Source organism: Agelaius tricolor, unplaced genomic scaffold (genome assembly GCF_023055355.1).
Source record: "Agelaius tricolor isolate 1412-34295 unplaced genomic scaffold, bAgeTri1.0.p SCAF_1, whole genome shotgun sequence".
Lineage (NCBI taxonomy): Eukaryota > Metazoa > Chordata > Aves > Passeriformes > Icteridae > Agelaius > Agelaius tricolor.
This window is the reverse complement of record NW_027269261.1, coordinates 72,276,480-72,342,364: the sequence shown is the minus strand read 5'-3', so window position 1 is coordinate 72,342,364 and position 65,885 is coordinate 72,276,480. Positions and strand designations below refer to the sequence as shown.

Here is a 65,885-nt window from a genome sequence, read left to right as displayed (position 1 = left end):
AACACCTCCAGCCTGCTCTGGACTGAAGACAAGTGCTTGCAGCAGGCATAACAGTTTACAGAAACACTATTGTAGGAAGGATTAAGATAACAATAAACCAGATAAACATGTTTCTTCTCGAAAGACAAAATTGATCACAATAATGATTACAGTAGTTAAGGATTCTGAGGGCAATGTAAAAATCTGTGAAGGAAAGTCTCTAAGAACAGGTTAGGCAGATGTTGAAGGAGTTTGGTAAATACAGTTGATTGTGCCTTGAACATTGAACTCGGTGACTTTTCAAAGAACCTCACAGTTCCTTTCTTCTGTAATTGATGTTACTGCCACATCCCACACGCAAATGAACTTGGGCCATGTCTGTGCTTAACCACTGGCTTAGAGGTGACAAAGTTCATAAAGCAGGAATTGCATAAAGGATGTTGGGATATCTGATTCCGTAAATATGACAGATAGGGAATGAGCTGTCTGCTTTATTAAATGTGAGATCCCTATAGGTAAGCAATGTACCTCAGCTGGGGTAACTACACCTCCTCCTTTGAGACAAAACTGAAGCCAGGAAAATCACAGAATAGTAGCATAGTTTGAGTTGGAAAGGACCTTTAAGGGTTATCCAGTCCAAACCCCCTGCAATAAACAGGGATATATTCAACTAGATCAGGTTGCTCTTAGCCTGGTCCAACCTGGTCTTGAATGTTTGCAGAGATGGAGCATCAACAACCTCCCTGACAGTGTTTAACCCCCTTCATTGTAAAAAAAAAAAAAAAAAAAAAAAAAAAAAAAAAATCCTTCTTTATATCTAATCTAAATCGATCCTCTTTCAATTTAAAACCATTACCCTCTCTCCCACTGAAATAGGCCCAGTGAAAATACTTCCTCCCATCTCTCTCAGGCCCCTTTAAGTACAAAAAGGCCACAATAAGGTCTCCCTGGAGCCTTTTTCTCTTGGGCTGAACAATCCCAACTCACTCAGCCTTGCTTCTTACCAGAGGTGCTCCAGCCCTTTGAGCATCTTCATGGCCCAAACTGGACTCACTCTAACAGGACCACATCTTTCTAGTGCTAAAAACCCCAGAGCTGGACACCCAGTGGGGTCTTAGAATCACCTCTTTTGACCTGTTGCCTGGGGAGGGAGGAGTTGTAGGGAACTAAAAATTCAGCTGACTCCCTAGCAAGATAACCTGGTATAAAAATTTAGCACATCAAAGCTTTATGTGTTCTGATTCTACAAAAATTGAATGCATCTACATTATCACAATGAACTGGAGCTGATCAGAGATACTAGAAGAATAAATATCTCTAAGATTAATTAATTATCAGGAAGAGGAGGAGGACTCACAATCTGTATTACAGACACATTTAAATGCAGCAGCCCCTCAAGTCACTCTTCCTTGGAAACAGAGTATGTAGACATACAATGTTGTGTCAGCTATGAAAAATGCATCCTTGAAGTAAAGCTGAACTCTTACTCAACCTAAGAGTCTTACAGAGATGTTTTATTAGTAATGTCCAAGGCACAAACTAGTATTACATCTTTAAAATGGAGAATGACATTTGTTTCCACTCAGAGTTTGACTACTGCTTGAAGCATGTTCAAAAGAAAAGCGCTGCTTTTATGAAGGTGGAGTTTCTACAGGCACTGTTGCAGATACTGCCTTTGGGCATCTCAGGGTTTGGAAAAAGTGCTTTTTACAAGCTTCAACCTGTAGTTTTGGGGGCTGATGTCAAATACATGTCCCTTCTGATGACAGTACCCTTCTAGCAAGGAGTAGATAAAGAAACTTAAAACTGCAGGAATTACTTAGTTTGTTCCAAAAAGCCATTAAAGTAAGATAAATTGTTTAATAATAACTGATAATAGAAAAGGGAGCTGAAAGGAGGAGAAACCAAAGGTATGATAAGATAGATAATATGTCTTGTTCCAGACATAGGGGCAGGGTTGCAGCACAACAGCTACTCAGAGGAGACCAATTAAGATGAAGAGTGTGGGAGGAGCAGAAAAGAAGTAAAGTTTGCTCTAAGCAATATTTCATCCTCTAGGATTGTTATGGTATCATTTTTTTATCCTGGGCTTTTAGTGGGAGGTGTCCCTGTCTGTGGCAGGGAGATTGGAACTAGATGACCTTTAAGGTCAAACTCAACCTCAACCCATCCTATGGTTCTATATCCTTGTCATGTCTGAGCCAAAACCAACACACAACAGCAAAACCTAACAAGATATAATGATGGAGAAACTATTCCTATTACTAGCAACTCAATTTTCACATTAAGGCTTTACTTTTTGATCATTATCTGTACTCTGTCTCAGTTTCCTGTTACAAGCAATTTTCCTATCTTTAGAGTAATAAGGAAAGATCTCGACTGGCATAAAAAAAAATCATGAATAAAATTGCTTAGTCTGAACTGAGTGGCAAAAGGTAACATAACTTCTTCTCTGCTCTTAGCTTACCCCATAATATTGCTCTTTTTCTTTGCTCTGCTGCAGGAAAACACACCAGAAGTGAATGCTTTATTCTCCCTGTCCAAGCCCTCTGACCAGGCAGTGTCTAAGCTTGATGACAGACATCTTTCTGTAAATGTATGTTTAAAATATATAAAGTTAAACCAGGACCAAATGTACACCAGAAATCAGTTACTGCAAGAATAAGCCATGCTTTGTGCACTGGTCAGAGATCAAGGGACGTAAAGTGACAACTATTTCTGAGTGGTCAAAAAGCAGTAATTGCTCAATAGTGACCTGCACACATTCCTCCTGTAGTGATCTGTTTAATTTTGCTTCCTAGTAAGTGGCATTTCCTCATCTGGAGAGTCCAGCTCATTGTCCCAGCTATAAAGAACTACTTAGGAACAGCCACACCTACCTGATGAGTGACAGGTCTGACCCCTTTATTAGATTCATCTCTCTTATTCATGCTACATTTTCTTTTCCACCTCCTCTTTTTTCTCTCCAGCAAACAGATAAGCAATGAGCCCTCACTCAGTGCTGCTGGAGGTTCCATATTTACAGCAGTGCCAATTGCTTTCCTCCTTTTGAGTAAATGCTAGATACTATCTTTTGACCCACATCTTTATTTAAAAATGGAGGCAAAAAACCAGAATGGGATAAACAAAAGGACAGGTTAATATTTGCTTTCCACACCTAACAGAACAAGAACAAGCATTTCTGATATAGATTCTGAGTAACAATTTATCAAAAAGGCGTAGAAGGCACAAACCACACACTGCATCAAAAATAGAACTTCTAGAGGTGTTGGTTTGGTTTCTGAACCAGAAGCCCACATAGGTTTTAAAATAACAAATGGCTACTTATTCATTTTGCAGGATTTTCTATTACTTCATAGCTGTATGAAATAAAATATTCATGTCCCAACTTTGCTCCCTGCCAAGCACTGATATTATTTAGTAGGGGATGGGGAGCTGGACTGTATTTGTTCAGTGTGGCAAAGGCTTCTTTGCCTACTGCACTGAAATTATTTTGAGATTTACAGAACATCTATGTAACCATAGAGAAAGCAGCTTTCCAGACAGGCCAGACCACGCTGTGAAGGGAGGCAGTGCTGACTCATGCAGACTGAATTATTGCAAATAAAACTTTGCCAACTGCTGAGCAGACACAAGGGTTGTACTTGCTATCCCTAGCTGCAGTGCAGGCAGGCAGAAATGCTCAAGCACACAGGAATTTCACAAGTGCCAAGTGCTGACAATAGCAGAGTAATAGGGTTAAGCAAGGTTATTTGTTGCAATTTTACAATCCTGATGCCACAATTAGTAAATAAGACCTCGGTAAGACAGAGTTGCAGGTTCATTTCAGACACATTTGTTTGTCTGTGCTCAGGTTTTGATGCAAGCCAAGAAGCCACTCTGATCCCAATAGGCTGGGATCCCTACTGCATTTGCTACAAATGTGAATTTCTTTTCCCCAAATATTTCACTTTTGGGTGCTAAAAACCTGTTATTTCATACATACAGTTGGGTTCTGAGGACCAATACTACTTTTGAGTAGTGTACCTCTCGTATACTGAATTTTGTGAGGTTCTCTGGAATTACACGTTGCTTTTAAGGGATGAATAACATAAATATTGTGGAAAATTTGAAATAAATGGTCTCAGATTTCAGAATGTTTTGTGAGTTGCTGTGAAAAGGAATTTTTTTCAGATTCACAGATTTCTGGAAAGGTGCAGGCATGCTATGAAACAAGTACGTCCTATGATAAATATATGCAAAACAGTGTAAAACAGTAAAGTGAGTTTATGATTAATAACATAATTAATAAAAATAGGGTTTCATTGAAAGGGCAAAGAGATCACTGTGGTTTTAAGCTGGCTTATGGAAGTTTACACAAAAGCTCTGTGTTGATGGGACACAGAAATTTCCCCTGGCTGTAGCTCTTGCTTGCCTGGTGTAAAGCTGAGAGTTTGAGGTGCTGCTGCCCCCATCTGCTTGACATCCTGCTGGACTTTTCCATGAAAAACGGAAGCAAATTCTTCCATCAGCTGCAAGTAATAAGGTTGTGCTGTACCTCGAATCAGTGGCAAACTTGTTGCATTCAGGGGGTTAGAGTTATTTTTGCAGTCTTTCCCCAAGACAGAGTTGACCTCTTAGGTTTAGGGTTTTTTTTTTTTTTGCAGTTGAAAGTTGTTTTTCACCAGAGGTAAGTCTGTCAGAGCAAGTCACTTTGTAACTTACATTGACATTAAAGTTTAACAGAGTTCAAGCCAGAGCTGAAATCAATGGAGTGTGAAAAGAGATCATACTATCAACCATTAATGCTTCACTTGAATTTTCATGCAAGGTTTGTCTTGCTTTTATCCTGCTTCCTGCTTTGGAAAGGGAAATCTATAACAATTTGCTGATCTACTTCACTGATCTACTCCAAGTCTTTCTGAAAATTCATTTCCCAGAGGAATTTTGGCTGCAGAGTCACTAAAACACTTAAGAACAAATGATTCTAATATTTATGACCAATAAATCCTCACCTGTCTGTTAAGTTTAACCTTCATGGATAAATAGTTTAAGGCAAAATTTTCCTTCTGTTCTGTGTCAGCAGTGTCAGGAAAAGGGCTTTTACTGCCTAACAAGATAAATCCATCAGCACTTAGCATCGGCAGTCCTTCCAAGAAATACTGTGCTGCGTTGTTGAGGCTGCATTTGCTTTTCCTCTTCTGAACTGGGATCATCATGGACTGGATGCCTCTGCCTAGATCAGTATCTTGGCGTTTAGTGAGCAAATTAACTGGAGGGACAACTGCAAACATGGCAGTTTCAACCTGCAGGAAAGATAAAGAGTACAAGGGTTGTGTCCCCTGTTTCTGCCATGCTGAGGTTCTGGCCCATTTTGTCTAACAAGGAGCCAGCTCAGTCCTGCCTGAGTAGTGCTCACAAGACTGACAGGATTTAAAATCAGATTAAAAAAACCCCACTTAAATACAGAGACACAGCCAGGCAAAGAAGCTCTGTCATTATTACAAAGATATTAAAGGCTCCTGGTAAAACTCCCATCTTTGCTTGGCATGATGAAGCCTTCATCAGTCCTGGAGGGGTAAATGAGAAACAGGAAACTTATGGGCATTATTCCAGGTAAATGTACATCTGCAGACTTTGCTTTGCCCAGGTTGCAATGGAACATTGCAAGACCATTCTTGACTCCACCTTTCACTCAGAGAAACTACTCATGGAAGTCCATATCAATTCCACAGCAATAAGGCAGTTTTGAATCAGAGCCTGCAATAAGTCAATTTAAACACAAATCCATGGACAGGTTTAATTTCAGCATTTACATAAGTACTTTATTTTTCCACCAGACCCCCACCCTTTTTCAGTGCAGAAAATGAATAATGCTGCAAGATGAATTGTGTTTCCTGAATTCTTAAAGCTTTTATAATCTTCCTTATTCACTAAGTAGCCTTGGGTTTTATTTAATAATAATTCAGAAGCTGCACTGAATAAAAATATATTTTAGTTGATTTTCTCTTGGGTTTTTATGTTATTCTTACTGTAACTGGTACTTCACAAATGCAGCTTTTTCTTCACAAGATTCCTGAGGCGAGTTAATATTAGCATCCTCATATTACAGCTGAAGAACAGAAAGGTGGAGCAATTTGAGCAAGAACGCTTCAAACGTTTGCTATTCTTGGATGCTTCTCTTGGGACACAAAGGCTTACTTGAAGGACTTGCCCTGCCTGGTTTCATGGTTTCATTTGGAGTGGGATGCACTTTCTTTCCACAGAGCAAATCACACACAGCTCAAGTCAGCACGGCAGAAATCAAAGGCTGGTACAAGCTACAGTGCAACTCCTCTCCAAGCAAACCAATTTGTCATCACTTGTCACATTCCCACCTTCCTTCTGTTCCCAGCCATATGTTCCCCTCCCCTTCCACCAGCACTGGCACCTGCCTGCTCCTTCTGTGAGCTCAGCCTGAGGAAAGGGAAAAAAATGTGTGATTACTTTTTGACAACAACAGAGTCAGTTTTATATTTATAATAATTGCAGAATCATAGAATGGCTTGTGTTGGAAGGGACCTTAAAGATCATCTAATTCCATTTGTCCCTTCCATGGGCAGGGACACCTTCCACTAAACAGGTTGCTCAGAGCTCCCTCCAACCTGGCCTTAAAAAGTGTATTTATTTGTTTTTGGTGTATGTTAGTACTAATTCTAAAACAGCTATTTTATTTATGTGTAGTTAGGCATTAGCAATTACCTTTCAATTTACTATTCACTTACATAATACATAGCAATCACAAAAGTTTATCAATATTATTTAGTAATTATACCATATAACTTTTGCATATTGAAATAATATCTTACCATATATTATTTATAAATTATATAATACCAGAAGTCCACAAGCTTTCGATGGTACTGCAGAGGAGGGGGAGCACCCACCCAGCACGGCAGCCCCTGCACTGAAGGACTCACGGTTTGTCCAACAAGTTACATTTTTAGGCATCAATGAATCACCAAAAAACGCCTTTCACATTTTTTTACACCTTTCCCTTCTGCCCCTCCGTCCCGCCCAAGCTCCCGCCCAGCCGCGGGCGGGGCGCGCCGGGGTCGCCGCGCGTGCGCGCCGGGTCCCACGTTGGGATCGCGGCGGTTCCGGCAGGGATTCCCGGCAGCAATTCCCGGTCGCGATCCCGGCAGCGGTTCCCGAGGGCGATGTTCCGCCGTCCCCCGCGCAACTTCCGCGGCCGGCGGCGCGCAGCCTCCAGCGGCAGCAGCGAGGACGAGCCGGAGCCACAGCCGGAGCCACAGCCGGAGCCGGCCGCAGCCCCGTCCCCGGACTCAGCCCCGTCCCCGGACTCGGGCGCCAGCTCGCCCTCGGAGCGGGAAGCGGAGCCCTCGGAGGCCGAGGGCGATCCCGGCGCGGAGCGGGTGCTGCCCGCGGAGGAGCCGGCCCGCAGCCACCGAGGGCGGGCGCGCAGAGCCGGGGCGGGCCCGGGGCAGCGCCGAGCCGGGGCCGCAGCGGGGTCGGGCCGAGCCGGGAAGGAGCTGCTGAGCTTCGGCGGCGAGGAGGAGCGGGAAGGTGAGGAGGGATCGAGTGTGTGTGAGCCGCAGAGCACGGCCCGGGGCTCCGGGAGCGGAGGGGCTCTGCCCAGGACTGCCGCCTCAGCGAGCCCCTCCTGCCTGTCTCTGTAAACACACCCAGCCGTGCTCTGCCAGGGGAAGGGCTCTCGGGAGGGTTTGCACGGTAAACCCGGACTAAAACCTGGGCTGGGCCTGGTTAGTCTGGAGAAGCCAGAGAGCTGGGCTCATCAGTCCATCTAAATATCTCGAATGAGGGTGCGAGAGAATGGTGCCGGACTCTGTTCGGTGATGCCCAGCAATAGGATGAGGAGCAATGGCCACAAACTAAAACACAGTAAGTTCCACCTCAACACGAGGAAGAACTTTTTTACATCAAGGGTGGCAGAGCACTGGAACAGCTGCCGAGGGAGGGCGTGCAGTCTCCCTCTCTGGAGGCATTCCAAGCCCACCTGGACACATTCCTGTCTCACCTGTTCCAGGTGACCCCGCCCTGGTAGGGGGGTTGGCCAAGGGGATCTCCAGAGGTCCCTTTCAACCCTGACAATTCTGTGATTCTGTGAAAAGTACTTTGGCAATTGTGTATGTCCACGTTCTTTCGGCTGAAAACATCTGAAATCTTCTTACAGTTGGAGAAAACCAGAGAGAACAAGTACTATGTGGTTCCATGACTGAACAAGCTTAAATAAATGAAACTTGAATGTTTGACTGACACTTCTGGGCTGTTACTGTTGTGGTTGATGAGAAGACATCAACCTTGGTGGGCACAAGCTGCAGAGAGACCCTGCATTTCAGCAGTGCAGTGTTGCTGTGTAGAGGAGGCTGAGCTGCAGCTTTTACTAAGAGGTGATAGATCATGAGTGATAAAGCCACTGTAATATTCAGAATTGATCCAGCCAGAACTGAAAGACTGGACATAGATAGTGCCATGGCCTTGTTGACATGTTGGTCTTTGGTCATAGGTTGGATTTGATCTCAGAGGTCCTTTCCAACCTAATTGATTCTGTGATTCAGAAGTTATGCTGTGAACACATGGAGTTTACGTGCACATTTGTATGCAGTACATACACATATATGTGTGTATATTGTTGGCTTTATGAATGTTACTCAGAATCACTTTGTTTTATCTGGTAGGTGAAGAGTTTTTTAAAGTTAAAAAGCCATCCTTCAACGAAGTAACCTTTAGAATTAAAAAGAAGGAAAGCTTACTGCCTGCGCAGACAGAAGCTGAAGAAAGCAAAAGTAAGTACTTTTTTTAGTTAAATATTTTATGAAATACATGTAGAGTGATGTAAAAATACTGCTGTTAGATGGTTTTTGCTTGTTAATTGAATGCAGAATTATACTTGCAATTGTAATTTACAGGTTTATAATTGTGATGTATTTGTGCTGAAATTATTTTCAGTTTGACCTTGGTAAAAGTTTATCAGAACTTGGAGGCTGTTCTTGAGAAAACCTGATTATGCAGAGCCATGTGCTACATCAAAGTTAACAAAGTTTTGATAAGTTTATACCTCAGCATCATATATTTCAAACTATGGGCCAGGTATCCACTGCTTTTTGCTGTCAGATTGCAGTTTGATCTGAGTATTGGCATTGAGGGGAAATGTGAGCTTAGTTGCATTTTGTCTGATGAAAGTTAATGCAAACATTATTAAATTGTGTGCTCTTACAGCATTTAAATGTTTTCATTGAATTCGGTCAATAGCCTAGATTATTCTGGTAGTATCCCTAGTTCCATTGAAATACAGTCAGTTGCCCAGAGAGGCTGGGCTCCCCATCCCTGGAAGTGTCCCAGGCCAGGTTGGAGGGGGCTGTGAGCACCTGGTTTAGTGGTAGATGTCCCTGCCCATGGCAGGGGAATTGGAACTAGATGATCTTTAAGGTGCCTTCCAACCCAAACCATTCTGTGGTAACTCTCTTATTTGAATATTTGGAGTTTGTGTGTTTTAGAAACAAATGCATCTAAAAGTTCTCTTTATGTATTCTCCTTTTGACACTTCTATCAATTCACAGATATACCATATTTGCTAATGTTAGATAAAAGTAAATTAGATTGAGATTGGGCAATAATTCCCTTTGAGGTTGTGATGCAGATGAGATAGTAAATTTTCTTAGTAACTTATAAAATCATATCATGTTCTTATAAAAGGTGGTACATTCTATTGTTCAGAAACCTTATGATTTACTGAAAGTGTAGTGGCAGATGAAGAGAAATCAATATTTTTAAAGCATTTGATAATAACTGGAGACAAGATAGATATAAATGTTTATAGTTTAACTAAGACTGCTTTCTAAATGCAGTTTTTCAAGTCAAGAATCCAAATACGCTGTGAGCAATCAGAATATTAATTAGTTGTTATCTGAGAGCTGATCTCATTGCTTTTGTGCATCTAAATACACTCTGTGTCTCAGAAGGACTCGTAGTCTTTCTGTGGGAACCATCATCAAAGATGCTTTTATTCAATACAAGAATTGGCTTGTAAGTGACTCTCTTGGAATGTTAAAATTTGACATGTTTTGGTGAGAGCAGGTGGAGATAGACAAGTGACCAGTCTTTGCAGCAAGGTGTAAATAATTTCTGGTAACCAGTTATGGCACATCATATTCCAGCAGCTGAAACTGAAATAATGGATCATACTTTTTTCCTCTAAATGAAGAAATCTGTCAGCTGGAGGCTGGAGTTGGCAACACCAAAGACACTCATGAAGAGGATGAGGACAATGAGGATGAAACTTATTCTTCACTGAATGAGGATTACAACAGCTCAGATTCTGAAAATGAATCCAGCTGTCCACAGAGGGGGAAGGATTTATCACCAGGTTAGTTCCCTAGCTTTTTTTTTTTTTTCCAAGAAAGCTATTTTAGAACATTTTGTGTTTGAAGGACATGACAAGTTAGGTGAGATGAGTTCCACTAAGCTTAAACCACCTACAATATTGGCATCTGTTTATCCTGAGTCAGGGCTACCCTTCTGGAAGAAGAGTGGTTCCCCCACATTTTTAGTTGCAAACATTTGTTGTCTATCTGTGCTAGTTTTGGGAATGGAGCAAAAATTATGAGCCCTGGTTATAGAAGAAAGGCAGCAGAAAATTCCTCTTTGGTGATGCACAATTCCCTTCATGAGGAAAAAATAAAACCTCACTTTGAGGTTGAGAGCCACTTTTTCATCTCCTCATATTCTACATGGCAGCCATCTTATGTTCTGTATCCAGGGTTGTACAGTGGTGCTGAACAGTTGTGATGATTGGCATTAGATACAGAGTGTTGCATTTAGTCTTTTCTTAGATTTTCTCTCTCTTTGATGCAGGCAATATCCCCAGTGCAGCTCACGTTGAGGCTGCTCGGAGGAAGCGTCACTTAGCCAGGGCAGAGGCTGATTATCTTGCCCTGGATGTTTCAAACAGTCCTCAGGTCCCTCAGAGAAGAGGAAGCAGTGATTTGGAGAGTGAAGATGAGTCTGAAACAAAGAATCTCGATTTTGCTCCTAAAATGAGACCTCTTAGGCAGAGGATGACTGAAGACATGGGTGAGATGGGTGAGTTTGTGGTGTTTCTCCCAGAGGCTTTGTTTTAGTCTCTGGAGCCACGTGGGACTTGTCCAGTTAGGAAGTGAGGCTTTGCCTCCTCAGGGCTCTTGGAAAAAGGCTGTGCAGTTGGTACTTGAGGTTTATTTATATGGGTCATAGGCCTGGTTTAGGTCTCACTGGTGGTGGTGCAGGATACTTTGAGAAATGTTTACAAAATTATTTTTGGCTTTGTTGACTGAAAAAAAAAGGCCTTGTAAGAGGCACATTTACTGTGAATAAAGCTACTCTAAGTCCTGTCTCCTGCTTCTGGTCTGGCCTTCTAAGTGCTCTTCCTGCACTGACATTATAAATTTCAAAAAAGGAAAACAAACAAACAAACCAGCATTCCAGCCCTTCAGAAGTAAACAAACCTACTGCATGCAAAACATAATTGGCTTTTCCATTGTTTTTATATTCTCTTAGAGCTGCTTATAGTGTTATGAAGCACAGGTTTACTTAAGTATTTGAATAAGGGCTATAAGGTATGCATATCTATGAGCAGAATCTGCCATTCAGATTAATGCTAACGAGATCTTTTTGTATCTGTAGCTGAGCGTGTGTTCTGGAATGCTCAAGGGTTTGTTGGGTGTCATGTCTTGGTCTATACTTACTCTCTTGTTTACATGTATTATGCGTGTAAACTTTGTTTTGAGAAATAAAAACAAGATGTTTGTGTGCTTCCTACTACAGTAGTAGTTGCTTGAGAAACAGTTGAGGGAATTAATGTTGGTGTGAATCCTACAAATCCCAGCAGCCTTTTCCAAGCCTTTCTTGCCTTTCAGTTTTGCAGTCCTCCATCTGCAGGTTTTTCATCTGCTGTTTTTTGTGTGTATCACTTCTCAGTATTGGCTGGGAGACCCATGTTGCTTTAGATGGAAGGGAAAAAATAAAGGGTGTAGTTAGATCTAATAACAGTTGTTTTACCTTCCAGTGTCTCTGGGTGATGCATCAAGTGATGATGAAGCCAAGTGGGAAGAGCAGCAAATAAAGAAAGCTGTTAAGCTCTCTCAGGTGACACACATGCTTTCCTAACCATTGGAAGTTGCTTTTTGCTTATAGGCAAGAGAGATTGTCTGGAATACTGTTGTGTCTCTGTTCTGCCCTCTTGTTAGAGAGGATCTTAGGAAGTTATTCCCTGATTCTTCAGGGAAAGATGATTAGAAATATGGGAAGATGACAATGAAAATCTGTAATCTCTGTCTGCGTGTTGAGAAGCAGTGTGGTGGTGTCAGCCCCAGAGGCAGATACCTGTTGTGATTAGAGATCACAAGAACCAGAGAAGAAAATTATGAGCTCTGATTTTTTTGCTGCTGTGCAAGGGATCTTGAAAGCAAGAGTATGCAAGTGATACAAATGTTGCAAAGTTGCAAAGCAAAAATTATTGTTTTATTCTGCTAAATTTCTGTTGAGTGGCAATCTGGGAGCTCTCTTCACAGTTCAGCAGAATGTTGTCTTTTTCTCAGTAAGTAATTGGCAAAAACTAACTATATTCTGATATGCTGGCTTGGATCACTTGCTCTGGATCAGACTTAGGAGTATCTGAATAACCAGCTCTTTATTGAAGTCAGTATTGACAGTTGTAGAAATTTTTCCAATTTGGGGAGTAGAGGAATGAGAGAAAGTTACATCCTATTGAGACTATGTTCAAATCCAGTATGATCTTAGGTCCTCATACTCCACTTGCTTATGGAAAAGTTAATTCTACTCTTCAGGAAACAGCAGCAATTTATAGCTGTAGACCTTGTTAGTTATGGATTTAATGCTTGAATTGATTGGGTTTTGTCTAGATTTTTTGTGATTGAAATATATAGCTTTGTATTGGATGTTTAGTATTCAAATGGTATGTCTTGATGATCTGTAGAGTTGCAAAGGGAGAAATTGTGTAAATGGTGTATTAAAAATTGACACTTAATTTTTGTAGGAAATTTGTGATGATGCCTCTGTACGTAAATATCAGCCAACCAAACCCAAGTTTGATACCTCTGTTTCTCTACCACCTGTGAATTTGGAAATTGTGAAGAAGAGACTGACTGAAAGGTAACACCTTAACTTACTAGTTGTCTGAGTTTTTGTCACAGAATGAGGCAACAGCTTTGAAGTCTTACTCTTTTTTCCAGAGTGTTGAGCTTTGTTTGGGTTGTTACCAAGTGTAATGATGTCTAATGGAGTGCTACAAATTTTTTACTTTATGTGGCAATACTTTGTTTCAGGGGAGCATTTGGACTTTCCAAGAGTGTTTCTGTCAACTTGAACTTTAGAAAGTAAATTTTTTATTTGGCAACAGCTTTTTATGGTTACTGGTGGTTCTTGACAGGAGCCTTGGCTTGATGTTACATTTGCCCAGCAAGCAGAACTTCTCTGGGGGCAGGTGGAGCTGGCAATCCCAATGCTCCTTCTTTTAGTAGTTCTTCTGGTAGTTCTTATACCAGCTGCAAAAATATTTCCTAAAGCAGCCAAAGTTCTTTACAGCCTGTTCAGAACATGCCTGGATCTTTTTCTTTAGTTGTGTGCCAGGCTGTGACTTCTCTTGAGCAGCTCAGCAGCTGTGTGGGCAGCTGAAGTGGACATGGGAACCTCCTAGAGGGTGTGTGGGAAGGACAGCTGGGTCAGGCATCCCAAGGTAAGCCATCCCCTGTCATCCCTCCCAGCACTGGGAAGCAGCTGTTCAGATAAGTTTAGACAAGTAACTTAATACAAGTGAGACATAAATTCTGCTGTGAGCTTGCACCAAGCTCTTTGTAATCTTTACTTTGTACAGACCATCATTGCTGCATTTGTTTAGAGAAGTGAAACTAAGTTGGACTAAATATTTTTGTGGAACTGTATGCTTTCTTAATCACCTGAAGGGAATTGATGTACAGAGTTATGTACAGAATCAAATAAGAAAGCATGAGAATACAGCTGTCAAGAGTGGGAAATTTTTCTGGGAAACAGCAGGAAGGGGAGGAGGAACCTGTTTGGTGTAGGTACAAACCTGTTTTGTTTGTAGATGTTTTTAACATATTAAGTGCTGAAATAAATTAATATTTTTTTTATTTATAATATGTAGCACAGTAGAACACAATAGCTTAGCTCATCTGTTTTCTTTGGAAAGTGTTTAGTTCAGGGAGGTGAAATAAATTGTAGTCTGTGCTTTGATTCTGTTACAGACCTGCTCAAACTGAGCAAATACTTGGGATATGTAAGGAGGGAAGAGGTAAAAAAGAGAGGAAGCAGAGTTGTAATATATGTAAATGTTTGTATGCTACCTGTCTGCTAGAGACAGCTGTTGACAGAAGTTTTTGGTGTTTATCACACAATAGTAAGAGTTGTCAGTTGGTTTGTATTTAATAGTGAGCACATTGTGAATGCTTACAGGTACTTCTGTCCATACAGCTTTCATTAACTGGTATGGACATGCTGATGTGAGTTGTAGTTTTTACCAGATTACTTTGGGTAGAATCTATTTAATAATGTGATACCATGTAATTTTGGCTTTTATATTTTTGGGAAGTGTGGTGTATTGAGGAGTCCAGGTAAAATACCTGTGGTGCTTTCAAAACCAGCACCATATAAATGACATTTGGGTTGCCAAAGTGTGATGTTTGTCCCTACCCTGTAAATGTTGGCATGGGTAAATCTTTCAGTGCTGCTCAGGTCAAATGCAAGTGCTATTATTAGCACAGGCAAAGATTTTGTATGTGATTATAATGGGAGAAATGTTTTGGAGTGCATCAGCTGTTAAATTGGCAATAGTTCTGATTGTCTGGGTTTCTCTCTTTCAGGATAACATCCTTACAGGATGTGCACCGTGCCCACCAGAGAGAGTATGAAAAATATATGGAGGATATTGAGAGCTCAAAGATGTCTGTCCAGGAGCTGGAGAAGTCTTCAGATGCAGCTATGAATTATAAATTCTACAGAACCATGAAAACATATGTAGAAAACTTGATAAACTGTTTGAATGAAAAAGTATGTATATTTTTCTCTTTTTTTTTTTAAAGATGATAAAGGTGTATTCTGTCAGTGAAAAATGAGAGATACCACCTAGTTAAAAATCAGTTCTATCAGAATCAAATTTAATTTTAATTTAATTTTGTGTCACTTTGCAGTTGTGTATTTTTTCAAGTAACTTTAAAGAGAAAATATGTTAGTTAGGGAATACATTTTCTTCAGTGGCTGGTGCCTCAAAAGCAAACTGCAATAAAACAAGGGACACCAGTGGTGTCCTAGCGAACCCTTTTGTATGAAGTCTTAGTCCTTGATGTGTAACTGGCATACAGTTTGTGTTTTCAGCCTGAAAACTCCCATGACCAGGAACTTACTTGTCAATCTGTGATACTTCTGTTTTAATTTCACAGCCATACAAAAACCCCATGGAAGTTGGTTTTTGCTCATTCTTGTGAGATTTAAACTGATTGAAAGCCTGATTGGTGTTTGCTGTATTGCAGCTGAAGGACATTAATGAGCTGGAATGGGCTGTGCATGCCCTTCTGCAGCAACGAGCCATGAGAGTATCGAAGCGAAGGCAGGAGGAGCTGAAAAATGAATCTGCTTATATTCAGCATCTGACAAGTTAGTACAAAGTTCAAATTTTCAGTGAGAAAGTAATTTCTGTCTTTGAGCAGAAATACAGTTAATTCCTGGTTTAAGATTTTAATTTTCACCTTTGATCCCCTTTCCCCTTCCCATTGTCAGTAGGTGTGTTTCTACTGTACCTCATTTGAAATTCTTGCCTCAGTAATGCCCATGACACTGTTTTTCTCTGGCTTAATTTCTCTGAATATGAGGTGACCAAGTACCTTGTCAATTTTTAATTGTTCAATTTCCCATCAATATTTAAAAAGAAAAATGGGAGTCAGTTTTCCAGTAGGTTTCAAGTTGGAGAAAGCTTGCTTATTACTGAATTCTGTGAATACCTGAAAAAGCTGAGTGTGTAATTGGCAACATCACTTTTACCTGAGGGTGTCTGTAAGGCCATGTGTGTGCCCAGATTGGGGATTTCAAACCAGGAGGTGACACCAATGTGGCAGAATATGAAGTGAGAAGCTACTCTGTGTAAGGGTTTTATCTAAAAGAAAACTGTGTTTCAGTCACTGTAGGAAAAATTAGTACAGTTTTCTCAGCTCATATTTTCTTTCCTCGCTAAGGTATTGTTTACATGCTGTGTGAATCTCTAGCTGCTGCTATTTAAAAAACCCAAACAAACCAGACCTCCAAAACCCTTTAAAACTGTTCAGGCAAAGCTGAGAGCAATCTGCTTGGAGCTGCTGGGAACAGATGGAGGGCAGATGCACTGGATCCTGGTAAATACTAAATCATATGGGTTCAGTCTTCTCACTTGAGGGGATAAACTGCTGATGAGAGAAAGTAGCAGCCTGGATGGTTTTGTAAAATGGAGTGGCAAACTGACAGCAGGTGTAAGGAGAAAAGAGTAATGCCACAGTAAGAATTGCTATTAAAATGATTTTACCTCCAGCTCGTTACAAATGAGACTGCACTTGCATGTTTAGCAGCACATAGCATTGTTTTTTATGTTCCTAGTTGTATTTAATATAGTGGAAAGGCTGTTTTTTCTTACATGATAGTACTTCAGTAGTAGTACACCCTTTCTCTTTGCCGTGTTTTGCACATCAGCCAGTTATTAAGGCTACAAGCAATTCACTCTGACTTACTCTGGGTACTGTTAGACTTTTGATTAGGTTTGTTCTTTTGTTGGCTATTTTCCAAATTAAAAAAAAAAAAACAAAAACAACAACTTCAAAACAATAGAAGGAGATTCTTTGTTTCCTGTTTGAAAATAAAACAGGAACTTTAAAAATGTACCACTTTATTTTTGGCTGTTTCTGTCTGATAGGTGGGAATGACAAACCAGTGAAAAGTAAATTGGGAGGTGATGAGAAGACACAGGTTCTGGAAATGTGTGAGCATCGAAGGTAACTCTTACACAGAGGTGCACTCAATTCTGATAAATGTGCTGTGCACTGACTCCCTGTCATTCCTGCAGTCATGAATGTAAACCTGTAGGATTACTAAATGAGATTACTCTAAAAATATTTCAGTATTTGCTTTCCAAAACATGAAGTACATGGAAGCCATCTGTGCTATAATGTCATTCTCTTCATCTTGATTTGAACCTGAATGCTAATAGAGCTGGATATTTTAAACTAAAAAGTCTTAAGTGAGACAAAATTATGAGGGGAGCTTTTTTCTTCCTATTTTAATTAATAATATTATTAACTTCTACAGAAATATATTTCTGTATTATGTATAAATAACAAAATTGGGCAGAATTGTTTCTGCTGGAGAGGCAATGGTGAGTGAAACAAATCAACCTGTAGCCCCAGGTCTGCTATCAGTGTAGGTCAGACAGATGCTACATTTTGGATGTTAGTGTTCACAGATTGGTACCGATTTTTTTTTTTCATATTATTGGGAGCTTTGAAAGTTTTATAGTTGGTACCTCAAGTCATAACTATACTTTGAAGCAGCAAGTACCTTGAAATTTTACTGGAGGAAAAGTGGTATAATAATAATAACTTCCTCTCAAAGCAGTTAACTTTTAATGGTAATGGATGTGAATAACTGTTTAAAAGTATTTATGTAATATCACTTCCATATTATTTATCATTTTCCTATGGTAGAAATTCAAGCCATTGACTTTGCAGTCTGTTTCTCTTGATGTCATGGCAATAGTTTTTGGAACCCCACTGGCACATGGGTACTATCACCTTTTTCCTGTGGGTTGTTGAACAAGTGATCCAGGACTGGCAGGACAGTCTGAGAGCTCAGTAAATACACATTAAACTGTCAGACAGGATCCAGTTGAACACCAGATGCTCAGGTGGGATGAGTTGTTAGCCTCATCAGTGGTGATGAGGTTAAGGGAAGGTTATTGCAGGGCTCATGGGGGAGGTCAGAGATGTTGCTCTAAGCTCTTGGATATCAGTTTCCAAATCCCCTCATTTTTTCACAGTTTAAGAGTCCTTTTGGATCTGTAGTCACTGTTGCTCCTGGATTGCCTCTCCTCAGGCTGTTGTTCTCACGACTTGTTTGAAGCACATTTTTTGAAGTTGGATTATTTTTTTAAGCTATCGCCTGCGGACACAGGAGAGGATAACTCATCTGAGTTCATTCCCAAATGCAGGGCTTGCAGGCGGCAGGCGAGGGAGCACTCAGGCGAAGGAGATCACCACGAGGGCTTGTCCAGTGATGAGGAGCTGACTCCCACAGAGGAGGACGAGTTCCAGAAGAGCAAAGGTTGGTGACAGGCCTAATGTCATGTCCTAGAACAAGATCTCTTGTTGATATTTCTTTAATTTTTTTTTTTTTTTTTAGGGAAAAGTAGAGAAATATTTCATTTGAGTTCCATGTTTGTATTTGCACACTGTAGAAAAAAATGCACCCAGGCAGTTCTGACTAATGACTTAGGAGGAATGAATTAATGGTTGTAGATTTCCTGTGGTGGCAGCACTCTACATGACTTTTTTAACTAGAGGTTAGCTCTGTCAGATTCTGCCAGAGCTGATCTGGCAGTACTCAGTGCAGTGCTGCAACATGTTTTGTACAGTCAATTTATTTCCTGAAGCTGGAGTGTGAATTAAAGGTTGCTTACAGTGTTTTAATTATCTTGAGTGAATGGATGGAAGAGGAGGAGAGAAAGGTATAATAACTTTTCTTAACGTAACAGCAGAAGGATTTTCATGCCTGAAATTTTATCATTCTGGAACAAAGTTTGAAATACAGTGGTTATATAAATCTGTGAAAAAGGTCATGTCTTTCCTTGGTCTTCTGACACTATTTTTCTGTACAACTGAGTTTTTGTGGGAGCTGCTTTTAAACCATTTCAATGTCAGGTGTGTCAAAGATAAATAACAAATGCAATTCTTATAAAAATATCTCTTATGTCCTATAGATGCATAAACCCTTCAGCTTATGCCTCAATAAGTTCTGTGATTGTTTCTTTTTATTCCCAATGAATATTATCCATAGATAATGTTTTAGAGGATAGTAGGAAAATCTTTGAAGATGTCCACGCAGATTTTTGTGACATCAGAAAAATCCTGTTGAAATTCCAGGAATGGAAAGAGAAGTTTCCTGACTCTTACTGTGATGCTTACATCAGTTTCTGCCTGCCTAAGTTATTAAACCCATTGATCAGAGTTCATTTAATAAGTTGGAATCCTCTTGAGGTAGGTGCATCAGCTGACATTTTTGTTAAAAATTGTGTCTGTGTGTGTATGATGTATTAATATGAAGAATGATTTTTTTCCTATACCTAGCACAGTGAATTAGAAATTAAGAAAGCTACTGTGTTGTCTCAAAAACTGAAGCATATTTTGGAATATTCTTAAATTTCCCCTTTCCTTTTACCTCCAGCTCCTTTTACACCTCCTGTAAAAACAGTTCTCCTGGGTTCCTTGAAGACACTTGAAGAATCCTACCCATTAAATTGCAGATTTTAAACTAGTTTTGCTGTTTTGGCCCATTCAGTGATGAGGATGAAGCTGAAATTAAGTGGGAATTTGGGTGTTGCTGGATTGAGCTTTTCTGTTAATGCTGACAGCTGAACAACTAACAGGATTCATCTTTCAGCAGAATTTTACAGAGTTGGAAGAGATGCCCTGGTTCAGAGCTATAGAAGAATTCAGTGATGCAGAAAATATATCTGAATCAAAAAGAGATGATGATCATGATAAAGAAGTTTTGCCTAGAGTGATTGAAAAAACTGTTCTTCCCAAAATTACAGGTATGATAAGATTGTATTGAAAGCGTTCACTGCAGCTATGTAATCAAACCTTAAATAAAAATGATAATATCAAATAATGTTGGTGATATCCCAGTGCTCCAAGATGTAATGATTGTGTAGTTCCACAGAGTGGCTCCAAGATGTAATGATTGTGTAGTTCCACAGAGTTCGGCTGAGGTGGCCTCTTCAAAATTATTGGGGGAGGCTGAGCTTTTTTTATATGTTTACTTCTGTTACATTGTAATGGCTTGAAACTAGGGCAGATAAGTAACTTGCATATTATGAATGAAATAAATTCCTGGTTTTTTTCAGCACTTGTGAAGAGTGTGTGGGATCCTTTATCTACTTCACAGACAAAGAACCTCGTACAGCTTTGCAATAACATCTTTGGGAAACAAATCCTTGCCAAAAACGAGTCCAGCCGAGCAAGAGAGGTAAAAGCTATGGTACCGAGAAAGGGGAACTTCACCCACTTTGTACTTCTGTGTGTGCTCCTGTGGGCACTGAGAACATTCTCCTGAAGCTGTTTGGTTCTGATTACTTTTTTGTTTTGCCACTTAGATGATTTAGCAGTTAAAACTTCCAGCTCTCTGATGCTCTCCTTGCTGAAGATGATGAGGCAGAAATCAGCTGCTGTCAGTTAAAAAATTCTGCCTGTATCTATCCAGAATCTGTTTGTAGATCTAATCTTCCTTCACTGCAATAACAATGATTTGCATTTAATTATCTTTTCAAATTTGAGCTTTATATGCTAGTAATGCTTCAGTGGTGCATCCCTTAAGCTTTTATTTATAAAGTAGGCCTAAAATTTTAAAACTTGAGAATCCCCAAAGGTTGGTTAATTGGTGAGGAGGAAAACTACTATGTAATCCTAGCAATCCTTTAATAATTACTTTTATATACACAGTCACTCTAGGAAGTCCTTCTTAGCCTGATTCTGGGTTTATTCTGATGTAAATCAGGAAGTTTATCTAGTGAAAATGGGATGGATTAAGTGGTGAAATAGGATGGATGTTTGGGCCTCGAGTATGAAAAGAAATATTCTAAAGAAAATGTTTATGCCTTCCAAAGTCTGCTGTTTTGAAACCATGGCTTAAAGTCAAGTGATACAACTGATCTTAGCAAGAACTTAAATAAATAGGCTTAAAAAAAAAAGCTAGGTGGCAATCTGTGGCACCTGAAAACATGTTGCTCAAAAATGCATGCTATCCTAGCTATGGTGATTTTTCTTTACATTGAATTTAACATCTTTTAATGGAGATCCTATGTGTATAACTTGCTTTGGTTTTAATCTGTACAGTTTTCTTGCTGCCTTGCAGATTAATGTGTAAAAACAGGCCTCACCTAGGGATATAGCTTAGGGATATAGCAAAACCCTCTAGGCTAAGCCTATAGATAATTACAGCTGTGATTTGTCTGCTGTTTCTATTTTTTATTCAGGGTCTCAATGTGTGTTATATTCAAATGGCAGCTGAACTTATCTCTAAGATATCAGACCTCTGGAAGAACTAAATAACCTTTGAGGTTGTTACAAATGGAATATGAAGTCTTTCTTCTGAGGACACATTAATAATTCTTTTTTAATAGGATTTGATGAACACGGTTGTCCTAAGAATGAAGAAATCTGTAGAGGAAGATGTCTTTATTCCTCTGTATCCTAAAAGGTAAGCTAACCCTCTGACTCTCTTCCGTTTGTATTTTTTTAGTTCCTCTACCTTTCTCCCCTACAGATGTAAATGAAATACTGTACACATCCATGTCTGAGAGATCAGATGTCTGTTTATCTTCTTTTAAATCCAACAAAAAATAATCTTTATTTTGACTTTTTCTTCCCATGACCAGCACTGTGGAAGACAAGTCATCACTACGTTCAAAGTTTCAAGAGAGACGATTTTGGTCAGCTGTTAAGGTAGAGAAAGTAGGGCTGGATTTGTTTTGTTTGTCCTCTCTGAAATTCATTTCACTGGAAACATTAACATCCCAGACCATGTTTCAGTTTTCCTGCTATTCATGGTGCCTGTCCTCCTCCTTGGCTCAGAGCAGGTTAATTTTCAGGTAGCTTAACCTCAAGGTGTTTTACCTTCACAAACACAGCCTTACACCACACTCAAAAATGACAGTTGTAAGGATTTATAGTGATAGAGGCAACAGAAAAAACCCTCAGTGCCTAATAATACTGATATGAACTACAAAAAACCCTTTGTGATGCCACAAACTGTAGCATCATCATGTCATGAGGGACTGTATGTAGTCTTATGCTGAGCAGTTGATGTAACTTTTTCACTTTTGTCTTTGCTTCTCTGACAGTTTTCTTAGTTGCCTTCTGTACTTAGCAAATTGTTAAACCCCCTAGAAGGGTAAAATTTTCTTCCCACCCTTGGGAGGTCATGTATAGACATATACAGGTGTATCTATACATACAGAGAGATCCACTTGTAAAATTAATTAGGTTATTTACTGTACTTGCATTGGATGCACATATTACCTTTCTATGTTTTTTTTTTTAATGAAACTTGTAAGAGTTTTGGCACACTTAGAGCCAGCAGCTCTACAGATTCTTTGTTTCTTCATTACCGCAGCTGCTCTCCAACGTTGTTCTTTGGGATGGGATTGTCCAGGAAGACAAGGTCCGTGATTTGGGCCTGAGCAAGCTGCTGAATCGTTATCTTCTGCTGAACATCCTCAACACACCACTAGGGCCAGATAACATCAAGAAGTGTGATAAGGTAAAAGATAACAATCACTGGAAGAGGGTGTATGCTCAAAGCCTTTTGTTTTTCATGAAGAGGGGTCAAAACTGAAAATGGAATATTTAAAAAAAAAAAAAAGTAAACATTTAAAATTTGATTTTATTTTTTTTTAGTAACCTTGCTGCATAAGAACATTCTAGAGCAAATACTGGTCTGTAGGTTCTTAAGCATAACTACTTAGAGAGATAATCGATATTGGTTTGAAGGAAAAAACACAGTAATAATGACTGAACCTGCCAGAAGGTTCCTGTCAGAAATGATGTGACTTGGTTATATTGAAATGCTTGTTAAACTTTTTCCAAATACTCTGTTAACAGGTGGTTGCATGCCTCCCAGAAAAATGGTTCCAAGATCTCAAGGGTGGATCAACTCTCCCTGAATTACTGAACTTCAGCCAGCACTTGCTGCAATGTGCCCGTGCGCTACACAAGGACAATCACAGGTAATGGATGAGGCTGTCCTTGACATTCAAGTGCTTCCCCAAATACTTTGGGTTAAAATTTTAAAAAATTCCTTAAATACCATATATTTGACACTTTAAAGTATGCTCATGTCATGTGTATATATATATGTAAAAGAAAAGATGCAGTCTAATGAGAAGGAGCACTTGAGCAGTCCTTGTTTACTGTGAGAGTTTGAGGTGGTTGATGTTGGGTGCTGTTAATGATCACGGTAGCCAAGATCAGGAAACAAAAATTGTAGTTTACACAGGTCAATAAAAGTGCTGCTATATTTTTTAAATTTTTTTTTTATTATTCTTAAATAGTGATGAAACAAAAGAAGTTCTTCTCCTGCTGGTGAAAATTGGAGCTTTGCATATTGTAGAAGACTTCATTGAAGAGCATAAACTTGAACACCTTAAAGCAATGACTGGGAAATAGAAACCTTTGAAGGAATGTTTACATTACTGGAACAAGCCTGGTATGCACAGTAAACCAGTTCTAATATGAAATTTAATTAGTTGATCCTGCCTGCTCAAAGGTAGTGGTAATCACTATCTTGGTGTTAAATACATGAGGTGTTTGTTCAAAATGTCTTTTACGGCCATCTACTCCTAGATTATGGAATATTTAGAAGTTGCAGTTGTCAAAGCAATGGTTCAGGCATTCTTAAATGTGTGACAGTGCTTTAGTGCTGTATCCTTCTTGGATGGAATCCTGCAAACAGAAAGTGCCTGTGAACTTCATCACTGCTAGCCAGTAGACAACTGGAGAGGTTATTTTCAGTATTAATTGCCAAATACCATTCTGACTCAGCAGTCACTGAGCTCTTCTGACTTGTGGTCCACAGTGATTTTTGGTGGGGTTATTGTTCAGCCATTCCTCGGCTGAACAAGGATTCATGATGCCCCTGATACAGACACAAGGGGGGGGGGGTCAGTGTGCAGGTAAGGAATCAGGATTGTCATCACAGACACTGTGATGATGAGAACAGAACAAGTTACTTTCTAGTAACTGCAGTTCTAGAAATCTCCCTTTGCTTCCCAGTAAGCTCTACAGAACTTTACTTCTTCATATCCTTATTAGGATATTACTGCTAATGTTTTGTAATTTTGTATATTTGCAATAAATATTGTAACAGAATAACAGGGATGTTTCATTGTAAAAACTAATGCATCACAGAATCTATGTTTGTGACTCTTTCTCCAAAATCTTCTGGGAATAGAATTTAAATCTTGTAGACTTAATCCTTATGCCTTCTTTTTATATTTTTTTAAGTTAAAAATATATTTTTGTAAAATATTTCAATTGTAAATAGGTTTGATCAGTATTACAGACAAAAGATTAAAAATAATTTGGGGTTTTTTTGAAAATAAAATATTTTACTTTGGTAATGACTCTTACAGCTCAATTCTTTAACATGTGACAAAATGTTATTAAGTTGTATGAAAAGAAGCCCCTCCAGCTCCACTAACTTACAGTAGCTTCAGGATTTATGTTGCAGATGCCACTTTCTAATAATCAATGTCTGCTGTTTTTCCTCTCAGAATGCCAACAAAAATGCAACTGCTGATCAGCAATCACCACAAGCTCATGATCTCATTGCTTTTCTCTTGTTCTGCTTTGCCTCATCCCAGCTTGTCTCTAGCACCAGCCTTGTGCTATGACAAAAATGTGATTGATGTTCTGTCACAATTTAGCTCTGTAGATGTTTGTTCCTGGAAGAAAGATTCCTTGTAATGACTTGTAGGCATTGAGAGGGCAGTGGACACTTGAGCCACAGAAATCTGCTCATGCCGAAATCTGGAAAGGTTAACTTTATTGTTGCTTTGCCCATGTATATACAAAACTTGACAACTGATCATTCATACAGTAAACTAAAAATATTAATTTTCTCAGGAATTCTAGACCACAAAAACCCATTATTTTTCAAGTTCTTCACTCAGTTCTTTCCTAATCTTTTCCTCTATTTTTGAAGTATCATATTCTCTCAGCATGTCAAACTCCAGCCATGGTTGGCTCCACTTCTGTGCTGCTTGCATTTTATGTTCTGGTAGCTCAAACTTGATTCCCTTTATATTGTATTTGGGTCTTTCCCACCGTTTTGACCATGGTTTAGGTTTCATTCGTACCTGCACCTAGAATGAAAGATTAAAAATTTTTAAAACCCCATAACAATAAAAAGGTTCTAAGAAAGTAGATTTTTGATTGTGATCTTAGCAAAAGTGACAACTCCTGCTCTAACAGGAGGAAAGTAAGAGAAAACTGACCAATCTGTCACTGTGTTGTTTAGTAACTACTATGATACTATCATTGTTATCGTAGTATCTTGTAAAACTTTTTAATTAACTCAGTCTTGATTTATCACAGGGTCCTTAACTGAAACATGAACTGAAGCTAACTCATCTTTTCTAGTTTTTGCTCCTTATTAAGAAAAAAAGAAAAGTAGCACGAGAGGGAAAGGGGGGAATTACCATACTGAGTTTCTACACTCTGGCAGGGTCTGATGGTTTCTGGATCTTCCCAGAGATGCAGATTTTAGGTGACTCTTCCATCTTTCTTACCTTGTTTCCTGACACCAAGCACTCCTGAATCAGTAACTACATTAACAAAAACATTCCTGTAAGAAAAGCTTTCCCTTCTGCAAGGTTCTACAGAGGAATGTAGAAGCTGCTCCTCTTTGTGTGTCTTCAAAATGAACTCCAGAGGATGGTAGGTGTTTACATTCTCACCATTCTTTCATTATAGAAATGGCACAAAGACTTGCCTGATTTTATCTACTTTTGTCACCCTGGTAACTGATGTAGAGCAAAGAGCTGCTCCAGCCTGCCAGGATAACAGTCATAATGGAAGCTGTAAACAATCCTGTGCTGCTTTGCCCCTGACACATGTGGCTCCTACCTTGTTCACAGGGATTTCCTCATGGTCCATGCGAGGCACAGGTTTCATATTAACATCGACAGTGCTGTACTCGGGGAGGGCGTCCCGCAGGTACATCAGGTTCTCATCCAGCCTCTTCTCCAGCTTCAGCACCTCGATGGCCTGGATGCGAGGGCTGTACAGTTCATAACAGATTTCAACCCCTTAGAGACAGAAAGCCTGGTTTAATGCACCAAATTCAGGAGCAGTATTCCTTCAGTTACACATTTCTGTATCATTGCAAACTGCTGTTTACTCCTCAGAGCACTACAGTGCTGTGTGCAGTTGTGATTGTACTTGTGCACTGTGTCTGCACATTTCTTTGTAAATAAATCTTTGATACCATTCTGTAGAAGAGACTTCAATGGCTCGAATTTAAGGAAGATGAGCTTGGGTTTTCAACTTCATTTCCTTTTGGTTACAATGGGTGTTAGTTATGCATCTCAGTGTAGGTATAGTGTGTCCGAGGAGACACCCACCCTTTTCATATTTGCTCTCAGAACTCCACTATTTGCACTGTCCCTGATTTTGTCATAATCCAGAATATGAACCTGTGATAAAACTCTTCTAATCTGCTGCTTATTAAAACAGTTCACACCTACATCCCTAGTTTATGAAAACACACAGTGCTCAAACTGGGCTGGTATTTACATGGTAACACACAACCCAGGCTCAGACATAAGCACAACCTTCACAAAATGTCTGAAAATTACTGTGCAATTCCATACCTTCAAGTACAGAGCACATCCGCATTTCTGTGTACACAGTTTTCAACTTGCACAGTATACTAACAGGCAGACTCATACTTTCACTTCAGTCTGCTGTTTTCCTCCCCACAGACTAAACTTCTACAACATAACACATTTTTTGCTGAACATTTGCAGCACAATTACCACAGCTGAAACCCCACCTTGGTCTTCTATGACATTGCGGAGGACAAAGGTGGCGCCGAGCCCTGTCCCTCCCCTCTGGATGCAGATCCCCACAAAGCGGCTGGATTTGTCACTGGCCAGGGGATTTGCAGTTGTCACGGCCAGTATACTGCCTGCCAGAAAATGGATTAGAATTAATAGTTAATATGTTCATTTAATATGTTAATAAACAGTTAATGTGTGCCAAAATGTGGGAAGAATCAGGCATATGCATCAATTCAGGTGCATTTTGAAAATACTTTTGCTTCCCATAAAAACTGCCAGAAACAGAAAAAGCTGCTAAGGTGACCTGAATTAATATAGCCTGATACTGCAGGTTAACTGCAAACTTTCTTCATCTTTTTTTTTTTTTTTTTCTCAATCCAAATTGAATATAATTAATCTAATGTATTTTTTTTCCTTAGCTCTACTAGTTAACCATATGCTCAGGACTGAAAAATACCCACATAAGGAACACAATAGGATTACTCTTTCAGTTAATCAGGATACAAATATGAGATTAAAATACAAAGTGTTACATATAGAAACACATCCAGTTGATCTAACACACCTGAGACTTTATGTTTTGTGCTATTCTACATATGACCACACCCCACACAACATAAAATACTGCCAGAATTACAAAAGTTTTAGTGCTGACACTGACCAACATAGAATTCTGGGATGTTGAAAACTTTTCTTCTCTGTATCATATCCTTTCTTTCTATATAGTATTTAAGAGGATCTTTTCTCCCTCTGGGAGGTATAAATTCAGGGCTCAGGAACCTGTAAGAAAAGCCAAACTTTTAGAAGTATGAAACAAAAGCATTTGCATAAAAACTATGAGAAAATTCTAAGTATTTGGCCTAAGAATTACCAGCTGTTGCCTTTTCAGAGATATGAACTGCAGTCTCTGAAGTCAGCAATTTTATTTAATTATTGGCTTTGTTATCTAAAAGGATTTTTTGTGGGGTTTTGATGTTGGTTTTGGGTTCTTATGTGGCTTTTTTGTTGTTCTTTTAAACAGATTTTTTCCCAAACCAGTAATACATGTTGGTCTCAGAGGAGCTGACTGAAAGAGGCCAGTTCAATTAGTGCTGTCACAGCTTAGAAACAGGTTATTTAATGGTTTAATTGTAATCACCATGACAAAACTCTTACTATTTATTGACTTTAATAACAGATATGGAAGAATCTATTACAGTCTTCACAAACTGATTCTACAGGACACACCACATAAATGTCCTTTTGTGTTACAAAAGCTTAAATAGACTGGTAAAACAAATTTTTTGCTACTAAAGAATTAAACCATGCCAAAGAATTTCTCCATGGCCTGGACCTCAGTTATTGACTGTTGAGCTGAGTGCTTATTTCCTGACATGGATTGGCTAGAGCTGAGAACCATTTCCAAGACATATTTGGATGTGCTTACTCAGGTTTGGATGGCAAGACCACCTGCCCTCAGAGCAGACAGATGAAGGTGAACTCAATTCAGTTGTACAGATGCATCTTAAAAGTCCTGGATCTGGCCAGGAGAGAAGTGCCCAACAGAGAGGAGGACAAATGCAAATCTGCCCTACAAACTTTATGGGGCTGTGGGGGCAGCAGAGGTTCTGGCTGGTGCTGCTACCCACAGGCAGCAAACAACACCAAACCTCCTCATGATCTTCAAAGTGAGGTCTTGGAGGGGGCAGATGAATAATACAGTGCCACCACTCTTCTTCCAGACACAGCACTGCACATTGAACCACTGGGTCACTTAAAGTAGTGCAAATTTGGTTTAAAACCCAGGGAGGTTGTGGATGCCCCAATCCTGGAAGTGTTCATGAACAGGCTGGATGGGACTTGGAGCAAGCTGCTCTAGTGGGAGGTGTCCCTGCCCATGGCAGGGGGGGTTGGAATGAGATGATCTTTAGGTCCCTTCCAACCCAAACCATTCTGTGATTCCATGAAATGGGCTGAGGTGACATCAAAAGTACCCAGAATGAGACATCTCATGAAGGCTACCAGAGATATCAGGTCCCTGTCACAACCAGTGATGCACAACCAGCACTAAAGTCCAAGGCAAAGGCAGACACAGGACCTGTGTCCCTGTCACAAAAACATGCCTTTAACAGGCATGATCTCCCACATTAACCCCAAATTTGCAAAAGTATTTACTGCTCTATGGTTTTTTTTTCCATGTTTCATTGCTTTCAGAAACTCCAGAAACAGCGTTTTAAGGTGTTTTGAGCATATTCCAACTCAAATGTCTTTGCTAGAATTTTACAAACCGTGTTGGGTTTTTTCATTTTTGTTATAGTAATTCCTTGATTCTTTAAGTGAGTGCTCACACAGTGAGAGCCCGAGCACGGCCCAGGCGAGGCTGTACCAGCCCAGGTGAGCAGTGGGACACCCTCACCTGCTCTCCTCCTTCTTCGTCTTCCTGTCGATAATGACGGGCTTCGGAGGCGGCTGGAATTTCGGTGGCTTTCCATCGCTGCTCACTCGATACCCCGATAAAGAAAAACACCCTGTAAAATACAACAGAACGTTTAAAACACTCGTGATTTCAAGTTTAACCTCTCCCCACTAAAGCAGGGCATGGCACCACAACCCGCCCGCCAGGCCAGGAGCCTCCTCCCCCCCGCTCCGTGGGCCAGGGAGGGCAGGAGGAAGGCGCGGGGCCCGGGGGAGGCCCGGGGAAGGCTCCGGGGTGAGGGTGAGGGCCCGGGCAGTGCTCACGTCCGGGCAGGGCGATGGCGGCACCCCTCGACACCAGCCTCCCACAGGCGGCCGCCATGGCGGCTGCGGCGCGGCCGCTACGGCGAGCGCGGGGGGACAAAGCGCGGCGGGACGGAGCGCGGAGGCGGCACCGCCTCACGGGGCGGAGCCAAACTGGAGCAGGTTTGGGTGGGATACTGGGAGGTAATTCCTCGCTGTGAGGGCGGTGAGGCGCTGTGGAGCAGGTTTGGGTGGGATACCGGGAGGGAATTCCTCGCTGTGAGGGCGGTGAGGCGCTGTGGAGCAGGTTTGGGTGGGATATCGGGAGGGAATTCCTCGCTGTGAGGGCGGCGAGGCTGTGGGACGGGCTGCCCGGAGAAGCTGTGGGCTTCTCATCCCTGGAAGCGTTCCAGGCCGGGTTGGAAGGGGCTGGTTTAGTGGGAGGTGTCCCTGCCCCAGGCAGGGGCTGGAAGGGACATTAAATCCCAACCCGTTCTGTGATTTGAGGATGAAGGGGAACAAAGCGGCCCCTTTCACCTCCGTCCCTCAGGGAGATTCAGGTGTGGCAGGAGGCCCCAGAGCAGGGGAGAGCGGCAGGGGCTGTGCCTGGGATGCGGAGCTGGAGCTCCCAGTGCATCCCCGGCATCATCACAACTCAGCACAGGCACAATGTTGGAGCTCCTTGGACATCACAGAGGTTATGAATTCACCAGAGGTTATGAATTCTGGCTTTGCCACATGAAAGTGATGGTGTGTTTTCCAAGAACACACTTCTGTGTGTTTTCATGATAAAAGCACTCAACTAAAAATTTTGTTGGAGGCCATTCTGTCCATAATTCAGATATCTTGCAGTCCCAGTGCTTTTTACCAAGATTAGTTTAGAAATTATTATATGCAAAAGTACTGCTTGTGTCAGTTGGGTTTCCTTGGCCATCAGTCTGGATTCAATTAGTGCCTACAGAGGCAGGAGGAAGGTGAATTGTAAATGCAGGTCAATAAATAACACCCCACAGTTTAAACTTTGCAGAGATTCACTTCAAAATATCCCTGACCCCATGAACAAATTAGATCCATCATGTTATCTGTGATGTTCCCCCAACCCTTTTATTGTTTGCAGGTAACTGCCCAAGCCCCCTCATTGACACGAATAATTTCCTACTTTGTGATCTGATGCTTGGCTCCTTAACTGTGCTTCAGCAGACGATAAGGTGTGCAGAACACAAGTCACAGGTTCTGTAATCTGGTGAACAGCGAGTTAACCAGCAGGACATGGATGGTCCAGAAGAGGGCACTCTGACCCTTAAAATACAGAAAAATCGCCAGTAGTGAGCACACACTCCTCAAGTTTAATCTTTTCTTTTTTTAAATGTTCTTATCCGTTATGTGAGCATTATTAAAAAGGCGGCATAATATTTTTCAGGGGGTGAGGAATTATCATGTAGAGGTAATTCCAATACCTTAACGGTGATTGAGGAGATAACAAAATAGCTGTAAGGAGATGTGTGGGCTATGACTTGGGAAGTTACAGGTTTGTAGCTCACAACTGTCTTTATGGAAGAGAATTGGATGTTTCAGTGTCAGGGAGCCACTTTTAACTCCCTGACTGACCACTGTGGATTGCAGGCTAACAAAACCACTTTGGTAGGCTGGAACTGCCCTGAGCTCAGGGAACTTCCCTTGAGGTGCTCTACAGGGCCCAAAAACTTGGCCCTGTGTATTTCCCAATTCCCGTGTGGGTTGTTGAGGCACCCTGGCATCAAGACTCTGGAACATGTGTTGTTGGGTCTCTTTTTTTCAGGAACAGCTTTCTTGAGTTTGAAATGCAGAGGCAAGACACTCCCCTTGAGTTTCTTCATTCTGTCATATCAGACAGAGTAGGAGAAGAGCTGCCTTCCTACTCTTCTTGCCTATATAACAAAATCTATGAGAATATGGATCACTTTACTATCACTGGGATAGGGTGAGGCTCATAAATGAAAGCATCACTGTTCTCAGGTGTGATATAACAAGGAGGGCAATGAAGATGGTGAAGGGCCTTGGGGGAAGGCCACATGAGGAGTGGCTGAGGGCACTTGGCTTGTGCAGCCTGGAGAAGAGACTGAGGGGAGACCTCACTGCAGTTACAACTTCTGGTGAGGAGAGAGGAGAGGCAGAGGATGATCTCTTCTCTCTGGTGACCAGTGACAGGACTTGAGGGAATGGCCTGAAGCTGTGTCAGGCAAAGTTTAGGCTGGATATTAGAAAAACGTTTTTCACCCAGAGGGTGCTTGGGCACTGGAACACGATCTTCCCCAGGGAAGTGGTCACAGCACCAGGCCTGACAGAGTCTAAGAAGTGTTTGGATGATGCTCTCAGGCTTGATGATCCTTGAGGGTCCCTTCCAACTCAGCTTATTCTGTGATTAAACAGACTTTGGTACTTCTCTGAATTAATTCTGACTGAGTTAAACTTATTTCTAGTCCCTCCTGTCCAGTCCTGGGGACGCTCACTTATGGTTCCTTACTAATCAAATCTGAGTTTCTTTGGGAAGAAAAGGAGGACGGGTAGTAAATAGTGCTTAGCCTGATCCTCTCTCATCTGTGGAATTAGAATGTGACCAAGATCTTCCATTGAATGCCATCCTTCATGTTAGGGTCTTTGAAGTCTCCTCCCTTATTTCAACACCCTTCTTGAAGTATTTGTTTCAAAACTGAACATGGCAGTTCAGCAGTGCTTGCAGTCACCCCAAACACCCTCAGTTATCCAGCTGGACAAACTGCCACCTCCAGCCTATTTCAAACCCAAATTTCTTTTGACATCAGCATTTCAGTGTCTCCCTCCCTTTATGTATCAATAATGTCAAGAGATTCTCTCCCAGGTCAGCAGTAAAGAGATCCCTCTTTTCACTTCCTTGCTGAAGATTTCACTGAATGGTGGTCCTGCTCATTAGAGGAAAAAAGGCCAATGTTTAAGGAGGAAGGAGACCTTGTGTTTTGCTCCCCACATTCTTTGTCACTCTGAGCCATTAATTTTTGATTTCTTTGCTTCAACTCAGCTTTGTTGTAACAAAGGCTGAAGAACAGACCTTCTCTGACCATATGCTGCATTTGCAAGGTAAAGGAGGGGTGCACATTTTTGGAGTGGAGATGCCCAACAGATTGTACTGGCCTGAGCTGACCTGCTTACCTGGATTTAACCTGCTCATGTCCCCAGGAATGCAGTGCTTCAGTCCCAGCACCACCAGGGTCAGGGCTGTCAGTATCACCTTCCAAAACAGTGTGCATTGCAGGCTGAGATCCCAGAGATTTCTTCTGAACACCTGAAGCCATGTTGCAGCAGCCCCAGCACAGCTGTCTGTGGCCTGTCAGAGGGTGTGAAGAGGGGAGTGAGTTTTCATGTTGCCCAAGGGAACATGGATGTCTTTTTGTAGGAAACACAGCCAAAAGTGGTGACACCTGCTGTTATTATTACTGTGTCTCTAAAGAAAAAGAGGTATCTGTGAGGGGCTAAGATGCTCTGGAGATCTGGTCTGTTGTCCCTTAGGAGTTGAGAAGAGGCAGCTGGATGTCCCCAGATTACAAAAGAAATGGGACTGGCTCATGGAGCGTCTCTCCACCTCATCTTCTAGCTAAATTACACCCATTTCCACCTGTCAAGCTATTCATAGCTGCTGTAGCCCCAGCAGTGGCTGGTGGAGCAGACATATCTCCTTTCAGACTGTCCAGAGGTATCTGAACCCTTCAGGCTCTCTTGCAAACCTGTGCGAGCAGAGACACAAGGCCATGCCTGGATTCCTCTGTGTCCTGTTTATCCCAGGTACCAAAGCAGTCCTCTAAACTACTCTGGAAAGGTTTGAGTATTTTATTAGAACCTTGAAACAATCTGATATAAGTTCTAGTCTTTCTGGAAGCTTCCCTTTAATGAGACATGAATTATTGGTTAACTTAAGGTGATTTGACCTAGCTGAAAATAATCAAAGAAATCCCAAAATGTTGCTTAAAATGACGTCAGGTGCCAGACCCTTCTGCATAGAGCAGCTGCTCATTAAGGTGGCCATCAAGCATCCACAATTACATTTTTTCCTTACTGTAGAGCAAGCAAAGAGGAGAGGGAGAGCTGTTCTTCTGACACAGCATCCCAGCACTGAGCTCAGGAAAGCGATGGACTGGAAAATCTTCCGCTCCTTCTGTCAAAACAGCCCCGGGCCTCAGTTGTTTTGGAGCCTGGGTTGTTTTGGAGCCTGGGTTGTTTTGGAGCGTGCATCCTGCTGGAGCCACACACAGTTAACCCTGCCAGGCCAGTGCCTGCTCTCCCCTCTGTGCAGTGCTGGGAAAGTGCTCACATCTGCTCCTCTGAGCCTGAGGCTTCCAGAGGGCCTCTGGCAGCAGGCATGGCTTCCGTGGCACATCACTGCCATGTTCATGCACACCCATGCTCTTCCATTTCCTTTTCCCTTTGTTGCATTCCAGCCCCGGAGGGTAAATTGTTATTGTATAACCTGTATGGGAAAGGAAAAAAAATGTGTGCCAGTGATTTCTGTCAGGGTGCAGGGGATGTATGAAATGTGGTCTGGTTTGCTGGTAGCTTTGCCAGTGCCTCAGTAGTTACTGACTCTGTTTTCAGAGTCAGAAGTGTCTTTAAATTCCTCTTGGAATCTGTGATGTTTTAAGATCATTGAGAATTTGAGCTGTGTGGCTTTGTTGTTTTTCTTGTCTTATGCTCTTGATTATGCCCCCACTCAGAATTCTGTTTCCTCTGGGATGTGTGGCACCCTTACAGGTTATGGAAGGGAACTGGCTGACTTCAGCATTTATAAAACACTTGATTCTACTAATTTTCTGATTTAGTAAGAAATTTTAAAGAGGAATTGTGTCTAATATGGAAGACAATGTTGAAATTACTCCAATAATCCAATAAACTGTGTAGAAGGTACATAATTGCTTAGAGGTTAAAAGAGTGAGATGTTGTGAGTTTGCAGAGTTATGAAGAGTGTGTGTCAAAGCAAGGTTAAGTTCAGTAAATGATGTCACAGGTCTTTCCCTTAGGCAGTAAATTCTTAAAGTCTCCTTGGACTTCTTGAGTCCTGTATGGGGCAAGATGCCAAGAGGTGTCCTTGCCTCCAAGCTTCTATAGTCTGAGTGATGGAGGCCGAGTTCCAGAGCCATTTTACAGAAAGCTGCCCCAGGAACACCATTAAATAAATAACTCGTTGATGAGTCCAGGCAGCTCCTTCAGTACTTATCTCAAACTGGAAGACATGTCTTGGGTTGGGAGCATCTATCTCATTCCAGAAATTGGAAGTCCTGTCCTTCAGAAACAGTTGGGAACCTAAAAAGACCTCCTGTTTCCTGAGATGTTTAAAAACCCAATTGAAATGAATTATTAAAGAAATCCCATTTATCTTGAAAGGCAAGTGTAATCGAAAGACTGATGGGTGAACTCCCAGGTACCTTTACATTTCATAGAGTCAATATTTGTTCTTTCTCTGTTTATAACCCCATTACTCTCTCTAGGTGGGCAGGCGATTTCAGGGGGAACCATTTGTTTTTCTTGATTAATGCATTAATGCTGGTGGTTTGTCATAGTAAATTATATCTATTATCTCAACCTCTGTATGCAGGAGGAAAAGCAAGTGAAAAATTTATGATCAAATTGCTCAAAGTCGTGGCTTCTCATTATTTTTAACAAAGCCAATCAACTTCTGCTCTTCATTTTTGAATGACTAGTGACTAACCTGAAGAGAAAATGTCTTTTATATCTTTTATTTAGCAAAAGCCCTTTAGAAATCATAATGTTATTTTCCAGTGCACTGGCTCAGCTGTGTGCAGTACTATTGTGTGAAAATAGGTGGGAGAGAGAAACTGCTACCTTGTCTTATGTCTCACTTTGCTTCCCTCTGGACTCACAGCAGGGCTTTCACCTGAGAACTGGGCTTTACAAGCTTTGAGTCTCTGCCTCTTCCACCACAGAAGCAGCAGCTCTGGACACTGGCTTCCTAAACCAGTTGAAGAAACTCTCAGCTCTCCTAGTTGTTCACAGCACCATTTGTGGCAATCTTCTTTGGGTGAAAACCAAACTGCCTCAAATCAGACTCCTTTTAATGGACAAAGCTGCTCTTCCTCTACCAGAAGGAAGCTGCCCTTCCTCTATCAGAAGGTTCATTTTACAGAAGGAGCATTAGGTGGAGATGAGCTGGGATGCTGTGTTGGGATAGATTCAGTGAATGGAAAAAAAACTGGTTTACCTTTCCCTGTGGGAAAGGAAAAGCGAATTTGATTAGTTATGCATGTCCAAGATGGGGTTAGCAAGTGAAGCAAGAAATTACCTGCAGTGTAGTAATAAATGTAAGAGATTCTCCATGGACAGCAATACCTGAGATTGAGAACGACCAGGGAAGGGCTGTGAATGAAACAGCACCCAGAGGATAAGTGCAGGACAGGGCAGAGCACAGCACCAGTGTTGGGCAGGGTAAGGCTGGGAGGGTGATGCTGGCTTGTCAGTCTTCACAAGAGGATAGTCCAGCAAAAACTGAAAATATTTTGGAATCTAAGTGGGCTCTAGTCTCTTTTTGCCTCTGCTGAGGTGTTTCTGAGGCAAGTTACTTGTGTTAGAAAAGCCATTTTTTATACTTATTTTATGTAGTCTCTGGATGCACGCACCCACTAAGCTATGCCCATACACACACAGCTCTGCACATAACACTGCTGTCAGTCCAGGCAATGCCCAGCCTAGTGAACTCTGACATTTTCAAATCTCATGTAAAATAGCTGTAAAAACCTGTAAAGTTTCCTTCCTTCCTTCCTTCCTCTGCATCCTTTCTAGCTGGTCTGATGAGTAGTGTTACCACATTAGGTATCAGTGATGTGTGGGCCAGGTGCCCAGAGACAATGACTGCAGTCAAATTTCAGTATGAGCTGTCTGCAATGAGAAGCATCTCTTGCCCTAGAACCAAGTTAACTAATGATAGTGTTGTGGCTACAGAGTGTGGAGATTTGACTGTCTTGGACTTCAATGCCTTTGTAAATTCCTGGGGTTGTTTTAGATGACATAGTCCAGTGGTGTCTGTACTGCCCAGCACACCTGGACTTTGTCACTGGATAGTCTCTTGGGACCACTGTGAAAGAAAATACCTGGTGATATTTTTGGCCTGAGTACTAAAATGCCTGTGAAAGCATATGGTTACTCTTGAAACAGCCCTCTCAAATGGAAAAGATTTAAAAGAGGAAAGGAGAATGTATATTTAAGTGCATGTGAAAGGAGAACACAAACCTGTTCTTCTTGCAAATGGTAGATGTAGTCCATTGTTGAATTTGCACTGATGCCAGTGAAATTACACTTGGGATTAATTATCCCCATTCAGCAGAGAAGCATTTCCTCTGATTCCCTTTGATTTTTTACCAGTTTGTGATCTGTGAGCCAGAGGTTTTTTGTGTAATTTTCTATCTGTCCAAAACCAAGGGAAATACCCTCTGCTCCGAGGCAATGATAAATCTGAGGTGAAAGCTGATCTGTCCGAGTTATGTTGCAACCAGGGAACCCAATAAGATTTTTTCATTGACTTCTCCAGATCCAGCTTAAGCACAGTCCATGCTGAATGCTCCTGAAGGAATGGTCTGTCCTGCTGATCACTGTAAATAGATGGGAGCACAAACTCATGGCAACCTGGGCTGTAGCTGTGCTGGAGTCAGGAGACTGCAGGATGCCCTGTCATTCCTGGGCAGCTGTGATCAGGCTTGCCAGAGTAGCAGAAAGAGAAGATGCTGAGCATTGGCAGACAGTCTGCTCCGGGGTTATTTTTTCAGTTCTCAGCCCATGCCACTGTGTCTTTATCAAGGATATTACAAATTCCTGAAACACTCTTGGGTGTCTTAGAGCACATCATCTGTTTGTGGTCACGCTATTAAACTCCAAGCCATGATTACTTCCTGCCTATTGGGAATGGCCAAAGCTCCTGCCAACTTCCAAGCCATGCTCAGAAATGTTCTGGATTGTTTGATCCAGGTGGCCTGGATCAAAAGTGAACCAAGGACTAGTCCAAAATGTGAGTGGCAGTGCCTGTGTTCAGACCCTTATGTGGTTCAGACTATTAATATAGAAGTGGATTTTATGAAAAGACTTCATGACAATGTTTGGAAACAGTCTTTTTTGTGGGAAAGGTCTCTGGCAACAAAAATGGCTTTTTCAGTGTAAGTTATAACAGTAGTTTCCATGAGGATGGGCTGTGTGTAGAGGATGTGTGCCCATGAGGACAGAAGAACCTGGGGAATGCTGAAGGATTCTCTTGTTGTCCTACAATCTACTGCCTTGCCTGCCCTCAGAGTGGAGTACAGAGTTTGTGATAAATGCCCATGCTATCATTTTAAGAATGAATGTTGAGATTATTAATTTTTTTAATCAAATAACATAATAGCATGTTACTTCCACAGGACAGGCAGAGAACTTCTAAACAAGTTAATCTGAGAAACAATTCTGGTTCCTGTGGAAATTAGGGACAATGTAAATTATTTGTGAGGGTTGATAGTAAAACAGGAAAAACAACAGGGAAGAACCTAGTGGAGTTCCAGATTAAAAGGTATCTGTAACCTGAAGTGACTCATGCCTACATAGCTGTAGGATTGAGACAATTCTCCCTTGATTACCATAGGTGAGATAATAGGAAAAACATACTGCTGCTCACATTGAACCAGCTGGGATGTTTCTACTCTTCAAAGCCAAGACCAAGGAGGTCAGAGATAGGTATCCTCAGGTGTCAAATTCAGCCTCTCATCTACGTAGCACTCCCAGAGAGCTATTGAATATACTAATGGAAAGATAGGGGTGGAAAACAGTAAAGCCAGTACCCACCACCATCCAATTAATGGAGAAATCTACCCAGAAAACCTGTTAGAAGAGGACTTATGAGTCAGGTCAAGTGGAGAACAGTTTCACTCTACAGATATCAGAAGACAGTGTAGATCCTGAAGGTCTCAGTGAAACTTGTCTCTTTAAACCTTTATGTGACTTGCAGTGTAGTACAAAGATCAAGATGACTCCAGATTCCTGTAGTTCTAATACAGTGAATATTAACCCAGGAACATCCTGTGCACAAGATACCAACTAAACCCAACTGGATATGCTGCTCCCAGAAAAATCACCAGATTACACAGCACCCTCTGACACAGACCATGGAATTATTAGAATAAAGAGAACTGAGAGAGGTTTCAACACCAGTTACTTGGTCAGGCATGAGGAGAAAGTTTTCAGCTTTTTTGTGGATCACTTTGTAGTGTTCAAATATTTTACTTTTTACATTTTCATGCATTGGAGGATTTTGCACCACTTTGTTCAGTTTCCCAATGTTTCAGTGGGATAAGTGCATCACTTGAGGCTTTTACACTACACAGAATTCGGTTGAAGCATGACCCCCACTTGAAACCTTTCCCAGTATGGAGCAAAGTCCTCCAGGTTTTATGTTCGTTTTGTAAACTGAAGTGATTGAGTGACACAAAATGTGAAAACTTCAAAGGCCTTTGAGTTTGAATATTCTGCACAGCTGTTGTTTAGCATTGAATATGGATTTTACTTGTGAGATACTTGGTGTTGTATTGCAAAACTGCATTATGTGAAGTCCTCTGCCTTCAAATTGATGAAAGCAAACAGTGCTTACTTCCATGAGTAACCCCATCTATTTCCATAATACACTCTTAGGGGAAAGATTAAGAAAAAAAGGAAACAAAGAGCTGTACTCTGCTGGGAAACTTTGCTATTTTATATTGAAGCTCTGACCACCCAGTTTACATTTCTTTCTGTATGTATAAATGCACATATATTTTGTTATTAATTTACATTCATTTAGAAGGAATATGGCCAAGTGGAAAGAGCTCTGGCTGGACTTAAAAAGTATTTAATATTTTCTTATCTCTGTCAATTTCCCCTGGCTGACATTGAAAAAGTATTGACCTTAAACATATGACTGTTCTTTGTCCATGTGTGAAATGGCAGAATGCAACAAGGCCTTTTGGAGAGTGCTTTGAGAATTTATGGAAAAAAACAGTAAGAAGTGAGTAATGTTAGTAGGGTTAGAAAGAAAGAGTAGTTTTAGAAAATTTGTACTAATAAATCTGCATGTGACTGTGTAAACAAACAAGACTTCAATCCTACAACTGGTTCTCTAGCTGAGATCTATTCCTAGTCCAGCTCTTCTACTGACCAGCCTTTGGCTGTTGATGGTTTAATCAGCAAGGAAGAGGTAAATGGTGCCAGGTCAGTAAAAAATAGGAAAGCATTACCAAAAATCAGCCCTGAAAGGAAGCAAGATCAGCACAAACAGCATTAAACTGGGAATCATCCTAACTGGGTCCATTCCTGATTACTGTTTATGAACTGGATAATGTTGGGGTCACAAAACTGAATGACAAATTACTTCCTTTCTCACTGCCTCAGTTTCCCCACTTGCAGCTGTACTTAACTGTACTTTGGGAATTTACATGCATGTTTCAGATATTACAGTTTTATGTGCAGCAGGAGAAGGTGGGGATCTACAAGAGAGGAGCATGGGAGGAGAGAAAAATGCACATAAGTAACATAGTCTAAAAGGAGGACTGGGGTACAGTTGTTAAGCATCTTAGACTTAGTGAGACTTCTCCACAGTTAATCTGTGGACGGAGAGCAAATATCATTCCTCCAAGCTAAGATGTAATGCTGGACTGCATCAGTACTGGCCTATTCCCACTTCTGGGTGGCTTTGGGAGCAAGGGATGCAAGAGAATGTATATCATTATATGTGTTATTACCTATCCCCAGGGATGTATTTGAAGGCATGGATGGATTTCAAGGGCTGTTACTCCTAAAAGTAAAGTTCCATTTTGGTGTTGCCTTGATTCATGTTTACCCCATGAGACTGCCCATGACAGACATCCTTTATCTGTGCTGTGCTGGGACAGGTGGCCTCTTTGCCTTGCAAACACAGCTGATGTTCCCACATGCCCCAGGGAATAAGGGCATTATGGAGATGGACTTTAACTGAATTGTCTGTTTCTCAAAGGCCAATGTTTCTTTTCTTTTTTTTTTCCTTGTTCTTTTTGGCAAGAGTTGCTTTCTTCTTCCTTTTGGAAGGCATCTGTACAGACTTACTTTAAAAAAAGCCCTCAGAGGACAACACCCTCCCCTTTGGTTTGGCTTTTTTCACATTAACCTTAAGGGCTGCTCAAGCACACTAACCGTGTTTAGCCTTAAGCCCTTTGTCACCAGAAGTTTTTTTTCTTCCCCATATACTGAGTCAGCCAAACCTAATTACCCTTTAATCAGTAAAATCAACACCTGCTAACAGGGTGGGCTCTTTTCAGCAAATAGTGCTTCCCTTTTCCAGAGGCTGCTAAATTTCCAGGGGTCCTATTGTTTCTTTGTCTTGCTCATAAGGAGCTTTGACTGATAATCTGGTAATGGGTATGGTTATCTCATGCCTGTAAAACAGCAGTGGTGAATCTTCCTCTTGGCAAGGGTAGCAGAACTAGATGAGACAAGAATTATACATAGATGCTAGGAGTCAAATCTCCCGGTATTTTCCCTTTAAAACTTAGGTCTGCCCTGGAAAAATATGGGTCAGAGAGGTTTGGCAGGTGGGATTAAAGTATCAGGTGAAATAAAGAGCAAGGCAGCCTGTAGAAGCTCCTGGTTTTTTATCTTGCTTAAGCAGCCCTCTGCAAAAAAAAAAGTAAGGGGGCAGAATTGTCTGCAGAGAGCAGGGACTGGGGCTGGATTTTACAGAGCCCGTTGGATCTCAGGCTGTGTCTGTGCTGTTAGGGCAGCCCAGAGCCACCACTGTCCTTGAGGAGACTCATCTGCAGCTTCATGGGAGACCCTCAGGGTGTGAAGAGGTGTTGTGGGAAGGAGGTGCTTAGGTGCAGACCAGGCCAGAACAGCCTCTTGTTCCTGTGGTCATGGACAGGATTTGAGCTCGAACTCCAGATTTACCACTCTGCTCTCATCCTCTGGGTGGCTGCTTGGAACCTGAGCAATTGGCATATGGGCAGAAGACAAACAGGGCCACGGGACTTACAGCTCCCCTTGGGGTCTGCTTCTAGTACACAGACCATCCCAGGACAGACTTCTGGTGGAAAAAATTACTCTGGTATTCATGGCAGCACTCTTGAAAATGTCTTTCACATGTAATCAGGCAGCCAGTCTGATATTCATCTGAGAACAGCTGAAACATTGTTAGAAATTTCGGAATAAGAAACACTTTACAAGTTCAGTCAACTCTGAAAAAACCCCGGAGCCCTTTGTGCTGAAGTTTCTTATACTTGTTTTTAGCTCTAAAATCAATGTTTTTGGAGAGCTCCACTTAATTTCTTGTGGATGAACAGGACAGAGGAGTGAAAACCACTTGTGGTTTTCCTTGCATGTCTACAGTGAGGTTGTTTTTGCTGGATAGGTGCTGCAGCTTTGTTCAGCAGTTTTGTGTGAGCCTGGCCCTGTGGCTGCCACCCTTGGCAGCCCCACACAGTGCAGCTCCTTAGTTTGAATGTATGGTTACACAGGCTGCTAAATTGCTGGTGCTGGCTTTGCCTGTGAAATACACCCTCCTCTCTCTGTACCAATACTCAGCTCCTGCCCTAGCCTGGATATGTGGGATATGGCCATTATTTACATGCAAACATATGCCTGAGCTGCAGCTAAAGCTGGTGACCAAAGCCCAGGATCTCCTTCCTGTACCCATCTATTTGTGTCACCAGTTCTCAGCTCTTTCAAATTAACATGACTAACTTGATGCTGCCAGGATATGGATGAAAATCAGGCAGGATCAAATACTGGATGTGCTTCCAGGTGAGGTGGAGCCTTCATTTGACTCCACAGGGTGAGCAGTGCTCAGTGAGCATCTAAAGTCATGCTAGGAAGTTAAAGTAATTGCTAAGGAAGGAGCCAGGACTCCTGGGTCTCAAGGCCAGGTTGGATGGGAATAGAACAGAGTATAAAAAATTATATTCTGAGCCTGTGTTCTCTTAAGAGCAACTTGGTCTAGTGGAAGGTGTCCCTGCCCATAGTAGAAAGGCTGGAGTTAGATGATCTATAAACTCTGTTCCAACCCAAACCATTCCACAATCCTATGAAAACCACAGGTCTGGATCGGCTGAAAAACCCTCTGTTGAGTTTGATGGAGGATAGAGGAGTCCAGTGGGTTAGGGGAGCCTGGCATGACTTTCTGCTGTCAAAAGATAAGCGAGTTTTGGATATGTGGCTGACACCAGTCCCAGTCCTGCAATGAGATCCAGGAGGGTTTGATCCCTGGGCCTGTGCAAGGTCTCCTCCACTGTAGGATCACTCTCAAGAGGGGACACAGAATTTTCCTGTCACCAGTCTGGCAGGACACTGCTGCTCACACTGATTTCAGCAGCATATACAAATACCTGTCAGAGCAGAAATCCATGTGAATTCAGATGCTTTGCTTTGGGCTCCCTGCTTTGAAAACTCTGCTCATCCTTCTGTCTGTCTGTGCCAGAGAGACAAGAGCACTGCATATCTAATCCAACAATAGCTGGGCTCCTCCAACCCAGCCCCTCGGGGCACCCCTTTCCCCGACTGCCCCCCCAGCAGCTCGCAGTGCCACAGCTGGACAGCTGCACAAGTCTGCAGCAAATTTGGGCAAAGAGGTGAAGAGGTGCCTTTTAGGACCCTGGGAGCTCCGCCAAGGCTCAGGTAGGTCTGTCTCATTCGTCAGCCGGGATTCATTCACTCCCAGGGATGTGTGTGTGTGTGTGTGTGTGTGTGTGTGTGTGTGTGTGTGTGTGCCGAGTGCTTTTCCTTCTCCGCCGCTGGCTGCGAGCCTTCCCAGCAATGGGACTAACGCTGCTCTCCGGGCAATGAGGAGTGCTGGGCAGGGACAGGAACCGCTTTCCTTTCCTCGGGAAGAAAACAAGCCGTGAGGACACCTAAGGATGTGCTGCCCAGATGTGCTGCCCACCTCCACCTTCCTCCTAGGACTCATGTGCTTGACAGCTTTCAGCAACTTTGCCAAGACTTCTGCAGACTTCTCAGGTAGGGAGAAGCTCCGATCCCTCCTATCCCTCCGTGTGCTGCTCGTGCATGGGGGCTCTTATCCCAGTGCTCAGGAGCAGCTCGGGGAAAGGGGATGTGAGCAGATCTGGGATAGTTATGTGGGAAGTAATTTTAATCTTTTAAAAATAAGCCAAAGATGAGAAGTGTCTTCCATAAGAGGATTTTGAGTTTCTTAAAAGCCTTTCTCAATAATTAGCAGACCTATTTCAAAAGAGTTAGTCTGACTAACTTTGGGAACAAGAAAAACAATAGTGTTAACTTGTGTAAGTTTGTAGCAGGAATGCTATTTACCTGTGTAAGTTTTTAGCAGGCTTTGTGCTGTGCTTCTCACAGGAGTGAAAAGAGGTGGATTAGGAGACTGGGATGGTTTAGGGTGTAAATTAAAGTTAACATAGCAAGTCTAATTATTTTGTAGTGGGCCAGATTCCCTCCTCTTAATATACAGCTCCTGGTTGTTGCAAAAGCCCCTTGAGCTGAGATAAAGGAGGTGCATGCACAGAACAAATTATATTCTGAGCCTGTGTTCTCTTAAACTGCAAGAAAAAAATCTCATTTAATAATATCTTCTGAATCTAAAAATGTTGATAGCACTTGTTTGGAGTTGTACACAGCAGGTAAATACCCAGTACTTTCAAAGTCTGGAGTCCCATGTAAGTTTTATAACTTTATAGCTGCACTAGTTGATTTAAAATTATGTTTCTGCTTCTGTTCTTTCTGGATGTGCATGTGGATCTGAGAAAACAACAGATTTCATTTTGCAGCTTCAGCAGGGCTGATCAGTTTGCTTGGGAGTGCCCAGTGAGGGCCACTTTTCTTTTAGGATATTGGTTCTAATTTTGGGTCTTAGTGTGAATAACTAGCCTGGCATACTCTTTAGGGGTGTTTTGCAAAACTCTTGTCGTGGATAAGAGCTGCCAATTATAGTTTGCTGATGAAAAAGAGTCATTTGCAAGGGTTGAACCTCAGTGGACTTGGGTTTCAACACATCCCAGCACTGCTGCTCACTGCCTGGGAGTGCATGTGTCTGTGTGCTGTGAGAAATTTGTGTTAGAAAGGAGGAGCTTGTGGTGGAGGGTGGGGGAAAGAATATGTACGGTGCTGGAAGTCTTAATGTGAATTGAAGGGGGCTGGCTTGCCTGTGATTCAGTCTCTTTTGGGGGCACATCAGTCCTGGGGGCTCCCATTCAAGGCAGATCTGCCTCTGAATGGAAAGGACTGAGGCATTTCCCTGTTTCTGGTGTGCTTTTATCCTTTTCTTGGCACTGAGCTTTCTCTGTGCTCCTGCTTGCAAGCAAGTTGATTCAGAAGGGGTGCATGGACTAGGCATGAAGGGAGCAAAAGCTGCAATGGGGAAAGGAGTTGTCTTTCTGAAATGTAGATAAAGTTTTCCCAGCCAGGCCAAATTGCTAAGTGTTAAAATGTGTCCAGGTGTCCCAGGGCAAAGGTGCTTTACATCATGTTTGTACAACATAGTGCAACAGTGGAAGGAAATTAGATAGGCTTCAGTGCTGCTGGCAGGAGGACCAGATGCTGTTCTTTTAAAAATGGATAAGAAAGTTGCTGATAACAAAATAATGTTTTCTGTAGCATCCAACTGAACTGTCATGCTTTGGGAGAAGAGGGGTGGCTGGTATCTCTGCATATGTGTGTGGCAAGACTGTACTCTGAAGCAGGGTCTGTAATCCCAGCAGCACAACCTCCCATGAGTTTCCATAACTGTTGAAACCTTCTGCCAGGTCCAACCTATGTTTCCTGATAGCAGGCTTGGCAAATGTCCCCAGTCTCGTTGGACTGACTGTACCTTGCAGGACAGGAAACATGATTTGCTGCAGGAAAGGGCTGTACCCAGTGTGTAGCAGCTCAAATGTAGTTTTGTAAGCTCAGGAGTTGAGTACCCACAAGATGATAGGGGGTAGGGAAAGGTACAGCATTTCCCAAATCACACCTTATGCTTTCCCAGCACATTTGCATTCCCTCCAATGCATGAGGTTTTGCACCGTGTGCCTCTCTGAAGGAGCAGCAGCCCAGGTAACTCTTCCTACCTGATGGAGCATCTTGTTTCTCACTGTTATCCCTATAAGTGAATTGTCAGCTGGCTTAAGGAATGAAAGGAGGACATCCTTCTAATATTATTTGACTGTAATTGTTTCTGGCGTGTTATACACTTTTCTATACTTCAGCATGTTCTGAATTCTTCTCTGGCATGACTGGAATTGAGCAGGTGAAAATCTTTGGGGACAATTTATAGCTTTACATGTATGCCATCCCACCTAGAGGTGGTGCATCCAAAACATAAATTGTCTGCACCCCAGGGAGATGAGTGGATTTGTATTGGGTATTACTGCTGAGGAATGTAAGCCTTGCTATGATCCCACAGAGTTTTCTGCAGCAGTTGGTGCTGCAGGGAGATGACACAGCTCTTTGGGATGTAAAGGCTTTTCCAGCTTGCAAATGAATAGCACTACTGTCCAGAGATAGCAGCTGATGCTCTTTGGGGAAGAATGGGGGTTTAAAACTCAGTCCTGTAGACCTTGTATAACAGCAAAACCGCTCTGGCTTCTCAGCTTGGTTTCACCCAGCATTACCAGGAGGTGCTGCTGTTTGTAATAGGTCATGGCTGTGTGGTGGGAGCCAGAGTTTTTGGATTCAGCCCTGGAGGGAAAAGCTCAGGGATAACCAGTCTTGAGCTCTAAGAGATCATAAGTCAGCAGCACTGACCTGACTCTCATGCTGCAGCTCTGCAATAGGGCTGGATAAAAGACTTACCAAGGATTTCAAACCCAACCACATCCCACTGCTCCCAATACTCTCCACTGCCTGGGTCTTCAAGGGATGTGTCTCTCAGCTGCAGGAAGATATGATTTTTATGCAGGTCATGACAAGGCACACCCTGAGAAGGTGGTCAGACATGTGGTTAATTGAGTCTCAGCTCTCACAAGAGAGCACAAGCAGAGCTGGTGGGGATTTCTAATCCCTGAACACACAGCGCACTCCATATCCCTCCTGTTTGAACAGCTCAAATGCCACAACGTGAACATGAGCAGTGCATGTCCTGCTGGGGACTGGTGCAATCTGAGATGTAAGAATTCAAATTCCTTTTAAGTGAAGTATTTGAACTATGTGAAGAGTTTTGAAGTTGTTTTCTTTAATAGTTCTTTAAACATTGATGTTTGTAGCAGGGTGTGGGGGTAGGAAGCAGATCCTGAGGGAGAAAGTGGACTTATCAGGCACTTTGCAGCCACTTCTTAAGAAGACCTGGACTTTTTCTCTGTGGCTGCTTTTAGAATGGACTCTTGGTTTAATCTCATTCTGTGATCTGTTCTCGTGCTCAGGACTGTTTGAAGACTTAGAACCTGCTGTCTTGATGTGTCACTTTCCCCTAATGTTAAAGGTGATACTTGAGGACTGTGATGAGGTGTGGGGTTAGAATCTGATCTTTTGATTAACCATAAACCTCTGGTGCTAATCTCTGCAGCAGCAATGAATTCTACAAAATCCTTGCTGTTTGATAAAACTTGACCTTTGTTTTAGTCCCTTTCTAATTTTAGTGAGGGTCTAAGACAGAGCAATGCCCTTGGCCCTGCCAGGGGAAACTGTGCCATAGCTCCTCTGCATGGGCTCTGGGAGGCAATGATCCATGTGCACTGCACAGGCCTTGCTCCTCAGAGGGACAAAGTTAATGAAAATGGGGCCAAAATTAGGCTTTGGTGCTAACTTTAAATGCAGGCATTGAAAGCTTAGTCAACAGCTATTGCTCATATCCCGTGTGCTCTCTCTGCTCAGCCAAGATGTTCCTGTCTCGGAAGCTAAGTCATGCAAACACATTTTGAATTTTGCTCTGCCCACTGCTGCCAAGGTGACCATTTAATTTCCAGCTGCATACCTGCACGGAATTAAACTTGTGTTGTTATCCTGCCATGCTCTGATTCTCCTCAAGGATTTTCCCATTCATTAGCTGATTTCAGGCATGTTGGGCAGGAGTGTGGTGGCTTCAGATCTATGGGATTGCCACAAGTTTCATGTTAGTGCAGACAGGTACCTCCACTACTGCAGAAAGGGTTGTGAACTCAAGCATTTACAGACATCAGAGAATCCACTGCAAGCACCTAAGCCAAAAACTTAGGTTTCTAGGCATGGAAACAGCTTGGCTGGGAGCTAGTGCCTTTTTTGACACAGGAAAACCCAGCTGAAAGAAAAACCAGCCCCGGTATGCTGCTCCCCTTGGGCCTGCTTTAATGTTTATGTTCTTTGCATTAGATTTTGGCACAAGCTGGATGTGAGCAGCACTTTGCTTAAGGGAGCTGATGTGGCATTGAGCCAGATGAACACAGGTAACTCCCATCCACACCCTGCAGGTGAGCCCTGGGTAGCATTTGGAACCTCTCCCTGGGGGCCCATCTTGGTTTTGAAAGCATAAAAATTTTTGTTGCTGTTGTTATTATTATTGGTGGTGGTGATTGGTTGTTTTTTTTTTTTCCTTTTCCCCAAGAATATCAGGTTTCAAGTGAAAGCTGCTCTTGCCACCTCCCTGCTAATTGGCTCAGTGTGTTTGTTTGAGTGATGAGGGTTGGAGTTGGGGAGGGGAAAGGCACTTCTCCCTGATTGCATTTAATCAGTCCATAATAAAGGCAATTTGTTTGACAACCCCATTCACCAAATTATCATCAAAATCTACATGCTAACAGGTTCTGAATGCCTAATAGCCCTGAATGGGTCCATGATGTCAAGGGGGATCCAGGATTTCCATGTGTTGAAGGTTTCAGGCTGTAAAAGAGGGAATTTTCAAGAGAAAGGCAGATACACCACCACACTGGAAAATAAATTGTAATTCAGTAATGAGGGTTGAGTTTTTGACCTCAGGGGCACGCAGACATACTTTAGGCTTTGCTTAAAGCCTGGGCCATGTCTAGGCCACCTCCATACCTTGTCTTGGGGAAGGGCTCTGAGTGATGAGGTAGGATGGACCTCAGGTTGCTGCATAGAGAGGTCCCTGCCCCAGGTGATCTTTTCCTCCTCAGCTGGAGGCTGAATGTGCTACCCCATCCATCCATCCATCCATCCATCCATCCATCCATCCATCCATCCATCCACCCATCCATCCATCCCAGCTGCCTGGGCTGCAGTTTGGCTTACTGAAGGCAAAGGCCAACTGCCTGTGCTGGGGCAGAGAAATTCTCCTTTGCAGAGCTGACAAAATCCAAAACCTCATCAAAGCTGCTTTAAAACCACTTGTCTTCTTCTGATAACGTTCTGGAGATGTGGCTGCATGGGGTGGGAGCTGAAGGAGGGGATGGCTGTGTCTGGGAGCCATGGCTGAGGGCTTTTCACAGGGGGAAGCTGCAGGTGGGGTTTGTGTCACATATGTCTGTTTGCCAGTGGAAAAGAGTCTAAAGACCTCAGAGAGCTGGGAGGTGTTGGAGGAGGAAATCAGTAGGAGTTTGGGTGGGTATCAAGTGCCAGATCTGCTGCTCTTGGGAGAGCAGGAAAAGAATCAGCATAGAGGCTGGGGCTATTTTGGTGCCTGAGAGAGTTGTTCTGGTTTATCAGCAGGGATGCAGCTTCATGGTATGAACAAAACCATGTTACCCACACCAAATATTATTTTAAGCAAAGATACAGGTTTCTGTCCACCTCTGTATGGAGGCATGCTCCAGAAAACACTGTGGCTTTCCCAACAGTTGTGATGAAAATGCTGTGAGGGAGGACTCTGTGCCTGCTGATTGTAAAAATATTCAGCATTTACTTTTACTGACAGCTGAGGGGAGCAAATTGAGCTGCAGGATGACAAACACGTGCTTCTAATTCCTTGTGTTTGTAGTCCTGGGCAGTCACCAGGGGCACTGCTGTTACTGCTGCAAAAACACAGCTGCTGGCTGGTGTTTGTGGAGCCAGGGAAAGGAGACACAGTCTGGGAGGGATGGATGAGGCTGCTGTGGGTGCCAGGATGTCTCATGAGGGGTCTGTGTGAAACCTCATGTAGGCAGTGACTCCAGGCTCAAGAGCCATGTGTGTGCATCTGGCTCCTGTCATGTGGAAATCCTCTGGTTTGGCCATCACAGCTGCCAGCAGGAGTCAAGGGACCTCAGGGATCCCAACATCTGGGTGATGACTGGCAATATTTATATTGTATCTACTAATTGCAGGAGCCTAGAAAATGATGAAGAATTTTGTTAGTACCAGGAAGACTTTATTTAATTAGTAGTAACAAAAAAAGGAAAAAAAGAATCTGCTGTGGTAGTTTTAATAACTTCAAAGTATCCCAGTGTCCCACTAGATGCACAGACAATTTGAGGAAATGGTCCTTGCAGCATTCTTCCTATGTCTGTGTGTTATCAGGGATACAAATGCTGCAGAATTAAAGAAAGCAACTGTTTATATCCTCAGGTAAAAATTTTCCCTGACTTAAGGCACTGTGAAAGCAGATTTTATATGCCACAAATTTTATATTTTTAGTTTGGTCAACTAAAAATAAAAAAGTGAGAATTTTGACATTCTTTTTTCAACTGAGATACTTAGAAGCTAAACTCACAATTTCATCTGGGGGATGGGGAGAATAAGCTTAGTCTCTGCAGGAGGAGAAAAACTGTGTATTTATGCTTGGCACTGTGCTGATCCTTTGTTGATGCTAATTTAAACACAGCCTGATCTCCCAAAGTGCTCAATGTTCAGAGCTGAAGATTGGCCTGGGCTGTGTTTAGGTGGGTGTGCAGTGATTTAGTTGGCCAGCACCAGGGCTGTTTACATGTCTTATTTGAGACTGGCTGCTTGTGCTTGGCATGTTTGTGCAGGTATAGATTGAACTTTCTGTTTTCTATTCCAAAATAGCAATCCCAATCCCTGGGGGTGGGGGGACGGACCATTTAAAGCAGCTACCCATTTTGTTTTGGTTTTTTGTGCTTTTGTAATTTCTTTATACAGGTACCCAAGAGTTTCACAGATTGTGTCCCTTGAAAGACATGTGACTGCCTGCAGGAAGAGAGCCAATGTGCCCCTCAAAGTGGTTGAGGGGATTTTTTGGTCAGGATGGTTTGGTACAATACTACAAGGCTCCTTGTGTCCTTGCCAGTGCTGTGCCTCATTGATCCAGCATTGCTGCTGTCTGGGATTTTTGTGTTCTTTCCAAAAGGCAGCCATGGGCCAAAATCTGCTCAGCTATGAGGCAGCTTTGCTGGCTTGCCAAGAGCTGTGCAGAATGAACAGAAGCACAGAAGTTAATCCCAACTCATCTTTTTGCAGATTAAAAATAGTGTAGGAGTAATAATTAGAAACATGTTTAAGAGAGCTGCTTGGGTTACCTGTTATTATTATTTATTTACTTTGCTGCTTCTTTTGCCCAAGGATGGATGGTGAATTGTGACTCCTTCAGCCTGGGTTTGGGCTAATCCAAATATGCCTGGCTCAGCTCACTAACTGAGGGTATGAACTCATTTGTAGTAATTAAAACTGTGAATGTCTCCTCTTTCAGTGTGTGCAGTGCCTGGCTGCCTGGAGCTCAGTGTTTGTCTTCTCACATCAGAGAGACAATGATGAGTTGGTAGTTCTGGGTTGCACAGGAAAATAAATCTTGGCTGAGTCTTTTCTCAGATATACTCTGTGCTCTTGAATTGTGGTGTCAGTGTTGATGGGGCTCCTTTGGATGCTGAGGCTTGCTGTTCAATAATCCCTCTTGGATCCATCTGGATCCTTGCATGAAGATGGAGCAGTGTGTGTGTGAGCTGCAGTTTGGCCAAACCCTCTGAGAGCTCAGGTGTCAGAAGTGTGTTTGAATGAACAGATGCATGTAGGTGCTGCTGAGGAATTTGCAGTAGATGTCCAAGCACTTTAGTTGTGGCAGGCAGGGGAGCTCACATCCAGCTGTTGGCAAAGTATCTCACATTCTTAACAAAGAGGAAGAAAGATTTAAAAATATATTTTCTTTTTTTTAATGTTATGTTTAGAGAAGAAGGCCTAGAGACCTAGAGGAGATTCGTCAGCCATTTACAATCAAAAAACTTCACTGTGTACTTTTGTGCACCAACTTTTGACCTGATATCAATACACTGTTTGCCAGAAGAGGGATTTTTTCACTCCCCCAGCAGCCCATAAAAGAATCAGAATCCTCAGGGTGTGAGAGGGAGCTGACTTCAGGTGAAATAGACAAAATCCTTGACAAACTGGGTACCTGATAGTGCTGCTTGTCAAGAAGGGGCCATTCAGACCACCTACTCTGAGACCCCCAGTGTGCATGTGTTATTTTATTTTCATCTGCTATCAGATGCCTGTGGTTTTGCTGCTATGATATTATCAACATGTGTTGTATCAGCCTCAAGGGTTTAAAGTGGGCTTTTACTCCCATTAGTAAATATGAAAACAAACACAGCAGTGTGGGGATTTTCTGCTAATGTTTCCTCTGTGATTTCTGTATCATACTGTGGGCTGGTGTTGAAATTAAGGGTGCTCTACAGCAGGTGCAATTCCTGACATTAGTTTCCCATGTTTGCTGTATTATGCAAAGGCTTTTGGCTCACACGCTCTTCCTAAAAGTTGTGTTGGCCCAAGAGTGCAGACACTTGGTGCAATTAAAGTGATAGGTGGTAACTTGAGCTCCTGTGGCTGGGTTATGGATTATTGTTTTGGGCCTCAGTCTTTGGGAAATCTCCTCCCTCTGTGGTCTGTGTGGGGCCTGTACATGCAGTGCTGCTGTGGCCCTGGGTGCCCCCAGGATGCTATGGGACAAAATTCTGCCGTTCGGTTTGGAAGAAGGTTAGCTTTTGTGTGAAACATTTGAATAACAATATTATTATTCAATCAAACATTTGGAAGTTAAGAAATGTTGAAATTAAGGTAGTCTTAACTGCTTGAGTCCAGCCCTTTGGGTGTTTAGGTTACTCTTTAATGAGAACATTCTTTTTCTCTAATTCCTTAGGATTCCTATGTTGTCCAGGGCACGGAACAGTGGCCTTAAAATTGCTTTCTTTATTCTTCTGTTCTTTATAGCCCTGGGGCCTTATTTCCTGTATGTTTAATGGTATTTAAATCCTATTATGTTATTTAAACCCTATTCTGCTTGTTGTGAGGGATGTACTTACATGGATGTACTTACTCTTCTGGAAGGAGTCTGGAATGTTACCTGCATTGCACAGATAAGGATCCAACGCAGAGAGATTGGCATCAGGGGCTCAAACTGCCCAGTATTTCAGAGATTGTTTAGTATCCGCCTTCTTCTCCAGGAGCAGCCCCTTATCTATTCTCTTAAGCTGTGGTAAATAGGAAGAAGTGTACTCAGTACACAGTTCCTTCTCCAATATTATATTATCTGTGTGCAAATGGATGGCACAGGTTAAAATGGACATTTCAGTTGCCAAGTCAAGTGCACAGAACTGAGTGTTGTGGGGTAAGCACTGCCCAGCTGCTTTCTTGCCTCCACTTCCTACCTCCAAGTAGGACAGGGGAAGAGGGAGGGAAGACTAAAAGCAACAAAACTCATGGAATGACATAAAAATAGTGAAAGAGAAGTGGATGAAATTAAAAAAAAAAAAAAAGCAAAATAAGTGATGCAAAGGCATCACCACTGCTTCCCACAGGCAGACTGATGCTCAGTCAGTTCCCAAGCTGATTTACCCCACTCCACTCTGTTTTATTGCTGAACATGACACTACATGGCATGGGAGATCTCTTTGCTTGGCTGGGGTCACCTACCTGGCTGTATCCCTCCCAAAATCTTGTGCACCCTATAATCTATTTGCTGGGAGGGCAGAGTGAGGGACAGACAAGGTGCTGATGCAGTGCGAAAGCTCTTCAGCAATAGCTAAAACATTAATATATCATCAGTAATGTTTTGGCTGTGGATCCAAAGCACAGCACTGTACAAACTGCTACAAAAAAATTAACTCCATCACAGCCAGACACAGTACACTAAGGAAAGGGCAACATTACACCTGTATTTTATGTGTAATATGAGCTAGAGGTTGATATTATAGGAACCCTTCATCTGGCAGATATGATCTGAGCCATAAAGTGCAGTTGTGAGAAGGGTCTTGTTTTGCATAGTTTTGGTTGTGGTTTCCTTTTTTTCCTTTTCCTCTTTTTTTTTTTTTTTTTTTTTTTTTTTTTTTTTTTTTTTTTTTTTTTTTTTCCCTAGAGCAATCATCCTTTGAGGGTACTTTTAGGATGAGATAAGAGTTCTTGAAATTGAGTTACAAATCTGGGGTCAGTCCTTGAAACACATTCTAAAAGATCTTTTAAAATGAGTTTTGAAGACATTTCCCCCTCCAAATGGTTCTTTTTTTTTTTTTGCTTGCTTCTGTTCCTCCATAAAAGAAGAAAAAAAAAGTTTGTGTGTCTTTTCAAAAGCACAAATAAAGATCCCGCAGTGCAAGTGATATTGCTAAAATTAGATCCTCTGGGATTTGTTGAGTTTATTTCTCTCTGGATTTTTATTGTGTGGGTAACCCCTTGGAAACCGAGGTTGTTGATCTGACTGTTTCCAAAGCATGCCCCTCTCTTCATGTATCCTTTGTGCAGGGGCCACTTCTGTTGTGTTAACACCCTTTGCTTCCTGGTTTATGTGCTCATCTGAATTCCAGCTGAAAGAGGTTCCAGCCTTGTAAAAGTGAGTGTGGCGAGGCCGTGGCTTGCGGTGGTGCCGGAGCGCGCACATCTGTGACCCACGCTGTGCTCACATGCTCCTGCATTGTTGGCCTCACAATAAAGGAGAGAGCTGGGGTTTTGTTCAGCTAAACAACTTGGATGGAATGGGTTGTATGGGAAAAAGAATAGATGAAGCTTGGCTGTTATTTGCCATAATGTTCTTTGTTTTAGCTGCAGTGTGGGGGATGCAGCACTCCCAGAAGAGGATGGCCTCTATAGCAGCCAAGGGGAGCTGATGGGTTGGAGAGGGATGCAGAGAGATGTTCAGCAAGAGGGGGTGAAACATTTTTCTGATTTGGATTTGCTTGTCTTTAGCTGACAGCCCCAGGCTTTCACTTTGGCTTTACTACGGGAGCAGAGACTGCTGTACCAATAAGTTGGAGTATTAATGTGTTTGGTGCCATTTGCCCAGGGTTTGGTGCAGAGTTACTGTGCACAGATAGTAGTTAGTGCATTTGGCAATGGTACAGCCCAGGGGCTGGACTGTAAAGGTCTATCAGCAGCTGCAGGACACTGACTGCTTGGTGTCAGACAATCAATTCTTCTTGCTGGATAAATGAAAATCTCTTTATCTCTCTTTTCATAAACATTGTCCATATAATTGGAGGGCAAGGTTCAAGTTCAAACTGATAAGATTATTTTGCTTCCCTAAGCTCTGTGACAATGGTCCCCTTGGTAAATTAAGCCATGGATCTCCTTTTGCTGTAATGGGAACCAATCTCATTAGAAACAGAGCTGGATTAGTGATGAGTCCAACCTCCCATACAGATACACATTCTGACCCCAGCAGGCCTGAAGTGCCTTTTGTTCAGTCAGCCTCCTGTGTATTTTCCCAGCGCTCCTGCATCTGTGTGATGGAGCTGAGGGTGATTATTTCTGCTCAAGCAAAGCCTGCTGAGGGTGGAAAACAAGCTGATTGGTCAGCGTGGTATCAGAATAGGAATGATAAGGTGTTTTTAAAATGTTTATCTTGATTTAAGTCATTGGAGTACAAGACTGATTAAGTTGCCTGTTACAGGGTATTGAAGATTAAAGGCCAATTGTCACTGCTTTGACCTGTGAGGAAGATGATCCTTTTCTGCCTCTCAGCACTGCTGTCATCTACCCATCAGAAAATCTGAATCTATTCACACCAGCCTCCCCAACATCTGAACACAGGAAACTCTTTTTTGGGGACAAAGAAAGACAAACCTTTTCACCTCTGACCTGTGTTTGTTCTGTCTGTCCTTCTTCATGCCAGTTTTGACTCCTGAGGGATTGTTTGCAGCCATGTCCAAGCTGCTTTATCAAGCAGGTGGGACTGACAGTCCTGAGCTGGCTCTGGACACGAGTGCCAGCAAGAGAGCAGCATGGCTGTGCCTACAGCAGCCTCCTGGGGAGATGTTGTGGCTCAGGAGCAGTGCTGAGCTCTGGGGGTGCTGTGCTGGGATCCACTCACTCTATCTAGTCTGTCTGTCTGTCTATCTATCTATCTATTTATCTATCTATCTATCTATCTGTATTATCAGCAATTTTTCCTTTTTGCTAAGGGTCCTTAGCTCTGGGAGATTAGAGGTGCAGCCCTGGCTGATTCCAGCTGGTCCCATGAGATGGAGCCTTGCTAAGGATGCTAAGAGGGGTAAATCCCACTGCTTCCTGGGTCAAAAGCCATTTTCTGATCCTTAAGGAAATCCTTGTACCCTTACATCTCTCTTACATCCTACTTTTCTGATCTTGGAGGTATTGCCAGGAGCTTGATTCCTGGATGGAAGTTTGTGCTTGAAGCAATCTGGCAAGGAGGGCAGGCTGTGAGTGTGATATTTGAAATTGGCACCAGTGGAAAAATGAGCCTGATCTGTTTTTGTAGTAACTAGTTGCTATTGATTGGCCAGGGGGCTGATGCTGAAGTGGAGGGGAGTCCTGACTTGGTGAGTAATTCACTAAAAATCAGTGGGGCTATTAACATGAGGGAAAGTTGGCTTCTCTATATGCCCACTCTTGATGGGTACAAAGTGTGGTTTTTTTTTTTTTTTTTTTTTTTTTTTTAATTCTTATTAAATGTGATTTTTAAGAACAAGGGTTAACCAGGGTAACTAGCACTGCTAAGCTGTAGTCTGTAGTCTGCAGCTCTGGCTGCAAATGGGCAGCCAAAGAAACAGATCTGTTCTCTGCTCTTGTTACATTTCTGGATTTATTTTGAGATTTCTCAGAAAGATCAGAACAATGAAACACCCTTTGACATTAGCAATCTCTTTTCTCCGTGATGCAGCCTGAGGAAGCATTCAGACCCTTTCCTTCTGGGATTGCTCATTTCCTCTTTTTTTTTTTCTCCTGAAATAAAAACAATACTCTCCCAAAAGCACAACTTCTGCAGTGCTCTGGCAGAGCCAGCCTCTGTCACTCCATCAGGGAGGCATCAGATGGGACATTGTCTTCTGTTTTCCCCCTCTAAGCTGCAGCTCAGGGACAACAAATCACAGCAAAAAAACCTCCACCAAAAATAAAACAAAAAACCTCAAACTCCCTTTTCATATATTGTTTAAGGGCTGTCAAAAATAGTAACTAATGCCCACCCTGAATTTCTCTTAGTCTTTTTGCCAAAGTTTCCATCCTTTATGTGCACAAAGGGGAATGAGGCGTGTGGGAAAGAAATCACATGCAGTGAAATGAAATATCATCAAGTCACTTGGAGCCACAATCCTTGGGTGTCCTGAAGTCTGAGGCTGCAGCCCCAAGCCTGATTCAAGTGTGAGAGGAGCCTGTGATTAAAGAGACTGTCACAAAACTCCTGTCCCTGCAGACACAGCCCTGAAGCTCACTGTGAGAGCTTGAGATCTGTGGGACTCTGCCTCTGTTTTCATGCCTGTCCCTTTTCATTACATGATTCCTAATTGTCTCCATATGTCTTTCACTGTAGCTTGAGTTTTTGCTGGTTTTCTTGGAGCCCATATTCCACAGTTACCTGAATTGTGGTGACTTCTAAATAGTTTGGGGGCTGAGAAAACCTCTCACACTGATGGTGGCTGCCTGCCTATGCCAGGCAGATGTGTCTGGTGGGAGCATTTTCTTTGTCAGCTTGGCCTGATGATGGGCTGTGCTACCTTTTCTGTTGTCCCCAGGCATTTCTGGTGGAGGTGGTAGAGCATTAAACTCTTCTACTACTTTTTTTTCTCCACTGCAGCTGTGTCCACCCTCTTCTGCTCCCCAGTACAGTATCAGAATTATCTTGGTTCAAACTTTATTTTTGTCTTATTAAGGACTAAATCAGCCTGACCCACCCTGATCCCTAGGGGAGACCTTGTCACAGCCTTTCAGTACTTGTAGGGGATTTAAAGACAGAGAGAGAGTTTTTGCCAAGACCTGCAGTGACAGGACAAGAGGTAATGGTTTTAAACTGAAATGTTTAGATTAGGCATAAGAGATAAATTTTTTATGATCAGTGTAGTGAGACATTGGAACAGGTTGCCCAGAGAAGCTGTGTGTGCCCCCATCCCTGTTCAAGATTATGATGGAGAGGGCTTTAGCTAACCTGCTCTGGTGAAAAATGTTTGGGGGTGTTTGACTAGGTGGTCTTTGAAGATCCCTTCAAACCCAAATTATTCTGTGATTCTAAGATTTCAGAATTCTGTTTAAACTCAGACTTGTTCCTTTTTGCAAAACTTTTCTGTTGGTTGATAACCACTTTTCTTCTGTAGGGTTAGAGAGGGCTGCAGGATGCTGTTAGTACTCTGGGTGAGAAGGTATTACCCTTGTATCCATGCCTGTTGGATGTGGAATTGCCTTATAAAGCCCTCCTCAGCCTTGTCAATATTGGTGGATTAATGCAGAGCTGCATTTCTGTCTCTGCTGGCCAAAGCTAGAGAATGCTGCATGGGGAGGGAGGCTGGCCAGATGCCTGGTCCCTTGTTTCAGGGCCTTTGTGGCCCAATTCCTGGTATAGTTTTCTGAAGAACATCAGAGCTGCCTCCATCCCAGCTGTGTGTCATTGGCACTACAGCAGCACTGATGGATGGGGAGAGAGATCAGGCCTTTTCCTCAACACCTGGGCTGGTGGTGGTGGAGCAGGAGGGAGGTCAACACCCTCTTCTGCTCTGAAGGAGTAGGGGCAATCACTTCATTTAGAGTTTTTCCTACTGGTGACAAAGAATCTGATTTGCATTGTGGAGAAGCTGACATGTAGATGGTTTCTGGCTCATTTGATAAGAGAACTCAGCTGTGCTCCAGCCCCTGTGAGATGTGCAATGAGGGCATGAAGTTTTCTTGGACATTAGGCATGGGGAAGGAACAATTATCACAGAAATGTGGTGGGAAATGTCTGTCTGATGGTGTGTTTAAACAGAGAGTGAAGATGCACAAAATTGTCAGACAGAGGTGAAAATTTAGTCTCCCAGACTCTTCTCTGTCTTAGTCTTGCCTGGCTATGTGAGGGGAGGACCCAGGCTTCCCACTGCCCAGGCCCAAGCAAAGCTTGCTATATTTTCAACACTCTGAGGATGTTTTTTTATCAATCTGATGGCCTGATCATACTAGCACTTCACTGATAAATAATTATTGGTGTTAATGAGGCTTTTAGGATTGCTCTGGAAACTTTAAAACTTGCAATAATATAAGGCAAGGCTGCAAATTAAACACCTTAGGGGCTTGGTGTGCCTCCAAGGCAAGACGGGCCAGGTGCTTTTTTGTTTGTGATTTTACTAAATGTTCTAGCTTTACTTGAAAGTTCTAATTTTCCTTCCCACTTCTTCCTCTAGTCCTGAATTTCCATCAGATCTCCAGCTAACATGTTCAAGCACATTAAATAAATCTATGAAGTGGAACTCACAGTTATGAATGAATGATCATTGATCATTCATGAAGAATGAATGTAGAGAATAAATACCAATAGCACTATTTTGCAGCTGAAGAAACTGAAGCACAGATTGTACCATTAGCAGTGGAATTCCGTTTTCCTTGGCTGTCCCAGAGACCTTCATCTCACCTAAGTTGTTGCTTTGGACTTCTAGGGGATGCATCATCTGACTTATATTACAGCTACTTATAGAGATTATTGGCATCCCATCCATGGTTGCTGGTTCCTTCTGACTGTCTTTTTAGGATTTTCTTTTCAGGAAACTTCCTATTAGGGGTGTGAGGTGTGAACTGGAATACCACCCTCTGTCAGTGTCCTTACAAGGAATGTCTGGGCTGCATTAGCCTTGCAGTTGCTCCCTTACCCTGAGGAACACCAGGTAAAACTCCCTGTACTGCTTTGATGGAGCTAAACAAGCCCAAAGAGCCTCGCTAGCCTCAGTGGTTCGAGATGAGTGTATTTGGGTTTTCTATTTTTCACTTTCCATCCTAAGGACTCTGCTCATTGTTTTGATGCATGTGCCATCCCCTATTCTTAGAAATGCTGTGCTTGTTTAAAGAACAGAATGACATTCATTCACTCTGAAACAACCTGGGGATTTGTTTTCTTGGTCATTGTAAAGCAGACAAGGTGTAACTGCTGCAATTAGGAGGTGATGGGCTAATCTCATTAGTCAGTGGGAGGATAACTAGGGTCAGTGGGCTGGATAAAGAAACGTGAAGATGGATTTTGATGTGCCAGATGGCCTGGCATAGTGGTTCCACTAATTTGGGAGGAAGGAGAGCCAACAGTAGCTTTGAAGAACAAAAGCTGTAGCAAGAGTTGGCATGTGATTTCTCTGAGCAAAAAAACCTGTAATTTCTCAGCTGAGTGGGGACTTGTGGGATCCATCCATGCCTGCTGTATTTTATTTTATCTTTTTTTTTTTTACCTTATAGACCAGTTTTGGGCAGTAAGAGACAGTCCTCCAGCAAAAGTTCATGAGGCACTGGCATTATATCGATGTGCTTGGATGATTAGTGGCTGAGCAAGAAGAAATAATCCTGACATCTCATTCTTTTAGAAGAGGTTGATAATTTAAATATCTCTGTGGGGAAAGTTGTGTTAATGGTATCCCCTTATCCACAAATATGTAAGATTTTAGATTTAGAAATACCAATACTTCTTTTAGGGATGAGATTGTAGGCTTTCAGCACAATGCTTTGGGCTCAGCCCATTTTCTGACATTAGTCTTTTCATCCTTATGGAAGTAAGCAAGAGATAGAGGTTTGGGGGATGAAAGAATAGAGAAGAAAAAAACCTGTAGTTTTCAAGAGTGAGCTCTGAGACAGGAACATCTCTGCTTTGGCTTCGCCCAACCTGAGATACTGTCACCAGATTTTGCTTTCACAAAGAACCCAGTGGCTGCTTTAATTTCCACTCATTTTTGTGTTCTTAGTACACACAGAAGCATCAGCACATGCTGAGGCACTTTCCATCCTGAGTCTCTGCAGGGCTGTGGCCCAAGAGATACCCACAGGTAGGTAGGAAGAAGTTAGATGGAGCCCTTCTCCTTCCCACTTTGCTCCATACTCAACACAAATACTCATTCCTTACCTCTGTCACCTACCCTCACCTGTATTTTTCCAGGAAAAAACCAATAAGTAGTCTTTGCCAAGCTTGGCTGTATTGCCTAAAACAAAAGCTGAGGAACTCAAATTACACACTCTGGCCACTTCACCTGGCAACACCACAGTGCTCTTTTCTTTTAGTGAGCATCCAGCACAGGAAAAAGCTTGTTCTGGGCTCTGGGCCATTACAACAGTTCTACTGAGGAGTGCCCTAACTTGGAACAGTCTGATAAGAGCTCTTAGTCTCTATAGCAATGGCCAGGCTTAATCTGGCTGTGAAATAATGAAAAGTATATTTATGATAAGAAGCCTTATTGAAAAATGTACTTGTAACTGGGACACAGCCAGTCAGCACCTGTATTTCCTGGCAGTAGGAAAAGGAGGAATTTTTCACACTGGTTAAGTGTGTTTGGTATTATGAATGTTCTAGGGGCTGGATCTTCAGCAAATGGACAAATGTGGGTCTAATGGCAGTAATAATGATCTGTGTACAACCAGAGAGTGCCTCAGGTTAAACATAGCTGCATCCTTTCCATCCCCAAAGAGCAATAAGGGCTGGAGTTTCTTAGCCCCCATCTTGAGTCCTATTTACATTATCATTAGTAAAAATCAACACATTTTTTAACCTATAAATGCCATGCACACAGCAGCACTTTGGCACAATACATACAGCTTAGCCATTTCCAACCTAATGCCTTCCTAAGAGTAAACCATGTAGAATTTAATGTGGAAAACGTTAATCTGGCAAGAGATTTCTTCCTTCTGCAAAGGGTGTGGGTTCTGCTGCTCAGAGGATGTGACTGCCAGGCACTCCAGTGAGCAGAGGCTCTCACAGTGTCAGGGAGAGTCGCCATCAAGATGCAGCCCTGGGGAGGCTGTTGTAAATCAGAGTGGCCCCAGATGTCCTACAGGGCAGAGAGGAGATTGATGGGGTGGGTGGGGAAGCCGAGGCAAGGAAAGTTCAAGCATCACCCTGACCCTCAAGGAGGGAGAATAGCCCCAACCCTCAGTTAGGTTTGATTGAAGCCTGCTGTTCCCCCAAAGGGGAAAGGTCAGGCTCTGCTCCGTCAGGCTCCCTCAAACAAAAAACCTGTTTATACAGGACCCACCCCTGTACCTTGTGAGGTGGAGGGTAAGTGGGCTTGGAGACATTCAATGCTCCTCTCTCTGGTAACCCTTGTGTCAATGAACAGTGGAAATTCAGATGGGGCTGGTAGTAAAAGCCTGGAAGGAAGTGGTCAGCTTAAACCCTACATAAACATTAACTGGAGTTAGCCCCCATGAGCACTCCATTGGTGGTCCTGGGATGGTTCAGCTATGGATCCCTTGCAGAAGGGATGGGTTGTGTCTGGGTGGTGGTGGTTGCCGGCATGTGCCTGAAGCAGGTCACCTCTGTGCCCAGCCCTGTGCCCCACAGCCTGAGCATGGCTCAGGGTGATGCTCACCCGTGCAGAGGAGGGTTCCCACTCCTCTCTGCCAGCCCAGTGACCTGGAGCAAAGTTTTGCCAGCCCCAATGGTTTGGCTGAAGTAAGATGTATGTATGCTGTGTGTCTGGGGACCTGTGGTCAGGAGGGCAGACAGAATTCACAAAACAGTTAAAGAAGAGACCTTAAAGATCATTGAGTCCAACCCATGCCCTAACACCTCAGCTAAGCCATGGCACTGAGTGCCACATCCAGTCTTTTTTTAAACACATCCAGGGATGGCGACTCCACCACCTCCCAGGGCAGGCCATTCCACAACTCTATCACCCTTTCTGTAAAATCTTGCTCCTAATATCCAACCTATATTTCCCTGGATGCAGACATTTTGATGTGTCCTGAATTTCCTGCAGTGGAGGTCTCTGCCAGAAAAATTGACCTTCTCTGCTCCCAGACATCATCTTTCCTGAGTCCACTAAATGTGTGGACAGGGAATAGCTTCTGGCCACCTGAACTATTAACTGTTATTGTGACCTGTGGCAGTCTTACAGAGGGACTCTTTTGATCCCATGTCACCTGATGAGCACTTGTCCAAGTGTCATTTGATACAAAATGCTTCTGTCACTTGTATATACAGGACAGAAATGTAGATATTTGGGTTCAGGTATGATTTTCTTGTCCTGTCCTCCATCTGGCTTGTGCTCACATTGTAATAAAGCTGTTTGGAATAAGCAGCCTGTTTGACTTGCCCTAGCCAAAGGTTGGGCACCTCTTCAACTAACCACAGTAAGAACTGGCAATTTCTGGAGTGAATTGGATGTTTCCAGCATAGGAGAGGAAGCAGGAAAGTAGCTTCAACCATCTGATTTTAATGTCGCACCATGCATCTACTGGAGCCCTTCCAGCTGCTTTCCAAACTCTCCTCTTCCTTTCTAGCCTTAGAAGAAGCTGAAGTAAGTACAGCTCAGCCAAGCATGGCACCTCTGCTCTGGTCCTGCATAGTTTCTTTCTGTTTGAAAGGTACCAGTATAGAATACATTGATTAATGGCCCAGTAAATTAATTGGCAGCCTCTGTAGCTTGCTTTGCAGCTGATGGCTTTCAGGGAGCTGTTGGAGTGGAAAAACATCACAAAGTGCCAACTTAGCAGGCGTGGTAGTGCCCACTGTATGGCAGGCGTTTTCCTCACAGGAAAGAAAATAAAGGCTTTTCTCTCATGAATGTTGCAGGCAGAGACTGACTTACAAGTAGGGTGAAGGAAGGAGTTTTTAAAAGTCTAAACCCAGGGGGAACTCCTTAAACACGTAGTTCAAACACAAAGTTGGCACTTTTCAGGTAGTGGAATTTTTTGCCACAAGATTGTAGCTGAAAACTGACCTGGCTTTATTATTTACAGAATTTGATTCTATGGTGATTCCTGTGTTGAACGGAAGATAAAATTCTGCCCAGATCTGAGGCTGTGAAATTTTCCCTCCTGCTCTTTCTTTCCAAGGCAGCAGAGGTGTAACTAAAGAGGGAAGTACGGGCTGTATCTCTGCCTGTATCTCAGCTGCTGCTGAGGCACTGGCTTTCCCCAGCTCTTCAGAGTCACTTTTGGATTAGTAAGCAGAGCAGAGACTGGGAAATATGACCTTAGAATACTGTCCATGTGAGCCAAAAGAACTGCTGATATTAAATATCAAAAGCAAAAATTTCTGTGTTCCTGTAATAAATTGATATTCCGATCTGTGTGGGAGCAAAGGTACCATCAAGAAAGAAAAAAAAAAAGAGACTTGTCAACAACAAATGAAATAAAATGTATAACATAATTTAAAAAATGTTACGGAGAACATAATTTTGTCTGCCTGATGGATTCACTCAGCTCTTTAGTGTGAGCCCCATTGCTATGTTTCTCCAATTCTGTATCAAAATCTATTGAGGCTTATTTGAGTTGTCTAGGTATTGCAGGAAATAAAGCAAAATTGCCTTGCTCTGCCCTGGTCTGAGGTGGTTTCTTGTGTGAAAATACTGCTCTGCAAAGATGCCTCCCTACCTGGGGGGCTTCTACCACATTCAGTTTTGTTATTGTTGCTTTAATGGAGAGCAAGGAGCAAGATGCAGCTCCAGAAATCAATTCCTCCAAACAGACTTTGAAGAACTAAGAACTAAGACTTAAGTTGGATCTTAACCAAGTAGCATTTTAGCTCTTGCTTAAACTCCTGGTTTCTTGGTTGTGTTTTGGTGGGAAGTAAGGATTCCAAGCAGGACTGGAGAGCCAAATATTGTGTTAAATCTGGGTCTTAAAGTCACGGGATGGTTTGGCTTTGGCATAAGGAATGGAACAAAACTTTGCTGTGGGAGTCTAATCTTACCAAAAAGGAAATCTGACTTTATGGCTTTTGTGATTCAAAATGCTGAGCATTGTAATACAAGAACTTCCTCTGTGTGTTCAAAGTTGTTAAAAATGATTTTGATGGGTTTAATTTTATATTAATTCAGAAGTGTGGTCTTGTTCAGCAGTTGGGATAAGAGAAATGTGTGGAAGGGATCACAGTAGAGAGCAGATTTCCAGCTGTTTCCTGGTCCCATGCTTTTTTCCCACTATGTGGCTTGCTGTCCCTCTGCCTGCCATGTGAGGTCTGTGCATGGAATAAAATGGAGCACACTGTTTGGAGGTGGGAGCTAGAGATAGTGGGGCAAGTCTGCTTGTGTCATGTTGGCTCTGGGTTCCTCAGAGAGTTGTGAAAGACCAGGAATATTTTGCCTGAAAGACCTTGCTGTGACTTTCTGCACATTGTACATCCAAGGTGGTTGATCAATAGGATTCATGATAGGAAATTAATGCCCCAGCCAGCAGATCTTTATTTAAACACAGTTGTGCCTCACACCAGTTTATGTGGAGACAGACTGGCAGCCTTCGTGTTTTGCCTTGTCTTTGCATAATGAGACACTGAGATATTGCTTGTCTTGGCTAAACAACAGAAACGGGCTGTGATGAATTGCATTTATGCCTGTTCCTGATTGTTTTAAGGTGCCTATTTCTGGTGGCCAGGAAGAAATATGAGTGTTTACATTTTCTTTAAATGCTGACACAGACTCTTTGCCCCTGAGTAGTCCAGATTAAGGCATAGCCAAGAGTTCTGGCGTAGGGCCACAAGGACAGATTATTCACTGTACTTTGAAAGGGTGTTGGGTTTCTGTATCTGACCTTTTGGGTGGATAAATGGGAGGATTAGCTGCTAAGGAAGCAATTATCCACTCTCTATAATTAATATCTCCTTCTTATTCTCTGGTGTTACTTGACCTGGAACTCTGAGAGTCTGTTGGTGTTGCCAGTTCTGTAATTACCAGCTTTAGAATGAGGGCTGGAGTCCCCGACCTTCCAAAGTCAGCGCGGTGGAAGTGGAGAGGAAGAACACAGGGGTGGAGTTATTGAATCCAGCTCCAGTGACCAAGACAATGGAGATGGGGATGATTAAAGACTGTAGTTTTGTTCCTGAGGTAACTCTCTACCCTTTAATGCCACAGTGGCTTTTGACATGAAGATGAAACATGCCTGCTATTCTTGTGATACAAAGCCCGTCCTGTCAATAAAGCAAACAGGTGCCTAATGCCTCTGCACATGCCTTTGGGAAGGTTGCCTTTCCCATCAATCCCACGGTGTTTTCAGCTGTCACTGCTGAAAATGCCATCTTGATCAAGTGCAGCCGGGATTGTCATTCTGCACTATCATTTCCCATTTGCAGATGTAGCCAGAAGCTGATACCATCTGACAGTTCTAGGAGGAGGATGCATTCTTTTTACTCTACCTTTAAAAGCAATTCTGGATTCCTCACTTATCCCTCTCTGTTTTGAGGTATTTA

At 42.4% G+C, this 65,885-nt stretch overlaps 2 protein-coding genes across 6 annotated transcripts; one reads left to right on the top strand and one right to left on the bottom strand.

The window, feature by feature from the left end:
• The first annotated feature begins 6,935 nt into the window (after positions 1-6,935).
• GCFC2 (GC-rich sequence DNA-binding factor 2) lies at positions 6,936-24,406 on the top strand. Of its 5 annotated transcripts, none has more exons than XM_071439638.1 (18): positions 6,936-7,524; positions 8,658-8,765; positions 10,184-10,345; positions 10,834-11,052; positions 12,023-12,102; positions 13,013-13,128; positions 14,856-15,042; positions 15,522-15,645; positions 16,928-17,006; positions 18,218-18,330; positions 19,063-19,262; positions 19,669-19,819; positions 20,132-20,253; positions 21,407-21,483; positions 21,662-21,728; positions 22,399-22,545; positions 22,887-23,011; positions 23,336-24,406. In XM_071439638.1, exons 1-18 carry the CDS (start codon positions 6,951-6,953, stop codon positions 23,448-23,450), a joined length of 2,766 nt encoding a protein of 921 aa, XP_071295739.1. In that variant the 5' UTR covers positions 6,936-6,950; the 3' UTR covers positions 23,451-24,406. The 5 variants fall into 5 exon arrangements, 4 of the variants coding, with proteins under 4 accessions (XP_071295739.1, XP_071295731.1, XP_071295724.1 ...); XM_071439630.1 differs by having other exon boundaries at positions 19,666-19,819; XM_071439623.1 differs by having other exon boundaries at positions 10,834-11,061.
• Positions 24,407-24,811: 405 nt separating this feature from the next.
• Positions 24,812-29,705, bottom strand: MRPL19 (mitochondrial ribosomal protein L19). The gene is made up of 6 exons (XM_071439654.1): positions 29,564-29,705; positions 29,241-29,352; positions 27,507-27,625; positions 26,839-26,973; positions 25,911-26,092; positions 24,812-25,147 (listed from the first exon to the last, which is right to left on the bottom strand). The coding sequence occupies exons 1-6, from the start codon at positions 29,619-29,621 to the stop codon at positions 24,932-24,934; spliced, it is 822 nt and encodes a 273-aa protein (XP_071295755.1). The 5' UTR covers positions 29,622-29,705; the 3' UTR covers positions 24,812-24,931.
• Between the last annotated feature and the right edge of the window lie 36,180 nt (positions 29,706-65,885).

Coding starts and splice junctions, on each gene's coding strand:
- GCFC2 (XM_071439617.1), top strand. CDS start 6,951: ATGAATCACCAAAAAACGCCTTTCACATTTTTTTACACCTTTCCCTTC. Junction 8,766..10,183: donor AGAAGCTGAAGAAAGCAAAA/GTAAGTACTTTT, acceptor CTCTAAATGAAG/AAATCTGTCAGCTGGAGGCT. Junction 19,820..20,131: donor TGTTCTTCCCAAAATTACAG/GTATGATAAGAT, acceptor GGTTTTTTTCAG/CACTTGTGAAGAGTGTGTGG.
- MRPL19 (XM_071439654.1), bottom strand. CDS start 29,621: ATGGCGGCCGCCTGTGGGAGGCTGGTGTCGAGGGGTGCCGCCATCGCC. Junction 27,626..29,240: donor ACGAAGAAGGAGGAGAGCAG/GTGAGGGTGTCC, acceptor CTTTTCTTACAG/GTTCCTGAGCCCTGAATTTA. Junction 26,974..27,506: donor CATCCCAGAATTCTATGTTG/GTCAGTGTCAGC, acceptor ATTTTCTGGCAG/GCAGTATACTGGCCGTGACA.